Below are 72089 nucleotides of genomic sequence, written 5' to 3' on the forward strand. Positions count from 1 at the left end.
TAGCAAAGTTTTGACTATCTGTGTACACTTATTCTTACATTTCAACTTGTTCTGGCGAACAGTCTAAATAATATTTCCGACATAGATAAGTTCGTTGATAACTGTTTTTTTTTTTTTTGGGGGGGGGGGGGGGTTCTCGAATAGTTGTGTTTTTTTCTATTGAACAAAAAACGTTGACACAAGTGTTTGTCCTATTCAGAAAAAAATAAAAGATTTCAAAATTATACCGAATGGCAAGTGAAATTTCATGAAGAATAAGGAGCTCAAAAACACCCGTCCGCTGGATTTCCTCATTCTCTTTAAAACAAAATAAAAGAGAGAAAGTATGTCTTAGCATAAACATGCTAACATGCTGCGTGATTGATTGCATTTTTCCTAACACAAAGTATTGATGACTTTTTTCAGCAATTGTTCCAATCTAGCTACTGCAACGACAATTGTGTTATTTTGTGTGTTTCATGTTAAATTTTTTTTAACATAATCTTAGTTCATTCTAGCATACTTCGTACAATTACAGCATTGTCAACCTGGATAACAACGTATACAATAATTATGTTAACACATTGCTGTAAATATATTAGAAAATAAAAGTTGTACAACTTCAGAAAAACATAAAGTGTAATGGTAATCCTTATCGTGGGCTAATGACAGTTTCCGCAAATGTCTATTCAGACAATCGTCATTCTTTAGTAAATTAGTTTATATCCAATTGATAGCTTACCGTGTCCATTACATTAATATCAATACCATTGTCAATAAGCCAGTGGACGATGTCTGTCTTTCCTTTTAATGTAGCATCAAACAGTATAGTCGAACCATCCTTAAAGACATTGAAGTTATTAAATATTAATGTTAGATGTATTAATAAGGAATACCAAGAAGATTGAAGTAACTTAGTATTGAAGTTGCAGTCCTCTATTTTGTTTAAACAAAGGTATCATAAAAGTGTTTTTTTCATCAAGTGTATGTTCATATTCTTTATTGCATTATTCATTTGTCATATAAATAACACAAGTTAATGGTTTTTACGATTTTTCATTGTCAAAACTTACTAAATGGTTATGCTAGTATAATTTAACTATCATTATTTAATCATACATGTATACAGTTGTGATGTAGACATCGTTAATTTTAGTGCAATTTTCATCATCAAGTCTATCTAACTATGATGCTGTTTTTGTCTGTTACCTATCTTATATATCATTACCAAAATTTATCATACGTCACGTTAAAATGGCATATTCTGATTGGCGAATGCGAAGGTGTAAATTTACTCTATCAAACGGCTTAGCGCGTAACTTCTTTTTTCGAAATTCAGTCTATCATGTAGACCAATCAAAAATCGATCATTTAAAGGACAACAAATTGAATTTACACGAACTTATTAAAGACAATGCTTAAGTTCTACGTTTTGGCTAAGATTTTATTATTTGACTGTTAAAATAAAAAAAAAGAATAAACATCTGGCTTCACCTCTAATATCCGTAACGTTGTAATGTACGATACGTACAAAAGCAGTATACTTATGTTGCCTTCATTTACATAGGCGTACTAGAAAGTCTCAAATCCCATTAGAAGTGTAATGAGAGTGTACTATGGTGTTATTGTTTCTCGACTGATGATTATATTGTTCATTTAATATATTGTTTCTCTTACTTCAATGAGATCTTTCGAAACTATTAAACATTCACGACGCTGAGAGTAAGACAGCAATGCGTTTCATTTCCGACTAAAAAACGTTGGTAGTGGTATTCGTTGTTGTAAGACATATAAAATTGTGTGTTTTGTTGCCTCTTTTGTGTCTTTTTATCGTAATTAAGACTATAACACTATCTGGTATTGATATTTTGACATAAACATGTTTAACCCCGCCGTATTTTTGCGCCTGTCCCAAGTCAGGAGCCTCTGACCTTTGTTAGTCTTGAATTATTTATAATTTTAGTTTCTTGTGTACAATTTGGAGTTTAGTAAGACGTTCATTATCACTGAATTAGTATATATTTGTTAAAGGGCCAGCTGAATCACCCCCCGGGTGCGGGACTTTTTAGCTACATTGAAGACCTGTTGGTGACCTTCTGCTGTTGTCTTTTCTATGGTCGGGTTATTGTTTCTGTGACACATTCCCCATTTCCATTCTCAATTTTACCTATTATATATATATAAGAAGATGTGGTATAAGTGTCATTGAGACAACTCTCTATCCAAGTCACAATTTGTAAGAGTAAACACTCATAGGTTTAAGTAAGGTCTTCAACACGGTCTGCATTATGTCTGTGATTTTTTCATACATCTTTGTCCATATAATGGCATCTGATGCGACTGTCACACAAATGAGAGGTCTAGCTAGCTATAAAACCAGGTTTAATCCACCATTTTTTACATCAGAAAATGCCTGTACCAAGTCAGAAATATGACAGGTGTTTTTCGTTTGTTTAGTGTGTTTCTGCATTTAATTTTGTTATGATTTTAATTCTAAATCGTTTATTACGGTGAGAAGGTGAGAATTATTGCAAGATTCTACTATCTTTATTTTATCCAATATAGCTTTTTTCGTGACAGACCTAAAGAGATTTAACAAATCATATTGGAAGTGGAAATATTATACAATAAAACCTGTTCTCAGAGACCCCTTGAGGGAGAGCAAAAAAGTGGTCTCTTAAGACAGGAGGTCTTTTGATACAGGTTCAATTTATATGAAATGCACTACAAAGGGATCTGAAATTTGTGGTATTTTAACACAGGTTTTTTGCTTTTTTTTAAAACAGATGGTCTCTTAATCAGGTTTGACTGTATAGATGAATGTTTTATTTCAAGCTGTAAGTAATTGACAAGATGTTTATCATGTATTCCCTCTAAAATGGCCGACATGTTATTATAAATTATTGAGTGACAAATGCTTGAAAGGTGTAAATTAATTAAGGCAACAGTAGTATACCGCTGATCGAAATTCATAAATCAATTGAGAAAAAAAGAATCCGAATTACAAACTAAAACTAAGGGAACCACATCAAATATATGAAGAGAACTACGACACACATTATTATCATGGGTGAGTAGCAAATGCTTGAAAGGTGTGAAACAAACTCACACCGACAATAAAACATACAAATTATATTGCAACATGGATCTTAAAAGTACAAAAGGTTAAATTAACCCCTTTTCTCTCAATTGCATGTACTATTTTGAATGCATAACACATCATATGTGGGCTATTGAAACTTAGCAACCATATGCTTAACCCTTTACATATATTTTTTCGGAAAAAAAAACAACGTCTAGGGGTTCATTTAAAATAAACCAAATGAAAAAAAACATCAATATAAGAGTACAATATACAATAGTGCATGCTCCTTTTTTCATAACGTTATTGAATTAAGCAAAACGCTGATTTTATATTCACGTCCACTTTACATTTTGTACACTGTTTTTCACGGAAATTATTCACATAATCATTTTAGATAAGTGTTTCGCTTGTAATTTTTTTTATGTACAACTTACCTTGTTCTGAAAATTGATCTCGATTCCATTATCAATAAGCAATTGGACCATTTCTGTATTTCCTGTACTTGCAGCACTGTGTAGTGCAGTGGAACCGTCCTTGGTAGAAACAAAGTGATGATATAACAGTGTTACACATAAAAAAAAATCAGCATAAGGGAATTACACAATGATCCCGCAAAGTCACACATCCAATTTTATTGTCCACTACATATATTCTTTCTCTAACTTCTATGAGATCTTTTGGAAAGATTGAAGTTTCATGCAAATGAGACTAAAACTGCAATGTGTTTCAATTTCAGGTTAAAACCGTTTATAGTTACGTATCTCGTTGTTGTAAGACATATACACTTAAATTGTGGTTAATGAAGTAAACAAAATTGAGAGCTTTGTTGTCCCCTGCGTGTTTTTTCTCTCACTATTTTGTCCAACATAATTGTGTGTGACAGCTATGTAGGACATTCTAATTGGATGTTAAAATATTCTATAGAATACTATTTTTTTAAATGCAGATCGTTTGTTTACAATTTATTTTGTCTTGTACTACCTCTACATTGGCGACATATTTGACAAATTGTGTTGCTCAACGCACGATAAGTGCAAATCAAACTCACATTGACTAACACACATTTTAACTTATATTGAGGCATGGATCTTAAAATAATTGAACGACGTACAAAATGACAAATTAACCCCTATTTACTCACTACATACTTAATTTTACAGGCATGTGTTATCCCTATTTTTCTATATTGCTTGTTACACGTGTATAAAACGTATTTGTGCGTTTAACGCATGTTTTTTTCCAAACATGTGTATAACAGGCGTGAAAAAATATTAAACATTGTCTAGTTTTTATTGCTACTGTAGGTATAGAGTGTGTTAATTGAAAAAAAGCTTTCTAAAAATAAAGTTGATATGTAAGTTATATTTGCATTATCAAATCAATATGCAACACTATCTTGTATATTGTGCATATAGGTAAAAGGGGGACAAAAATACAAGAGGGACATTAAAACACATATGTTGAAACTCCTTGGCTAAAAAAAAAAAAAAAAAAAAAATTAAGATAAAGTATATATGGACTTGAACTTAAAATGACGCTAGGAATGAACTAATTTTTTTAATCACTTACTCTTTAAAATGTATCAGTTGTGGACTTTTCACGAGGTCAATACGTTATATATGGAACTGTTCAGATAATATGTACCGAGAACGAAGTTTGAGTGGCAAAATCATCTAACAGGTTCATATACAACGTATTGACTGAGTGAGAGTCCTTAACCTATATATTACAAATGTAAATATTGTATAAAATTGACGTATAATATCCTTCTATGTATTTTTTAATCGTATGTTTTAAATACCAATATTCTTTAAATAACTTCTGATCACAGCTTATTGCGCTAGATTCCTTGTATTTATAGCGTCTGCCTTTGAACATAACATACTTGATATCTCCTTTAGAATAACTGAAAAACATATTTTCGTCTGATGTGGGCCTTCCTCCATTGTTGGTTTGTATGATAGCATGACGTCATAATTCTTAATTTACTACTATATTTTGTTTTATTGACCGCCAAACACAAATACATAGAATCATAGCGGTATTATCGCTTACAAATAGAAAAAAAGCTTCGGAAACAAAAAATAAACTTTGAAACGCGTGATCGTCAAAGCCAATGAAAATAAACAGGAGAAAGCTACACTATATGTTATATTTGTAAATTCTTAAAATATCAATACAATTTCTAAGAAACTTAAAACATTTGACACGTGAAGTATAACACAGTTTGCTGAACACAACAATGAAACTGAAATATGTATGGTCAAACTCAGGCAAGTTAATGCAGTTTAAACAATTTAGCAATGATTTTCGGTGTTTGCATCGCAATCTAAATCTGACGTCATTTTCCTAACTATTCGACACGTGATTGGCTAGAACGTTTCGTCGACGTCAAATTTGAGCTTGTCACCAACAGCTGATCGGGCACCTTGTTATGATAGAAGTCAGTGTCTTCAGTTCGACAACAACACGTTAATATAGATGTTGGTTGCTTATATTTTGAGGTACGTTAGTTTTAAATTATTTTAGCCTTCTTTCGAGGATCTTGGATATTCATTTCATTCACGATTATGAATGAAGTCTGAAGAGAAAGCTGCATGTTTACTTAAAAAATGTGGTTATTTACAAGTTTCGCTGTCAACATGATGTGGGCAGTCTGTTAGAAACTTCCTTTGAATTAATTTTTCACGTTTACACAATTTTACTTGCTTATAAACAATCCAATCTTTATTGACTACTGACTTTATAAATATAATTTCACGTCGACAGTTTGCAGACTGACCAGGGATGCATTCATGCGGGTCAAATGTTTAAATTTGGGATCTCAGTGGTCAGAAACCATGATCAACCATGCAACGTGAGGAGTAGAATTTGTTAAAATGTCCGAAGAACATGCCGGCTGAGGCCCGCCACCTTTCACCTATGCATTTACCCCCCCCCCCCCCTCTTTAATTAGTCTCGTATGTGAATGGAACAGCCAGTATGTTCCGTCAGTTACTTTGTTCCGGCGGAACTTTTCAACTAGTTATTTCGTTCCGATGGAACTTTCCAACTAGTTGTTTTATTCCGAGTGTAGTCGAAAAGTTCCGGAAAAAAGTAGCTAGTTAAAAAGTCCCGGAACAATTTATCTAGTTGAATAGTTCTGCCGGAACAGAACAACTAGTTAATTCGGTCAGAATGTTGCCTTCATAACGGAATAAGTTGCAATTCATTGTTATACATTAATCTGAAATTGATATTTTTAAAAGTATACCCACATGAGGAGGAACTGTTGGGCTAGTTTGTTAGTTCCAGTTTTGACTAATTTGCCAAAGAGGAACTTTGTGACTAGTTGATAAGTTCCTTTTGACTTTTGTAATCAGTATCTTGGTTCCCCTTTGAAAGGTTCAAATATAATATGTTATGCTTTTACTTTGCATCAATTCTCCAAATGGAACTTTGTGACTGGTTGATAAGTTCCGTTGGAACTTTTGGGCTAGTTTGTTAGTTCCGGTTTTGACTAATTTGGCAAAAAGGAACTTTCTAACTAGCTTTCCAATTGTGAACTTTCCATTTGTAAGTAGCAACATTCCAGCAGCACCTACATACGGGGTATATACCTTCATATTGACACAATATTCCCATGCTTGCATTTCCTATCATGATTTTCTTGATAGAGGGTTGCTGCTCACAAGGAAGTTATTAAACCAAGAGTTCCAAATAGTGAAGTTGAAATCATCCCTTCGTAAATTTTACTGACGCCTTCTTTCATTTTTAGTAAGACGTTGTCAGGTTATTTTCGATTGATGATTTTGACTGTACCTCTGGTATGTTTCGTCCCCCTTTTGAATACATAAAACATCATTTGTGGGCTGTTGAATCTTATTAACCATTTGCATAATCCTTTTCATATTTTTTTTTTCGAAAAAGAAACGTTTTAGTGGTTAATTTAAAGCAAACCAAATGAAAAAAGTCACACTAATATAAGCCACCAATAGTTCATGCTACGTTTTTGATAACGCTGAGTTTATGTTCACGTGCACTCTACATTTTGTACACTGTTTGCCACGGAAAATATTGACATAATCATTTCAGATAAGTTTTTCGCTTGTTATTGTTTTATGTACAACTTACCTTGTTCTGAGCATTGATCTCGATTCCGTTATCAATAAGTAATTGAACAATTTCTGTATTTCCTTTACTTGCAGCAATGTGTAGTGCAGTGGAACCATCCTTGATAGAATAAAGTAACGATATAACAGTGTTACAAATAAAACAAATCATCGTAAGGGTATATAACGGTCACACATCCCTTTATAAGTGTTATTGCTGTTATTGTTTTTTCGGCTGATAATTAAATTCTCCATTACCTATTTCTTTCTCTTACTTCTATGAGATCTTTCTTAAAGATAGAATTTTCATACAAATGAGACTACTGTGGATTCATTATTATTCGTTGGATACCAATTTTCGTGGATTTCGAAGGTATAGGTGAACCACGAAATTAAATGTAGAACGAAAAATAAATTTTCTATAGGCTTGTCTGCAGACTTCGGCAAAACCACGAAATCAAATATCCACGAACATGCAAGTTTTTCTTAATCCACGAAAATTGATACCCACGAAAATAAATGAATCCACAGTAAAACTGCATTGTGTTTCAATTCCAGCTTAAAACTGTGTGAAGTGACGTATTCGTTATTGTAAGACATATACACTAAACATGTGGTTAAGGAAGTAAAAGAAATGTGAGCTTTGTTGTCCCCTGCGTATTTTTCTCTCTCTCTCTTTTGTCCACAATAATTGTTTGGGACAGCCGTGTAGGACAATCTAATTGAATGTTACAATATTCTATAAAATACTATTTTTTTTAAATGCAGATCGTTAGTCAACATTTGTTTTTTGCTTGTATTAACTCTACATTGCCGACATATTTATCAAATGTTGTTGCCAACGCACGATAAGCGTAAATCAAACTCATATTGACTAACTCACAGTTTGACTTATATCGAGGCATGGATCTTAAAATCAATTAACGACGTACACAATGAAAAAAAAAACTATTTACCTACTGAATACTTTATTTTTCAGGCATGTGCTATCCTTTTTTTTTATATGCATATTCGTGACCTATTTGTTACTTAATCCTTATTCCTTATTCGATCCTTATTCCTTACCTAATATGTTACTCCCGTTTAATGGTTACTTGTTACTTATATCAAAACAAATCATTAGAACTTATCACTATCATCGTTGAAGAGATGAATATCGTAAATAAATGAATTATTAAATAACTTGTACTTTTTAATGCTGACCTCGTTTTTAAGTAAGAAAACAGAAGAAACTTGAACATTATCGTGATATGTGAACCTTCATTTTGTTTTGATACAATGTCATAAACAATGTCGTATCATTAACTACGTGGTGTGACGTCAGATTGAGTTAACTTGTCGGTTTTTATATGACTGCATTAGAATTTACTCCTCTTGGTAGTACATGTAAATATTGATGAAAATCAGAAAAAAACAAATTGCATATCTCATAAAATTGGTTCTACTCATAGGTCCAAATTTTAAAGAACAAAGTACGCAACATTGTAATTAAAGATCATCACATGTTTGACATTTTCAAAACGTTAATACTTTTCAATTACAGGTAAAATTTTGTGTTACTCTACAATTTATATTTTGTTTTTCCCTTTAGATTTTTTTTTGTTTTATACAACAAAAGTTAATTCAATAATATCTTTGGTTTCGCAGATAAATGTTATCGAGAAGAACATTGGCACAGGAAATTCATTTCCTAATTATGAACAATTGTTTTAGGCGAACCTTAAGGGATATTGAAATACAGGATTATTACTCTTCTTTTATATGTTGCACAGAAACCCGTTGATTTGTTAAAACATATTGTTGTCACTTATTCACTGTTAAAGGATAATGATTAATAAAGAACTACAATGTAGAAAACATGTAAGATATAACAAGAATCACATCGCCGTTCATGCAATATCATTTGTAGAAAAATGTACGTGGTAACAAATGAGCAAATGTCCCAGATTTGGAACACAAGATAACGAAAAAAGAAAATAAAACCTAATGACGTAAACAAACTTATCAAAATTGTCAGATGTGAAATTCACCAACAAGTAATCTAAATAAGGAAGCGTATTTGAATGTTTGTAATATATTATATAGTATACAATATTTGCCATACAAAAGCTTCGTATTAGACATTTGCGGAAACTAAGTCTATACCTAGGATTACCCTTTAGACTTACGATTATACGTGAAATAAAGAAGGGGTCATCTCAAAATACAAAAACAAACCAACAATACAGGTAAAAAATCGCAAATTGGGTCTTCTGTATAAAATAAGATGTAAACAACACGTTAACATGTCATGTGTCCTTTTCTGGATTTACAATCAGGACCGCACGAAGCCGAATATTTGAAGACAAGGATGTATAAGGACCGAAGGTGTAGATAGATGTATGGTATATATATTATCAGCAGAAGCAATAACAGGGTATTATTAATGCTATGGTTGATATACGAAAACCAGCAAAAAATATTGTTCAGAGGATACTCTACGTCAAACTGTTTCATTTGAAAGAGTAATGTTGGTGTCGTTTTTTTTTTTATGCACCATAACAACTTTGTATCCGCAACTATTGCCTTACTGACCTAAATAGGTTGTGATTTTGTAACAATTTCTTCTCGCCTGCTAGATTTTGATTTTTTTTTATCCCTAACAATCAATTAAATAGATTTGCGTATAAACTCTGTGTTGAAATGGATAACGTCGCAGTGAGATATCTCGAGTTGTTCCAGTGTTCGGGATGTATAAGTACCGGGCCACGTTCACTTGTGTTTTTCTTCATCTGATGAGTTAAGCCTTTTTCAACTGATTTTTATAGTGCGTTCTTATGTTGTACTGTTATACCACTGTCCAAGGTTAGAGGGAGGGTTTGGATCCCGCTAACATGTTTAACCCCGCTACATTATTTATGTATGTGCCTGTCCCAAGTCAGGAGCTTGTAACTCAGTGGTTGTCGTTTGTTTATGTGTTACGTATTTGTTTTTCGTTCATTTTTTTTACATACATAAGAAGGCCGTTAGTTTTCTTGTTTGAATTGTTTTACATTGTCTTAACGGGGCCTTTTATAGCTGACTATGCGGTATGGGCTTTGTTCATTGTTGAAGGCCGGACGATGACCTATAGTTGTTAATGTCTGTGTCATTTTGGTCATTTGTGGATAGTTGTCTCATTGGCAATCATACCACATCTTCTTTTTTATATTTGGAACACACATTTTTTCTTGCCAATCAATGCTTTAATAGGGAAATATAGTCGGAAACCCAAGCCCCCTCCCAACAATACCCAACCCCAACCCCCTTACCATAGGTTGCAATCCCCTTTTAAAAATGGCTGGATCGACCTCTGCGTCGTCAGTGCAATCTATATTACAATTCCATGAAAATAGTACGAGTCTCGGAACAGAGGTTAAAGGTCGTGTTTCGAGCATATCAGTCCCATCCATGTCCATGGAGATAATTATCAACACCGCTAAAAAAACAACCCGTCCATAATTAATTAATCCCAAGATCTTTATTAAAATAATTGGATGAAAGAAAAACAACTTGGAACTCGTTTGTCATTTTGTTGTTGTTGCTGTTGAAACATAGATAGCAAAGTTTTGACTATCTGTGTACACTTATTCTTACATTTCAACTTGTTCTGGCGAACAGTCTAAATAATATTTCCGACATAGATAAGTTCGTTGATAACTGTTTTTTTTTTTTTTGGGGGGGGGGGTTCTCGAATAGTTGTGTTTTTTTCTATTGAACAAAAAACGTTGACACAAGTGTTTGTCCTATTCAGAAAAAAATAAAAGATTTCAAAATTATACCGAATGGCAAGTGAAATTTCCTGAAGAATAAGGAGCTCAAAAACACCCGTCCGCTGGATTTCCTCATTCTCTTTAAAACAAAATAAAAGAGAGAAAGTATGTCTTAGCATAAAAATGCTAACATGCTGCGTGATTGATTGCATTTTTCCTAACACAAAGTATTGATGACTTTTTTCAGCAATTGTTCCAATCTAGCTACGGCAACGACAATTGTGATATTTTGTGTGTTTCATGTTAAATTTATTTTAACATAATCTTAGTTCATTCTATCATACTTCGTACAATTACAGCATTGTCAACCTGGATAACAACCTATACAATAATTATGTTAACACATTGCTGTAAATATATTAGAAAATAAAAGTTGTACAACTTCAGAAAAACATGAAGTGTAATGGTAATCCTTATCGTGGGCTAATGACAGTTTCCGCAAATGTCTATTCAGACAATCGTCATTCTTTAGTAAATTAGTTTATATCCAATCGATAACTTACCGTGTCCATTACATTAATATCAATACCCTTGTCAATAAGCCAGTGGACGATGTCTGTCTTTCCTTTTAATGTAGCGTCAAACAGTATAGTCGAACCATCCTTAAAGACATTGCAGTTATTAAATATTAATGTTAGATGTATTAATAAGGAATACCAAGAAGATTGAAGTAACTTAGTATTGAAGTTGCAGTCCTCTATTTTGTTTAAACAAAGGTATCATAAAAGTGTTTTTTTCATCAAGTGTATGTTCATATTCTTTATTGCATTATTCATTTGTCATATAAATAACACAAGTTAATGGTTTTTACGATTTTTCATTGTCAAAACTTACTAAATGGTTATGCTAGTATAATTTAACTATCATTGTTTAATCATACATGTATACAGTTGTGATGTAGACATCGTTAATTTAAGTGTAATTTTCATCATCAAGTCTATCTCACTATGATGTTGTTTTTGTCTGTTACCTATCTTATATATCATTACCAAAATTTATCATACGTCACGTTAAAATGGCATATTCTGATTGGCTATTGCGAAGGTGTAAATTTACTCTATCAAACGGCTTAGCGCGTAACTTCTTTTTTCGAAATTCAGTCTATCATGTAGACCAATCAAAAATCGATCATTTAAAGGACAACAAATTGAATTTACACGAACTTATTAAAGACAATGCTTAAGTTCTACGTTTTGGCTAAGATTTTATTATTTGACTGTTAAAATAAAAAAAAAAGAATAAACATCTGGCTTCACCTCTAATATCCGTAACGTTGTAATGTACGATACGTACAAAAGCAGTATACTTATGTTGCCTTCATTTACATAGGCGTACTAGAAAGTCTCAAATCCCATTAGAAGTGTAATGACAGTGTACTATGGTGTTATTGTTTTTCGACTGATGATTATATTGTTCATTCAATATATTGTTTCTCTTACTTATATGAGATCTTTCGAAACTATTTCACGACGCTGAGAGTAAGACAGCAATGCATTTCATTTCCGACTAAAAAACGTTGGTAGTGGTATTCGTTGTTGTAAGACAAATAAAATTGTGTGTTTTGTTGCCTCTTTTGTGTCTTTTTATCGTAATTAAGACTATAACACTATCTGGTATTGATATTTTGACATAAACATGTTTAACCCCGCCGTATTTTTGCGCCTGTCCCAAGTCAGGAGCCTCTGACCTTTGTTAGTCTTGAATTATTTATAATTTTAGTTTCTTGTGTACAATTTGGAGTTTAGTAAGACGTTCATTATCACTGAATTAGTATATATTTGTTTAGGGGCCAGCTGAATGACCCCCCGGGTGCGGGACTTTTTAGCTACATTGAAGACTTGTTGGTGACCTTCTGCTGTTGTCTTTTCTATGGTCGGGTTATTGTTTCTGTGACACATTCCCCATTTCCATTCTCAATTTTACCTATTATATATAGTGTAGTATTCGTTGGTATTAAGCCAGACCCTGCCGGAAGTGCACGATCCCATGATGCCTCTCTCTCTCTCTTTCCGGAAAACCGTATAGAAAACCAATACAGAAAATCCAAAGAGACAATCTGCCTTGCAGATACTAATCAAGAGACAATCAAGCTTCTTGGGTAAGTTTCATATTTACTCGGGATCACAACATTGGCGCTGCGAGCACTTATTTGCGTGGTGCATTGCAAGTAATTGCTTATTTTGTGATTTGAGGCGACGTTCGCTTCAACAGTGTTTCCCGCGGAAAAGGATTCGGGGGAAACCTTTACCGATCGTTTTTTGTTGTGTAATACTCTGGTAGAGAATATTACATAACATTACAGGGGTTTTGCAGCGCGGTAGAATCCTTGTTTTTTGTGTAGCATTGAGTATTCGTTGTTTTTCGTATTTTCAAGACGACTTGGATCACGTGACCTGGGAGGAACGGGGAACCAGTCGTGTTGTTAATTGTTCTGTTTACCTCTGATAACTGCAGACCAGAAGGACGGGTTACCAGTAGTGTTATTGTTCTGTTCTGTTTGCTTCCGCTACTAACCGCAGACCAGAAGGACGGGTTACCCTAAGCGGAAGTTTTGTTATTCAATAAAAACAAAATAAAATAAAAACATCTGTATTATTAAAAGAGTTGGTTGTTGTTGTTTATTAAAAAATAAATAAACTTGGTACAAAAACAGTGTTGATTGTTTACAGTTACAATGTCCATCATAAACATAAACACTTGTAGCTTTCAAGAGTTACTTCAGCTCCCAGGTATAGGAATAAAAACTGGGGAGCAAATTATGGACATAAGGGAGGGTAAGGGTTTTGTGACTGAGTCAGATCTAGCCATCTTCGAGTGACAATGGCCCTCTTGTCTAGGCTAGACTTCAATCAAAATGGGGGTGGCCAAAATAATGGACCACCACCTGAAGCCCAAGGCAGGCATAATGAAATGTTAATCAGGGTTAACACATTAATAGATGGGGGACACGTGGCCTCACAAGGCACCCCAGCACGGGTACATGCCCAATCAGAATTTAAGCAAGAGGCATGGCATCAGGGGCAAAGTCCTGGACCCTGGAATGGTCCTAGTCAGATGGACTCTGCCTTTCTTGAGTGTAGCCCATATCCCGGGGATGCTGGAGCTAGACCTAAGACCCCAGGAAATTGGGATGGGGAATACAGGGAACAAATTACAAAAAATGAGTGAAGTCAACCCATGATGGGTGACCCAAACCAAAGTAACCCCCAAAATCAAGGGAGTAGTATCAATGCCAAACAGTACTGGCCAGGGGAAGCCAGTGCATGGGACAAAACCGTTCCAACTAAAAGGGGCGCACCTTCATACCCATGGGTCACACAAGCAACTATGCAGGTCAAGGGTCAGCACCCTGTACCCAACCAGCTCACACTGGTGGGGGACAGTATGAAACACCCCGAAGTAGGTATGGCAAGTGGCAAGACAATAGGGGCGAGGACTCTAGGCAAGGACCTGCCCCGACGTATGAAGAAAGACCAAACAACAGGGGTGAGGACCCAAGGCGGACCCCTGCCCGTGCCTTTGGGGATAGACAATCCCAAACTCAGTACAACCAAGGGTATACACCGGTGCCCCCACAAGGGGTCACCACTGGGGGGAGCTACGGGCAACATGCTTACCCAATGCCACACAATGCGGATAGGCCCAGGGAAAACATAAGGGGACCTGACAGCAGAGGTGGGGCACGAGCAACTTCAGGTGCAGTCTCTAAAGTTAGCAATGCCCCAAAAATATCAAGTATGACGGGAAGGGCAACTGGCAGGCCTTTTTCACAAAATTTGCTAGATACGCAGAGGTTTGTGAATGGGGTCCCCAGAAATGCAAAGACCAACTTTGCTGGTGCCTTGAGGGGAAGGCCAGCGAATATTATGCCCTCATAACGGAAAGGGACAGGGAGGTAAGTTATAGGGAGCTTGTGGAAAAGCTTCACAAGCGCTTTGGTTTCAAGGCACTCCCCGAGACCGCCCGGTTTCAGTTTAACAATGCTCGGCAAGCCCATGAGGAGTTTCTGGAGGACTGGGCTGACCGGGTGTTGTCCTTAGCCACTAGAGCCTTTAGAACCCTCCCTGATGACTATATGTATGAGCAGGCCGTGATGCGGCTGTGTCAGGGTATTGAAAATAAAGAGTTGGGGGTGCAAGTTTCTAATCTTCCGCCCCAAAGCATAGAGGAGGCCGTAGATAAAATACGGCTATTCCAGCACAATACCCAGGCAATATATGGGAGGTCAACCAGGCGTGAGGTTAGGCAGGTAATGGGTGGCCGGTATGACGACCACCAAGAGGTGTTCCAAGAGTACCAGGTACCGCAGGTAAGAGCCACTATGGCCCCACAGAGGGCCCCAGTGAGTACTTGGAAAAGTGAATTGGAAAAGACCAATACAAAATTTGATAATAAGTTGGGTCAAGTGCATGAGAAATTGGATGACATGATGGACCAATTTAGGAAACTCCTCGCTCGCCCTCCGGCAAGAAGCCCCTCACCGGGCGGACGGCCAGCTGCCGGAGAATGTTTCCACTGTGGGGAGAGAGGACATTTCAAACGGGACTGCCCAAAATTTAGAGGAAGGTCGCCATCAAGAAGCCCATCCCCATATCGAGGGTCTGGGCGGGAAAGTGTATGCTATAACTGCTATAAACCTGGGCATATGCGAAATGAGTGCCCAGATCTGCGGTCAAAAGAGAAAACGGTAACTTTTGCTGACCAATCTCGTATGGCACCAAGTTCGTTAAACTCCAACGGGGCAGCTCCACAGGTCAGAGCAAGCCCCCAAAAATAGAGTTTGGCCTGTCAACAGATGTGCAGTTTAGGGATCAAAATGTAGGGGAAGTAACCTTGGAATATCAGGGTCCAAAATCAGTTTGTCAGGGGAATGAGGTAATGCCCATACAAATACAAGAGGCAGAGGGGTTGTTATCAGTAGAGTCTGAAGGGGAGGGCACCCAGGACATAGAGTCTGTAAATAACCCAGCCCCTGAGTGCCCATTAGAGGATAAGGAGAATGCTTCCTCCGATTCAGAGGAGGAAGTAATCCAAGACCATGGAGTTGACCGTCACTTGTCAAAAACACTGATATATGTGTTGCGGCATGGTGCCAGTAAATGGGGATTTAAGGTTCTCCCTGGGGGATTTGTGTATGTTGATGAGCTCCTGTCGAGGCACCCAGGATTGTCAGGGTACACTCTCAAGGAGCTCACCCGTCTGGTTGAGGTAGACGTGGACAAACGTTTCACTTTAGAGAGGGACCAAGATCATGGTTGGTGGAAAATAAAGACAAACCAGGGGCATTCCATTGAAGTGGGATCTTTTGGTATGCCCTCAGTAGAGGAAAATACTGTTGCCCATGCCTACCACTACACACCCATGCTTGCCTGGGGGGATATAGAAGAGGAAGGATTGAGACGGATGAATAGGCAGCACATTCATCTATTGAGTGAGGTACCCCCTACCTTCAAGCCTCATTGGGAAGTACAGATAAAGATAGATGTACCAAGGGCTCAGGCCGAGGGTTACGAGTTCTATTGGGCACCCAGTAGGGCTATATTATGCTCGGGTAACCAGGCAGGAGTCTTGCCCGTCAAGTTCTTTAGGGAGGTTGTTCATCTAGACTCTGGAGAACAAATCAAATTTGGACCCCTTATTGTTCAGTCAGTGCTTACCCAATATCAGGGGAACCTTGGGGGTGAGGAGAGGGGAGAAATACCAGGGAGCTTATGGTTTGAACGCGAAGATACAAGCCTGGCAGCAGTAGCTATGGCCAGTTATGGAGAACCCCAGGGTAGCTGGGACTCCACTGAAGACCATAGCCCTCCCAGGGCGGTAAGAACCATTGATACTGACCGGGAAAATAATGAGGAATCCCATAACAGTGGGGCCTCCTCTTCAGAGGGGGAAGCAGACACCACATTGGTTGATGAGGAAAATGATTGTGAAATTGTCACTGTCTGTCAGCTCCGTTCCGGGACAGTATTTAGGGTACCCATAAAAGTTCAGGGGCATACAGGTATACAGGTCCCTAAAGTATGTGCCCCCCATCCTCAGGGAAGTCATCATGAATACAGCAGGAAAGGGGATGCAAATGAATTGGTATGTCGTCGGGCCCGTGAATTTGGAACTGGGTTCCAAACTCATACAAACAAATCTGTATGTGGCCCCTATAGAGGACGACATGCTGTTGGGTTTCGACTTATTAAGGGCACATTGCATCGACTTGCAAATGTCAGATGGACAGCTGCGGGTAGGAGACGAGGTCATACCCATGACTATGGGTAAGGTCGGGCAGGCACCAAGGGTAGCTAACGTGACAATCCGTGATAAAGTTACGGTGCCGCCCAATTCAGTGATGAAGCTCAGCTGCCAGGTTAACTGTGAAATGCCCAGTTATATTGTCGAGGCAGGCAGCCCCTCTGGTCTTTTGGTTCCCCGCACTTTACATGCGGCGGGGAGCCAACCAGTAGTATGTCTGATAAATACTTCAGATAAGCATGTACATGTGCGTCAGGGGGAATTAATTGCCCAGGCGGTAGAAGTTGAGAAAATAAAAGTCCCGGCAAAGGTACGTGTAGTAGGTACAAGGGGGGTACTGGCCCAAAAGAATCTGACCAGGGAGTCCCCGAGCACCTCAGAGATCTCTTTGGTCGCTCCAAGACACTACTGGGAAGTCTTGGGGTGGTTTTAGGGAAATATTCTGTTGAACAAATTTGTGACGCACAGAGCAAAGACCCGGAATTTAAGTGGCTCACTGAGTGGCTTGACGATAACAGTTGTCAACTTGCTCAGGGGGACCTGTTTCGAAGTAGCCAACCGGCAAAATTTTACTGGACAATCAAGGAGAGGTTCAGTAGGGATGAACGGGGAATGATAATGTATCATGCAAAAGACTTAGAGGGAAATAGGTTGCTGGTGCCCCGAGAATGGAGGAAGGACATTATGGAATTATGCCATGACATCCCCTCAGCTGGGCACCAGGGCATGACTAGAACCCAAGAAAGAGTAAAACAGTTTTACTACTGGCATGGGCTTAAAAAGGACTTGGAGGGCTATGTGGCAAGTTGTACGGCATGTAACCAGAGCAAGAAACCGAATAAGACCGCAAGGTGTCCAATGACAATGTTTCACGCTGGGGCTCCTATGGAGAGAGTGCACCTCGATTTTGTAGGGCCCCTACCAAAGTCAGACAGAGCAAATGAACACCTGCTCATGATTGTAGATCAATTCAGCAAGTGGGTGGAGTGTATCCCCCTCCCCTCTCAGACGGCTGAAGTCGCGGCAAGGGCGGCTGTTAACGATTTTTTCTGTAGGTTTGGGTATCCATATGAAATATTTACAGACCAGGGCCGTAATTTCGAGAGTTTACTCTTCCAATCAGTTTGTGAACTACTCCACATCCACAATGCTCGGACCACCCCATATCGCCCTTCTACTAATGGCCAGGTAGAGAGATTTAATCGAACCCTCCTGGCCTCCATCAGGTGTTTTGTGGGTACCAATCAGAAGACTTGGGACTTACACATTCCCCAATTAGCGGGGGCAATTAGGGCATCAGTGAATCGATCCACCGGGTTTACCCCCAATCGCCTCATGTTGGGCAGAGAGGTAAACCTCCCTGCTGAGTTAATGTTCAGGCCACCAAAAACGGGGCAACCTCCAGACCTGGCAGGGTATGTGGGTGACTTAGAAGAGGCTCTAAGGTCTGCCCATGAAATTGCGAGGGCAAACCTCAAGACCTCCCAGCTTAGAGCTAAGCAAGCATACGATCTTAGTGTAGTTGCCCGTCAGTACAAGGTAGGGGACGTTGTCTATAAGCTGGACACAGCTTCACTGCCAGGAAAGTGCAAAAAGCTAAACCATATGTGGAGGGGGCCAGGGGTCATCCTAGCAAGAATCTCGCCTTACCTGTATAAGGTAAAAATGAAGAAAGCCCTCACCACGGTGAACCATGACCGTTTGAAGCTGTGTAGGGATAGGGAGCTACCGGTATGGGTCAATCGGGCAATAGAAGAGCTTCAAAATGGGGGTGTGGCCCAAGCAATGCAACCTAACAACCCAGTAACCCCTTCACAAGATAATGTTCAAGATCCTGTCAGTGTGGACCAGGTGCCCCCCACCCTACAATCAACTGAGGGTAGAAAAACAAATGCCTCAGGAAGTACTGGGGCACTGTACTGCACTTGCCGAGGACCTTATACGGGAGAGTTTGTGATCTCCTGTGACAAGTGCAGTGAGTGGTACCATGGCAGGTGCGTGGGAATCTCTCGGCAGAAAGAGCGCCAAGCCGAAGAGACAGCCAGGCTGCAGAGGGTACTAAGGGAGGCCCAACAGAGGCGGACACCAAACTCGTTCCAGGGAGGGGGAAGAAGGGACACCCCAACATAACTACACGCCCACTGGGACAGGGGTGTCAGGACAGAGGACACCCCAGAAGTATAACACACCGAGAGAGACTGGGGTGTCGGGTTATATGACACCCCAGGGAGGCTGTCAGGCGAGGAGGAGTGGGATGTCGAGTCAAGGGACACCCCAACAAGACTACCAGCCGAGGGAGACGGGGTGTTGGGCCAAGGGACACCCCAAGGAAACCAACAAGCCAGGGGGGCTGGGGTGTCAAGTCAATGGACACCCCAACCAGACTATAGCCGAAGGAGACTGGGGTGTCAAGTCTAAGGACACCCCAACCTGACTACAAGCTGAGGGAGACTGGGGTGTCAGGCCAGAGGACACCCCAAGGACCTACACTGCCAAGGTTGATGGACATCCCCACCCTACAGCAGTGCCCCATCCAGGGTTGCCCCATAAGGGCATTGGATATTCAGCCACATGTGATGCTTGAACATGTGGCTGAAGTATTTGGAGAACAACGAGACCAACCAAGGGCTTCCCTCGCTCCAATCAGGGTAGCAGCACTACAGGCACAGGCCTGGATGCTAGTGGGTGGGGACCTAGAGGATTTGGTCACCCATGTGAATAGGCTGGAAATAACACGGCCCCACATCATTGGGCAGGCAGTCCAGGGCCAGATGGAGGAGGTATGCCGGGAAGGTGGACGACCAGTTCCCCCATACTTCTCAACAGCACCGGTCAACTCTCCTGGAGCCCTCATTGACTGGAGGGTCCAGGCAGCCATAATGGGGGAGTTGGAAGACAGGGCGGATGCGTTTAGGGGAATGTTTAGGCTGCAAGGTCCCCGGGCAGCCATAGGGTCCTCAGCAGGCCAGATAGAACAGGCAGAGGGGGGAATAGATCCGTTGAGGTCCCCCTCCGACTCCCCTCCAGGAAAAAAAACTATTTGTGGACAGTGCAGTCAGGAGTCCCACACCTCCCGCATTTGACTCCCACTTCCATTTAGACCGGAAGTGGAGGCAATGGAGGATGAACAGGAGGATGGACCGGCAACGGTTCATCGAGATGCGCCTTCCCACCCCCCAAGAAACCCAGTGGACCTAGTAGGAGCGGTTATGGTGTATTGTGACCCAGGGACATGGCCATCTGCATTGGCATTGCAGGAACCCCCTGGAGGATCACCCTGGGTCACAGCAATAGGAGTCCACCCCAAAAAGGCCCAGCAGCTGGACGATAGTTCGTTCGACAAGATGGAACGGCTGCTGGGGTTGCCTGGGGTAAGGGCCATTGGATAAGTTGGGTTGGACCAGAGCCAGCGGGACCCACCTCTTCAAAGGCAGGTTAGCACCCTAGGTGGGTCCTAAATTTGTGCAAGGGGAGGCCAGAGGTTCCCCTCATTCTCCATATTAGAGGGGCTCCCGAGGATCGCCATAGTGCGGAGGCGCACCTGAAAGTCCTAACCATAGTCCGGGATAGGGTGGACCATCAGCAGAGGATCCATCTCCATTGCTTTGATGGGGGCAGGCAGGAAGCGAGGCGTTGGAGGGATGCCTTCCCCAATGTCTATTTTGGGTATACAGGGGAGGTAATCCGGTTTAACCAGGAACAAGGGCAAGTGGTGTCGTCCCTCCCCCTGGACAGGATACTACTGGAGAGTGATGCCCCTTATTTCAGGCCGTCATGGGTGCCCAATCACAGCTATGGGCATCCCCAGTATATTGCCGAGGTGGCAATGGGACTTTTGGCCTTTAGGTCGGGGGACACCCTTTGGGCATTGCTGGAGGCCACCACCAGCAATGCACGAGTTCTGTATAGGGTGTAGGTAGTGGGAGCAGTTTTTGTGTACATAGGTGTAAATATCTGTAAACTTGTCCAGAGAGGGCAGTTATTTTTGGTGTAAATACCTGTAAACTTGTCTAGAGAGGACAGTTATTTTTAAGTTCATTTTGTTAAGTTTATTATAGTAACTTACTAGCCCCACCTACATTTGTAATCAAGGGGGCATCACCAAGGATATGAGGGGACTGGGATCGTTGCTGGAAGGGGTAAGGGACTGGCTGTACGTTCCAACAGGGTTAACTTAATTTAGCAATCTCGAAAAGAAAACAAATAATTAGTACCCTTGTCTAATCTAGGCCCCTCTCATCTGAGGGGGCCCACCTGGAAAATTCACTATTATTATTTTGGACAATTTGGCAATAAACAAAAAAAAAGGAAAATTCTATACTTACAACAAACATATAAAACTGGGGGGAGTGTAGTATTCGTTGGTATTAAGCCAGACCCTGCCGGAAGTGCACGATCCCATGATGCCTCTCTCTCTCTCCTTCCGGAAAACCATATAGAAAACCAATACAGAAAATCCAAAGAGACAATCTGCCTTGCAGAGACTAATCAAGAGACAATCAAGCTTCTTGGGTAAGTTTCATATTTACTCGGGATCACAACAATATATAAGAAGATGTGGTATCAGTGTCATTGAGACAACTCTCTATCCAAGTCAAAATTTGTAAGAGTAAACACTCATAGGTCTAAGTAAGGTCTTCAACACGGTCTGCATTATGTCTGTGATGTTTTCATACATCTTTGTCCATATAATGGCATCTGATGCGACTGTCACACAAATGAGAGGTCTAGCTAGCTATAAAACCAGGTTTAATCCACCATTTTTTACATCAGAAAATGCCTGTACCAAGTCAGAAATATGACAGGTGTTTTTTGTTTGTTTAGTGTGTTTCTGCATTTAATTTTGTTATGATTTTAATTCTAAATCGTTTATTACGGTGAGAAGGTGAGAATTATTGCAAGATTCTACTATCTTTATTTTATCCAATATAGCTTTTTTCGTGACAGACCTAAAGAGATTTAACAAATCATATTGGAAGTGGACATATTATACAATAAAACCTGTTCTCAGAGACCCCTTGAGGGAGAGCAAAAAAGTGATCTCTTAAGACATGAGGTCTTTTGATACAGGTTCAATTTATATGAAATGCACTACAAATGGGATCTGAAATTTGTGGTATTTTAACACAGGTTTTTTGCTTTTTTTAAAACAGATGGTCTCTTAATCAGGTTTGACTGTATAGATGAATGTTTTATTTCAAGCTGTAAGTAATTGACAAGATGTTTATCATGTATTCCCTCTAAAATGGCCGACATGTTATTATAAATTATTGAGTGACAAATGCTTGAAAGGTGTAAATTAATTAAGGCAACAGTAGTATACCGCTGATCGAAATTCATAAATCGATTGAGAAAAAAAGAATCCGAATTACAAACTAAAACTAAGGGAACCACATCAAATATATGAGGAGAACTACGACACACATTATTATCATGGGTGAGTAGCAAATGCTTGAAAGGTGTGAAACAAACTCACACCGACAATAAAACATACAAATTATATTGCAACATGGATCTTAAAAGTACAAAAGGTTAAATTAACCCCTTTTCTCTCAATTGCATGTACTATTTTGAATGCATAACACATCATATGTGGGCTATTGAAACTTAGCAACCATATGCTTAACCCTTTACATATATTTTTTCGGGAAAAAAAAACAACGTCTAGGGTTCATTTAAAATAAACCAAATGAAAAAAAAAAACATCAATATAAGAGTACAATATACAATAGTGCATGCTCCTATTTTCATAACGTTATTGAATTAAGCAAAACGCTGATTTTATATTCACGTCCACTCTACATTTTGTACACTGTTTTTCACGGAAATTATTCACATAATCATTTTAGATAAGTGTTTCGCTTGTAATTTTTTTTATGTACAACTTACCTTGTTCTGAAAATTGATCTCGATTCCATTATCAATAAGCAATTGGACCATTTCTGTATTTCCTGTACTTGCAGCACTGTGTAGTGCAGTGGAACCATCCTTGGTAGAAACAAAGTGATGATATAACAGTGTTACACATAAAAAATAAAAAAAAATCAGCATAAGGGAATTACACAATGATCCCGCAAAGTCACACATCCAATTTTATTGTCCACTACATATATTCTTTCTCTAACTTCTATGAGATCTTTTGGAAAGATTGAATTTTCATGCAAATGAGACTAAAACTGCAATGTGTTTCAATTTCAGGTTAAAACCGTTTGTAGTTACGTATCTCGTTGTTGTAAGACATATACACTTAAATTGTGGTTAATGAAGTAAACAAAATTGAGAGCTTTGTTGTCCCCTGCGTGTTTTTTCTCTCACTATTTTGTCCAACATAATTGTGTGTGACAGCTATGTAGGACATTCTAATTGGATGTTAAAATATTCTATAGAATACTATTTTTTTAAATGCAGATCGTTTGTTTACAATTTATTTTGTCTTGTACTACCTCTACATTGGCGACATATTTGACAAATTGTGTTGCTCAACGCACGATAAGTGCAAATCAAACTCACATTGACTAACACACATTTTAACTTATATTGAGGCATGGATCTTAAAATAATTGAACGACGTACAAAATGACAAATTAACCCCTATTTACTCACTACATACTTAATTTTACAGGCATGTGTTATCCCTATTTTTCTATATTGCTTGTTACACGTGTATAAAACGTATTTGTGCGTTTAACGCATGTTTTTTTCCAAACATGTGTATAACAGGCGTGAAAAAATATTAAACATTGTCTAGTTTTTATTGCTACTGTAGGTATAGAGTGTGTTAATTGAAAAAAAGCTTTCTAAAAATAAAGTTGATATGTAAGTTATATTTGCATTATCAAATCAATATGCAACACTATCTTGTATATTGTGCATATAGGTAAAAGGGGGACAAAAAATACAAGAGGGACATTAAAACACATATGTTGAAACTCCTTGGCTAAAAATAAAAAAAAAAAAAAAATTAAGATAAAGTATATATGGACTTGAACTTAAAATGACGCTAGGAATGAACTAATTTTTTTAATCACTAACTCTTTAAAATTTATCAGATGTGGACTTTTGTACGAGGTCAATACGTTATATATGGAACTGTTCAGATTATATGTACCGAGAACGAAGTTTGAGTGGCAAAATCATCTAACAGGTCCATATACAACGTATTGACTGAGTGAGAGTCCTTAACCTATATATTACAAATGTAAATAATGTATAAGATTGACGTATAATATCCTTCTATGTATTTTTTAATCGTATGTATTAAATACCAATATTCTTTAAATAACTTCTGATCACAGCTTATTGCGCTAGATTCCTTTTATTGATAGCGTCTGCCTTTGAACATAACATACTTGATATCTCCTTTAGAATAACTGAAAAACATATTTTCGTCTGATGTGGGCCTTCCTCCATTGTTGGTTTGTATGATAGCATGACGTCATAATTCTTAATTTACTACTATATTTTGTTTTATTGACCGCCAAACACAAATACATAGAATCATAGCGGTAATATAGCTTACAAATAGAAAAAAAGCCAATGAAAATAAACAGGAGAAAGCTACACTATATGTTATATTTGTAAATTCTTAAAATATCAATACACTTTCTAGGAAACTTAAAACATTTGACACGTGAAGTATAACACAGTTTGCTGAACACAACAATGAAACTGAAATATGTATGGTCAAACTCAGGCAAGTTAATGCAGTTTAAACAAATTTAGCAATGATTTTCGGTGTTTGCATCGCAATCTAAAATTGACGTCATTTTCCTAACTATTCGACACGTGATTGGCTAGAACGTTTCGTCGACGTCAAATTTGAGCTTGTCACCAACAGCTGATCGGGCACCTTGTTATGATAGAAGTCAGTGTCTTCAGTTCGACAACAACACGTTACTATAGATGTGGGTTGCTTATATTTTGAGGTACGTTAGTTTTAAATTATTTTAGCCTTCTTCCGAGGATCTTGGATATTCATTTCATTCACGATTATGAATGAAGTCTGAAGAGAAAGCTGCATGTTTACTTAAAAAATGTGGTTATTTACAAGTTTCGCTGTCAACATGATGTTGGCAGTCTGTTAGAAACTTCCTTTGAATTAATTCTTCACGTTTACACAATTTTACTTGCTTATAAACAATCCAATCTTTATTGACTACTGACTTTATAAATATAATTTCACGTCGACAGTTTGCAGACTGACCAGGGATGCATTCATGCGGGTCAAATGTTTAAATTTGGGATCTCAGTGGTCAGAAACCATGATCAACCATGCAACGTGAGGAGTAGAATTTGTTAAAATGTCCGAACAACATGCCGGCTGAGGCCCGCCACCTTTCACCTATGCATTTACCCCCCCCCCCCCTCTTTAATTAGTCTCGTATGTGAATGTAACAGCCAGTATGTTCCGTCAGTTACTTTGTTCCGGCGGAACTTTTGAACTAGTTATTTCGTTCCGATGGAACTTTTCAACTAGTTGTTTTATTCCGAGTGTAGTCGAAAAGTTCCGGAAAAAAGTAGCTAGTTAAAAAGTCCCGGAACAATTTATCTGGTTGAATAGTTCTGGCGGAACAGAACAACTAGTTAATTCGGTCAGAATGTTGCCTTCATAACGGAATAAGTTGCAATTCATTGTTATACATTAATCTGTTTGATATTTTTAAAAGTATACCCACATGAGGAGGAACTGTTGGGCTAGTTTATTAGTTCCAGTTTTGACTAATTTGCCAAAGAGGAACTTTGTGACTAGTTGATAAGTTCCTTTTGACTTTTGTAATCAGTATCTTGGTTCCCCTTTGAAAGGTTCAAATATAATATGTTATGCTTTTACTTTGCATCAATTCTCCAAATGGAACTTTGTGACTGGTTGATAAGTTCCGTTGGAACTTTTGGGCTAGTTTGTTAGTTCCGGTTTTGACTAATTTGGCAAAAAGGAACTTTCTAACTAGCTTTCCAATTGTGAACTTTCCATTTGTAAGTAGCAACATTCCAGCAGCACCTACATACGGGGTATATACCTTCATATTGATACAATATTCCCATGCTTGCATTTCCTATCATGATTTTCTTGATAGAAGGTTTCTGCTCACAGGGAAGTTATTAAACCAAGAGTTCCAAATAGTGAAGTTGAAATCATCCCTTCGTAAATTTTACTGACGCCTTCTTTCATTTTTAGTAAGACGTTGTCAGGTTATTTTCGATTGATGATTTTGACTGTACCTCTGGTATGTTTCGTCACCCTTTTTAATACATAAAACATCATTTGTGGGCTGTTGAATCTTATTAACCATTTGCATAATCCTTTTCATATTTTTTTTTCGAAAAAGAAACGTTTTAGTGGTTAATTTAAAGCAAACCAAATGAAAAAAGTCACACTAATATAAGCCACCAATAGTTCATGCTACGTTTTTGATAACGCTGAGTTTATGTTCACGTGCACTCTACATTTTGTACACTGTTTGCCACGGAAAATATTGACATAATCATTTCAGATACGTTTTTCGCTTGTTATTGTTTTATGTACAACTTACCTTGTTCTGAGCATTGATCTCGATTCCGTTATCAATAAGTAATTGAACAATTTCTGTATTTCCTTTACTTGCAGCAATGTGTAGTGCAGTGGAACCATCCTTGATAGAATAAAGTAACGATATAACAGTGTTACAAATAAAACAAATCATCGTAAGGGTATATAACGGTCACACATCCCTTTATAAGTGTTATTGCTGTTATTGTTTTTTCGGCTGATGATTAAATTCTCCATTACCTATTCTTTCTCTTACTTCTATGAGATCTTTCTTAAAGATGGAATTTTCATACAAATGAGACTACTGTGGATTCATTATTATTCGTTAGATACCAATTTTCGTGGATTTCTAAGGTATAGGTGAACCACGAAATTAAATGTAGAACGAAAAATAAATTTTCTATAGGCTTGTCTGCAGACTTCGGCAAAACCACGAAATCAAATATCCACGAACATGCAAGTTTTTCTTAATCCACGAAAATTGATACCCACGAAAATAAATGAATCCACAGTAAAACTGCAATGTGTTTCAATTCCAGCTTAAAAATGTGTGAAGTGACGTATTCGTTATTGTAAGACATATACACTAAACATGTGGTTAAGGAAGTAAAAGAAATGTGAGCTTTGTTGTCCCCTGCGTATTTTTCTCTCTCTCTCTTTTGTCCACAATAATTGTTTGGGACAGCCGTGTAGGACAATCTAATTGGATGTTACAATATTCTATAAAATACTATTTTTTTTAAATGCAGATCGTTAGTCAACATTTGTTTTTTGCTTGTATTAACTCTACATTGCCGACATATTTATCAAATGTTGTTGCCAACGCACGATAAGCGTAAATCAAACTCATATTGACTAACTCACAGTTTGACTTATATCGAGGCATGGATCTTAAAATCAATTAACGACGTACACAATGAAAAAAAACCTATTTACCTACTGAATACTTTATTTTTCAGGCATGTACTATCCTTTTTTTTTTATATGCATATTCGTGACCTATTTGTTACTTAATCCTTATTCCTTATTCGATCCTTATTCCTTACCTAATATGTTACTCCCGTTTAATGGTTACTTGTTACTTATATCAAAACAAATCATTAGAACTTATCACTATCATCGTTGAAGAGATGAATATCGTAAATAAATGAATTATTAAATAACTTGTACTTTTTAATGCTGACCTCGTTTTTAAGTAAGAAAACAGAAGAAACTTGAACATTATCGTGATATGTGAACCTTCATTTTGTTTTGATACAATGTCATAAACAATGTCGTATCATTAACTACGTGGTGTGACGTCAGATTGAGTTAACTTGTCGGTTTTTATATGACTGCATTAGAATTTACTCCTCTTGGTAGTACATGTAAATATTGATGAAAATCAGAAAATATTGACTAACTCACAGTTTGACTTATATCGAAGCAAAAGAGTCTGAAATTGACTTTATGTTTGAAAATGCAAATAAACAACATGACCTGCTAAAGTTCACTTACGAATGCAATAAACAGTCCATAAAATTTCTAGACCTAGAAATCTTCAAGGGCGAACGCTTCAAAAATACTGGTGTTTTAGACCTGAAATGTTTTACAAAGAAAACTGAAAAATTCCAATATCTTCATAAAAACTCAAACCATCCCATCTCAAACTTTAAATCTTTTATTAAAGGCGAAGGCATTCGCATACTTAGAAACACCAACAATGAAAGTGAATTTCAAACCAGAAAAAATATTTTTATTGAAAAACTGTTAAAAAGAGGATATAAACGGAAATTGGTAGAACAAATTCTATCAAAAATCAAATTCCAAGACAGGCAAATTAAATTAAAGAAAAAGAACAAAGTTGAAAATAAATACAATGTATCATTCATTACAAATTATCATCCTCAAGCAGAAAAACTTCAAAAAGTATTCTGGAAATACTGGCATCTTATTAAAACGGATTCTACAATAGGTGCTAAATTCCATAAAAACCTATCAATAGGTTTCAAAAGAAACAGAAACATTGGTGAATTAGTTAAACGAACTATAAAATAATTTATCTAAACCTCACAGTTCCTACTAAACATTTAACTGTGTGGAACTAATTAATGACCATCATGTAAACAGCACATGTAAAATGATATTCTTCTGAGGACAAATTCGTACTCTGAAACGCTTAATTAATTAATTCAACATTGGTTGAAAAAGTTAAGAAAAACAAAAAACAAATCAAAAAGTGGAATTATTAAAAACACAATTCAGAAACGGTTTAAAATATTTAGAATTAAAAAAAAATAAAAAAAATAAATAAATAAATTAAAGTAAAATAGTAATAAAAAAGAAATAAATAAAAAATCTAAAATAAACAAATCAAAACAAACCAAAACAAAAACAATAGGGGTGGTCTCTGATGAAGGTTTCCCTGGAATAAAAGCATTTCCGAAATAACCCGAAACATTGCGTACATAGCACAGTATCAATGTAAGGCCAGAGATATGATTCGCACCTAAATGGGTGGATATTGGATCAATTTCTATGAACTCACAGTTCCTACTTAACATTTAACTGTGTGAAACTAATTAATGACCATCATGTAAACAACACATGTAAAATGATATTCTTCTGAGGACAAATTCGTACTCTGAAACGCTTAATTAATTAATTCAACATTGGTTGAAAAAGTTAAGAAAAACAAAAAACAAATCAAAAAGTGGAATTATTAAAAACACAATTCAGAAACGGTTTAAAATATTTAGAATTAAAAAAAAAAAAAAAAAATAAATTAAAGTAAAATAGTAATAAAAAAGAAATAAATAAAAAATCTAAAATAAACAAATCAAAACAAAAACAATAGGGGTGGTCTCTGATGAAGGTTTCCCTGGAATAAAAACATTTCCGAAATAACCCGAAACATTGTGTACATAGCACAGTATCAATGTAAGGCCAGAGATATGATTCGCACCTAAATGGGTGGATATTGGATCAATTTCTATGAAATCAAAGTTCATCAACTACTTATTTCCTTTGTCTCAATCTAAGAAAAATGTCATCAAATATATTGAACTTCAGCTGTAGACCATCAGATATCCTTCCATATACACCACAGTTGAAGTACCATACGTCGCTGAACCATTCAGTCTCATTTAGTCTTTTCGTCAGTTCAATGTTGCTTTTGGAAATGTCATCATAGAATCTTACATGGTCTTGTAAATACTTCTTTTCTCGCATCACTCTTCGTTTGACATCACTACTAAATAGTCTCACAATAAGAGGTTTTGGTCCTAATTTGTCAGATGGAATTCTATGGATGGCGACAACATCTCTTTCCTCAAGTTCAACATTCATGTCCCTTTTTCACTTTACTAATAAAGTCCGCACGCAGATCTTGTCGCTCTCGCCATGGAAAGTTTATAACTCTTATGTTGTTTTTGCGAGAATATTGTTCATTGTAGTTGCTGCTGGTAATAGCTTCTCTTGTCAGTCGTTCATTTTCGGATGCGAAAGCAAATTTACAGATCTAACATTGTTGGGTTGATGTTTAGACGAGTTGTATATACATTATGTACACAGCCATGTATCACCATCATTGATGGCGATCCGATGGATACATCTGTTGTAGAGTTGTCACTGACTTAGACGTACTTATAAATATAATTATTTTCTGTGCGTGTATATTAAAATGATTTGTAGGATCCTTTACTATAGATCATTTAACTGATCTGTAACAATAATAATGCTATAGATAAATGCAAGAAATCTAGCAACTGAGTTAAGAAAAACACTGACATGTCTGTCCTTTACAGTCGCATTACGTCTAAGAATTATGCAGTGCCTATAATACTGGTAATCATGGCAATGTGAAGGGGAACGTCATAAGTATTCATGGGTATCTGGTTGAGGAATAGAGAATAGCTAGCGATAACCTAAAAAAAAAGTTTGTTTTTTTGTATATGAAAGAGGTTTGAAGTACTGCATAACATATCAATTACGAAAATTAAACAAACAAATGAAGCGTGTATTTATATACTATTACAGTAACTCACATAGTCTTGATAGTTGACATTTGCTCCTCCCTCTAAACATATCTTTATTACTTGCGTGTCACCCCAACTAGCAGCAGTAAGTAGATCCTGTATAACATAAAACAACTGTTCGAATGTAAAAATAATTAATATGATAAATAAACAAAATCAAGAAATTAAGACACAACACTTAACATCGGGGCTTCAAAAAATATCCTCATTCTCCTAACTTGAACATGAAGGATCCGATCAGTACACATCCTGTAAGAGGATGCTGACATTGTACAATGCGTGTACCTCCGATACAAAAATAACCATGGTATCTGCAACACTAATCAATTCAAAACTAAAACAAAAATAAAAAAATTTGGATTTTTTTTTGTCTATGAAGAAATAACATAAAAAAATAGTGCACACTGAAAAACGCTAGTAACGGGTTATTTAATAGTGTGCACTACATATTTCTTATGTTATTTCGAATAGACAGAAAAAATATCACAGTCATTTTTTACATTTGTTAATGCCTGTACCAAGTCAGGAATATAAGAGTTCTTGTCCATTCGTTTTTGATGCGTTTTGTTATTTTATTTTGCCATGTGATTATGGACTTTCCAAATTGATTTTACTCTTAGTTCAGTATTTTTGTGATGTTACTTTTTTTTTATAATTTAATTCTATATTCCATTTTAAACCGTAAAAAATCATGAAAAACGTAATTAGTAATTAGTTTATTACAGTGTCACAATCTAACATTATACATAATATATTATACATCAGATAAAAACAGCATAAACATATATTAGATTCCTGCCTTAAGAGACATAGGTGACACTTTTCCCTCATGCTCATTAAGGTGGTACCTAACACTACAGGGAGATAACTCCGAAAAATCACCTAAACGTTTTAATGACGTTGTGTTTTTAAGGGAATATTAAGCTTCTCAATGATCAAAATTAGTGTTTGTCAAACTGCTATATAACCAGTGTAATTTTTCTGATAAAATGCTTGGTTCAAATTTTTTGAAACTTTTATATTTTTGTCAAAGGGTCAAAGTAAATACTTTGTCAAAATTTTATGAAAATTAAACGAGCCAAATTAATTTAAGTGAAAGTGTTGGGTACCACCTTAAATGCATACACAGTTAAAAACATTTAAAAAGAAAAAAAAATACAAAATACAAAACATATATTTCGTTGATCAGCATTTTTTTCACGATAAGAACAAAAAAGGTAAAATTGATTCAAAAATCTTAAATAATATGCTAATAAACAATAATAAGAAATTTAAGTTCTTTAAAATTTATAAATTTATCTTTCTCCTCTTCAACGTCAAATGCAATGTTTTAGCTAATAAGAATTGGGTTTCATCACAATTCATAATATGATTAATATGATTAAAATTAATTCTACACTCCAGATAATAAAAAACAAAGTTTGATAAAAAGGGTTAATTTAAAAGTTCTTCTCTCAAGTCCGAATTAAAATTACAGTTCAGTAAAAAATATTGTTCAGTTTCAATCGTATTTCCATCACAAAACTGACAAATTCTTTCATTTAAAGATGTAACTAGCTTGGTGTTTCGTCCTGTTTCAATGGCGTTTTAGTTTGTAACCCACGGATAACTACTGTTTCATTCATTAATGACTCAGATTATATTTGCGTTATTGTTCTATTATTGCCTTGCTTATAACTTTTGTTAATTTATATAATATTTATTTAGTTTTTAAATGGCGAAAATAATTCGCTTATCAGCTTCCTCAGCAGATGGTTGGAAAACGGATTGTACATTTGTTTTGTGTTTATGTCAGGAAGTCACAACAGACCTAATGAAATCGTCAGATGAAGGATATACTGTGTTGAGCCAAAAATTTCCTAGCTGCTTATATGCATATGAAACGTGCAGGACTTAAAACATAACAAGGACCACTCATTCTGTCTGACGATGTAACTAATATACGTAATACGACTTTCTATCCAAGAGTTTGCAAAACGAGTTTGAGCACTTAAATTATGTGCGGTTAACGTGTGAACATATTACGTCCGAAAAAAAAATCATGGTCATCATTCCATTCTTAAGAAAGACTGTTGAAGTGAGTCTTACCTGCTTAATGTCATTTAGTCAAGAACAAGCAAATCAGTTACTACCATAAAACATTCGATGGATGAGGTAAGGGATATTGTGTCGTTTTTGAAACCTGGTCAAACTCCAATGATAACAGCAGACCAACCGCTATTTGTGTTGGCAAAGCAAATTCAAGGGGAATGGCCAAATGAATACGGCGAAAACAAATTCGTTGTTCGGTGGTATACATATTGATATGGCATGTTTTAAGGTTGTGGTTGATTTATTGCGGGATAGTGGTTGGACAGATGCTTTTTCAGAAGCTGATGTTTCATAATCTGGGACCGCAGAATCGTTCTTGTCAAGTTCTAATACTCCAAAACCGAGACTAGCCCATCAGGTAAACGCCCGTTTATTGTTTGATTTGCTAATGTCTGCTTATGAAAGTTTTAATAACGAAAATCCTGATGAATCAATAGAATTTGACGATTTTATACAATGGTGTGATGAAAGAAACTCATTTTGAAATTTGATATTATGTTCTTGAAATTCAGCTGTTGATTTTGTCGTATATTTTGTCAAAGATGATGGTTATGAGCAAAATGATGTAAATATTTATTTGAAGATGGCCGCCGTGAAACAAAATCAAAAACATGTTGGCTACCCCTCTAACATGATGAAGTACGACCAAAAGAACGTATGTGCCAAATCCTATTCTTGTATCGCTATTTGCATGATTTTGTCAAATTTCTGTACTAAGCCGCCCCACTATTTTGTTTATTTCGCATTTTTTTTTTTTTTTTTTTTTATTTTTGATTATGTTATCAAAAATGAAAAATAGGCTAAAAGAGGGATACATATTAATTGCAAAACGAATTCAAAGCGTAACGAAACAAAAACAAAACAAAAATAAACTTAATGTTGCTAATAAGTTGAAGTATAGAATAAAATCAGAGGTAGAAATTTGTTAGTGGTAAAAATTGGATCACAAACTAAATATTTCTCAAAAACGGAAGATGTATTTTAAGAGACACGGCTTTGATTATCCCCATTTTTGTTAGGAATAAAAAAAAAAGCACCAAATATATCAAATTATTTTTATATTGGACATCACATGATATAACAGAATCCTGATCTGTTGTTGTTTTCTTTTGCATCGATAGAAAAAAATAGTTCAACCGGCATTAAAATATTTGTTTAACAAAAATCTCAAATATAAGCTAAGCATATCAGAGAAATAATTCAGAATTATTTGGTTTCCTTAGCGTCCACCATTTAGGAGTAATAGTGAAAACTAAAAAACTTGCAGAAGGCGAAATAGTATGGTAGCTAAGGGTTAATTATGTATATATTTTGTACTCTACTTAAGGGAATAAAAAAGCTTAAAACGTGTTACATGCTTCCTGCTATACACGCTGAATTGAAGAGTAGGATAACATATTTAGTAGCTTGGAACCAGTATACTGTTCAAATATATTCAACGTTAATATCAAACTCATCCTGCTTATCTTGTGATAGCTGAATACTTTCATACCATATAAACTTAAAAATGCACAAATGATACATACGGGTCTATTCCTTAATACAAAACAAATATCGTTTCCTGCGTATCATAATGCTAGACGAGCTTTTATTGTGATGGGTCAAATGGTTTGACAGAGTAATAAGGCAACTGCATAATGTTTTTTGTTGTTTTTGGTAATTTTTTTTTTTTAATTTTTTTTTAATAACATCAAACCGAATTTAAATGTACTCATTTGTTTTGTTTCTATGTGTAACGTAATAGTATTAAAACATTTGACTTTTCAAACCTTTATAACACATTCCAAACTAAAAGACAAATCGAAAGAGTTGGTATTGCTTTGCTACATAAAAAAGAATGGCCAATGAAAATACATGTATCTTGTTTCAGGAAGGGATACATCCTGCTTTGTAAATGATTACTCTGATTTAAGCAAAAAATTATCTGAAACTGACATTATCAAGATGCTTGATTTCTTGATTGACAACACATGTGTTACGTTCGGAGGACGTGTTTTTCAACAGACTGTCGGCATTCCAATGGGAACAAATTGTGCCCCTTCTCTTGCCGACTTGTTTCTTTATTAGTATGAGGTTGACTTCATACAGAAACGTCTTAGGAAGAAAGACAAGAAGTTAGCAATATCCTCTTTCTTTCCGCTATATAGATGATGTTCTTTCACGAAATAATTCAAAATTTGTAGACTATGTCGAATTCATCTTTCCCATTGAACTAGAGATAAAGAATACCATATATACAGTTAAGTCGGCCTCATATCTTTGACTAGCATCTATAAATTGACAATGAGGGTCGATTGAAAACAAAACTTTTGCAACAAAAGAGATGATTTCAGCTTTCCAATTGTTGACTTTCGAAGTAGCAACATTCCATCAACACCAGCATACAGTGTAAATATCTCCCAATTGATACGATATTCCGGTGCTTGAATATTTCTATCATGATTTTTTTTGATAGATGGTTGTTGCTCACAAGGAAGCTATTAAATCAAGAGTTCCAAATGGTGAAGTTGAAATCATGTCTTCGTAAATTTAACGCACGCCATCACGAGTTGGTTGACCGTTATGGAATAACGGTTTTACAAATAATATCGGATATGTTCCTTACGTTGTAACTACAGTCCCCTTCCTTTTCATAAATGTTACAGTGTTGCCTTTATTTACCTACCGAATTAGACTATTTACCGGATTTGATATCTCATAAGCAACACGACAAGTGATGCCACATGTGGAACAGGATCTGCTTACCATTCCGGAGCACCTGAGATCACCCCTAGTTTTTGGTTGGGTTCGTGTTGTTAATTCTTTAGCTTTCTATGTTGTGTTATGCGTACTATTGTTTGTCTGTTTGTCCTTTTCATTTCTAGCCATGGCATTGTCAGTTTATTGTCGATTTATGAGTTTGACTGTCCCTCTGGTATCTTTCGTCCCTCTTTTATGCAAATTAACGAACGGACAACCTTCATCATTCACATGCTGATCAATGTATACACAACTAAGAGGCCACAGTATTCAATGCCTCATGCAGAATTGATAAGAAGTTGATAAGCAGAAATGTTAAAGTTTACATTGGTTAGATAGGCTAATGCATAACCCTATCTTTATACAGCACTATTTTGCCTCTGTTAGTTTTCAAAAAGTCATAGATAGTGCGATTCCTAGAAATATATCACAACCTTGTCTTCCGAGTTAATTCAAAAATTGTTTTTATATCTTACAACAAGAAGCATTATTTGAAACATTGTGTGTTCTTATTTTTAAAAAGATTTTTCCTGTTAACATAAATAATAAAGAAAATCGTTAAACAACTCATATATATATATAGATTGCCTAACAATGTAATTATAACACACTATTTAGTATGTAAAAATAAGAATGTTTAAAATATTTACAAAATGATGAAAATAAACGCAATATTTCGCTAGACCAACTAGCTTTATCAAGCGTGCATCTATCCAGGTGAAATGTAGATGATAAGAAACTTTTGCAGCTCAACGTCTATGTTGCACCTAACTGCATTTAAAATAAGAAAATTTTGCAGCTCGATGTCTATGAGCAATTGAATTTAGCTGCTTTGAAAATAAGAAAATTTTGCAGCTCAATGTACATGTTGTATTGGATTTAGCTACCTTAAAAATACATAATTGGTAGTTGAAGTTAGCAACGTCCATTGGCCAATATTACGGGATAAAAAGGACGATGCTATGTTTTAAATTATTCTTCATCTTTCCTGTATCGTTTTTCGTCTTTTTCGTTAAGACCATCAGGTTCTAAAGTGTTGAGTTGGTGGATTCAAAAGTTTTCTCTTCTCCTTCTCGCCGTGATGTCCCACTCGGTGTTGACTTCTATAATTTGGAAAGTAACATTATCAAAAGGATGTTTCGTTGAACGAAGATGTCTTGTGAGAGGACAGTTTTTGTTGGTTTTGTACGATGAACGATGGTTATTGAGCCGAATATTAAATTTGTCCATTGTTTCTCCCACATACTGAATGCCACAAGTGTCACATGTTAATATATAAATTGAGTTCTCCGTTTTACAGTTGGAATTAGAGTAGATGGTATAATTTTGTTTGGTAACGGAGCCGATGAAAGAACTGCTTGTATTGGCAGCTTTACAACACAAACAATTCCTTCGACCACATTGTTTCTAGCAACCGGGCGATGAATTAGGCTGCTTAACTAATACAAATGTCACTAATTTGTCACGGATGTTTTTAGGACTTCTGAAGGCCATGACTGGTGGTGAGGAAAATACTTTTTTTAGATTTAAATCATTTTCTATAATTTTCCAATGCTTCTGAACAATGGATGACACATTTTTAAAATCAGGATGGTAAGTGAGTACAAGGGGTGTTCTGTTAGCTGCTTTATTCTTATCTTTGTACTCAAGAAGTTCTTGGCGACTAGTTTTGTTTGCTCTTTCGAAAGCGCTATCAATGATGTTGTTATTGTATCCTCGAACAACTAGATGTTTACGAAGTTGTCCAAGTCTAGCATTTTTCGTATTTTCAGTAGAGCATATTCTTTTGATTCGCAATGCCTGGCTGAATGGGATACCACGGGAGCAGTGTTTAGGATGGCAACTTTTAGGAGAAAGGAATTGATGTTTGTCCGTTTGTTTGGTATGGAGGTCCGTTATAATGGTTCCGTTCTTGATGTAACTCGTAGTATCGAGGAAGTTTATTTTCTCCATAGATGATTCATATGTAAATTTTATTGCGTTTATTTTCATCATTTTGTAAATATTTTAAACATTCTTATATTTACATACTAAATAGTGTGTTATAATTACATTGTTAGGCAATCTATAATTTATTTGTGTAATTGAATTAATCTCTGTACTGATTAATCCACACTCCCTTAGATTTGTATGTCATGTGCTGCTATTTATAGGCACTTATATTTAACAATAACATCTTCATGCCTTATATATCATGTACTGTAGTACGCCGCTAGATTAAAACTGACGTGGAAAGGTAACATATGGCCACCGAAAGCTCTTTTTTTGAGAGCCCAGGTGGTCGTGTGGTCTAGCGGGACGGCTGCAGTGCAGGCGATTTGGTGTCACGATATCACAGTAGCATGGGTTCGAATCCCGGCGAGGGAAGAACCAAAAATTTGCGAAAGCAAATTTACAGATCTAACATTGTTGGGTTGATGTTTAGACGAGTTGTATATACATTATGTACACAGCTATGTATCACCATCATTGATGGCGATCCGATGGATACATCTGGTGTAGGGTTGTCACTGACTCAGACGTACTTATGAATATAATTATTTTCTGTGACTGTATCTTACATTAATTTGTAGGATCCTTTACTATAGATAATTTAGCTGATCTGTAACAATAACATCTTCATGCCTTATATATCATGTACTGTAGTACGCCGCTAGATTAAAACTGACGTGGAAAGGTAACATATGGCCACCGAAAGCTCTTTTTTTGAGAGCCCAGGTGGTCGTGTGGTCTAGCGGGACGGCTGCAGTGCAGGCGATTTGGTGTCACGATATCACAGTAGCATGGGTTCGAATCCCGGCGAGGGAAGAACCAAAAATTTGCGAAAGCAAATTTACAGATCTAACATTGTTGGGTTGATGTTTAGACGAGTTGTATATACATTATGTACACAGCTATGTATCACCATCATTGATGGCGATCCGATGGATACATCTGGTGTAGGGTTGTCACTGACTCAGACGTACTTATGAATATAATTATTTTCTGTGACTGTATCTTACATTAATTTGTAGGATCCTTTACTATAGATAATTTAGCTGATCTGTAACAATAACATCTTCATGCCTTATATATCATGTACTGTAGTATGCCGCTAGATTAAAACTGACGTGGAAAGGTAACATATGGCCACCGAAAGCTCTTTTTTGAGAGCCCAGGTGGTCGTGTGGTCTAGCGGGACGGCTGCAGTGCAGGCGATTTGGTGTCACGATATCACAGTAGCATGGGTTCGAATCCCGGCGAGGGAAGAACCAAAAATTTGCGAAAGCAAATTTACAGATCTAACATTGTTGGGTTGATGTTTAGACGAGTTGTATATACATTATGTACACAGCTATGTATCACCATCATTGATGGCGATCCGATGGATACATCTGGTGTAGGGTTGTCACTGACTCAGACGTACTTATGAATATAATTATTTTCTGTGACTGTATCTTACATTAATTTGTAGGATCCTTTACTATAGATAATTTAGCTGATCTGTAACAATAACATCTTCATGCCTTATATATCATGTACTGTAGTACGCCGCTAGATTAAAACTGACGTGGAAAGGTAACATATGGCCACCGAAAGCTCTTTTTTTGAGAGCCCAGGTGGTCGTGTGGTCTAGCGGGACGGCTGCAGTGCAGGCGATTTGGTGTCACGATATCACAGTAGCATGGGTTCGAATCCCGGCGAGGGAAGAACCAAAAATTTGCGAAAGCAAATTTACAGATCTAACATTGTTGGGTTGATGTTTAGACGAGTTGTATATACATTATGTACACAGCTATGTATCACCATCATTGATGGCGATCCGATGGATACATCTGGTGTAGGGTTGTCACTGACTCAGACGTACTTATGAATATAATTATTTTCTGTGACTGTATCTTACATTAATTTGTAGGATCCTTTACTATAGATAATTTAGCTGATCTGTAACAATAACATCTTCATGCCTTATATATCATGTACTGTAGTACGCCGCTAGATTAAAACTGACGTGGAAAGGTAACATATGGCCACCGAAAGCTCTTTTTTTGAGAGCCCAGGTGGTCGTGTGGTCTAGCGGGACGGCTGCAGTGCAGGCGATTTGGTGTCACGATATCACAGTAGCATGGGTTCGAATCCCGGCGAGGGAAGAACCAAAAATTTGCGAAAGCAAATTTACAGATCTAACATTGTTGGGTTGATGTTTAGACGAGTTGTATATACATTATGTACACAGCTATGTATCACCATCATTGATGGCGATCCGATGGATACATCTGGTGTAGGGTTGTCACTGACTCAGACGTACTTATGAATATAATTATTTTCTGTGACTGTATCTTACATTAATTTGTAGGATCCTTTACTATAGATAATTTAGCTGATCTGTAACAATAACATCTTCATGCCTTATATATCATGTACTGTAGTACGCCGCTAGATTAAAACTGACGTGGAAAGGTAACATATGGCCACCGAAAGCTCTTTTTTTGAGAGCCCAGGTGGTCGTGTGGTCTAGCGGGACGGCTGCAGTGCAGGCGATTTGGTGTCACGATATCACAGTAGCATGGGTTCGAATCCCGGCGAGGGAAGAACCAAAAATTTGCGAAAGCAAATTTACAGATCTAACATTGTTGGGTTGATGTTTAGACGAGTTGTATATACATTATGTACACAGCTATGTATCACCATCATTGATGGCGATCCGATGGATACATCTGGTGTAGGGTTGTCACTGACTCAGACGTACTTATGAATATAATTATTTTCTGTGACTGTATCTTACATTAATTTGTAGGATCCTTTACTATAGATAATTTAGCTGATCTGTAACAATAACATCTTCATGCCTTATATATCATGTACTGTAGTACGCCGCTAGATTAAAACTGACGTGGAAAGGTAACATATGGCCACCGAAAGCTCTTTTTTTGAGAGCCCAGGTGGTCGTGTGGTCTAGCGGGACGGCTGCAGTGCAGGCGATTTGGTGTCACGATATCACAGTAGCATGGGTTCGAATCCCGGCGAGGGAAGAACCAAAAATTTGCGAAAGCAAATTTACAGATCTAACATTGTTGGGTTGATGTTTAGACGAGTTGTATATACATTATGTACACAGCTATGTATCACCATCATTGATGGCGATCCGATGGATACATCTGGTGTAGGGTTGTCACTGACTCAGACGTACTTATGAATATAATTATTTTCTGTGACTGTATCTTACATTAATTTGTAGGATCCTTTACTATAGATAATTTAGCTGATCTGTAACAATAACATCTTCATGCCTTATATATCATGTACTGTAGTACGCCGCTAGATTAAAACTGACGTGGAAAGGTAACATATGGCCACCGAAAGCTCTTTTTTTGAGAGCCCAGGTGGTCGTGTGGTCTAGCGGGACGGCTGCAGTGCAGGCGATTTGGTGTCACGATATCACAGTAGCATGGGTTCGAATCCCGGCGAGGGAAGAACCAAAAATTTGCGAAAGCAAATTTACAGATCTAACATTGTTGGGTTGATGTTTAGACGAGTTGTATATACATTATGTACACAGCTATGTATCACCATCATTGATGGCGATCCGATGGATACATCTGGTGTAGGGTTGTCACTGACTCAGACGTACTTATGAATATAATTATTTTCTGTGACTGTATCTTACATTAATTTGTAGGATCCTTTACTATAGATAATTTAGCTGATCTGTAACAATAACATCTTCATGCCTTATATATCATGTACTGTAGTACGCCGCTAGATTAAAACTGACGTGGAAAGGTAACATATGGCCACCGAAAGCTCTTTTTTTGAGAGCCCAGGTGGTCGTGTGGTCTAGCGGGACGGCTGCAGTGCAGGCGATTTGGTGTCACGATATCACAGTAGCATGGGTTCGAATCCCGGCGAGGGAAGAACCAAAAATTTGCGAAAGCAAATTTACAGATCTAACATTGTTGGGTTGATGTTTAGACGAGTTGTATATATATATATATATATATATAAACGTAGTTTTCAATTTAGACTCGTATATATATATATATATATATATATATAAATGTCTAAGAATATAACTAAAACACACTAATTGATACATTAAAAAGTTCTATTAGATGTTAAATAGAAATACGCAATATTTCGCTAAACAAATTAGCTTCATCAGGCGTGTGCATCTCTCAAGGTGAAATCGGATGCATGACAGAAAAATATTTTTGTAGCTTAATCTATACAAGATTTGAGGGATGGGTGTAACATATTAATTCGGTCATAAAATATGTTTGTAGCTACAACTACATGAAGTTGGAATAAAAGTTTAACACATTTATAGATGTTCGATTAATTGTATGAATTTTTATAAATTAATTTGTATGATTTCAAGATAACTATGGTTTTGATTTGCTTTGAAATCTTTTTTCGTCTCTCTCATTGAGTCCATCAGGTTCAAGAGTTCGTAACTGGTGCATCCAAAATCTCTCTCTTTTTTGTCTTCCTTGTGTATCCCAATTTTGATTTTTCTCAATGATTTGAAATGTGATGTTTTCAAAATCATGTCCTGCTCTTAAAAGGTGTCTTGTAATTGGGCAGTTCTTGAACCTGATGGACTCAATGAGAGAGACGAAAAAAGATTTCAAAGCAAATCAAAACCATAGTTATCTTGAAATCATACAAATTAATTTATAAAAATTCATACAATTAATCGAACATCTATAAATGTGTTAAACTTTTATTCCAACTTCATGTAGTTGTAGCTACAAACATATTTTATGACCGAATTAATATGTTACACCCATCCCTCAAATCTTGTATAGATTAAGCTACAAAAATATTTTTCTGTCATGCATCCGATTTCACCTTGAGAGATGCACACGCCTGATGAAGCTAATTTGTTTAGCGAAATATTGCGTATTTCTATTTAACATCTAATAGAACTTTTTAATGTATCAATTAGTGTGTTTTAGTTATATTCTTAGACATTTATATAATTTTAATTCAGTAACTGTATCAGTTTATTTTCACAAACTGATCCACGCTTAATTAGATTGAATGTTGATTGTTGCTATTTTTAGACATTATATATATATATATATATATATATATATATATATATATATACGAGTCTAAATTGAAAACTACGTTCAAACCTATGATTGCGTTGGATAAAAACCGCATTTTTTATACGTGTGCATGTAAAACAAATTTCGTTGTAGAAGGGTCTAAAAACACCACAAACAACATTTCCAAAAGACCAAAAAAGTGAAAAAGTACATTTAAACAAACGCATTTGACTAACAGGTCGAACAACTGATGTTCTTAAACCCTGCTGACTGCCATTGGCGATTGCCAAATAAAATTGATCATGAGATGTAACAAAATGGATCTTAATATAAATTTAATACTAAACAGAAAACGATAAACTTGTGACCAAGATGTCATGCCACAAACACAATGTGTCAATATTTTTTTTGTACACCAGATCTAGATTTCGACAATATATGTCTCTTCAGTGATGTTAGGGATCGAAACGGTATTTGGAAGGCCATGTAATTTACCCTCAATTTCAGATCGACTCTTGAATTTTAAGAGTCAATATAGGATGAACGGATCATATAAACCGGAGGGAAAATATGATACAAGCCCAAACGAAAAAATATAAACAAGTCTAAATTGAAAACTACGTTCAAACCTATGATTGCGTTTGATAAAAACCGCAATTTCTATACGTGTGCATGTAAAACAAATTTCGTTGTAGAAGGGTCTAAAAACAGCACAAACAATATTTTCCAAAAGACCACAAAAAAGTTAGAAAAGTACATTTAAACAAAACGCATTTGACTAATAGGTCGAACAACTGATGTTCTTAAACCCTGCTGACTGCCATTGGTGATTGCCAAATAAAATTGATCACGAGATGTAACAAAATGGATCTTATATAAATTTAATACTAAACAGAATACGATAAACTTGTGACCAAGATGTCATGCCACAAACACAAATTGTCAATATTTTTTTTGTACACCAGATCTAGATTTCGACATTATATGTCTCTTCAGTGATGTTAGGGATCGAAACGGTATTTTGAAGGCCATGTAATTTACCCTCAATTTCAGATCGACTCTTGAATTTTAAGAGTCAATATAGGATGAACGGATCATATAAACCGGAGGGAAATTATGATACAAGCCCAAACGAAAACATATAAACGAGTCTAAATTGAAAACTACGTTCAAACCTATGATTGAGTTGGATAAAAACCGCAATTTTTACACGTGTGCATGTAAAACAAATTTCGTTGTAGAAGGGTCGGAAAACAGCACAAACAACATTTCCCAAAAGACCAAAAAAGTGAAAAAGTGGATTTAAACAAAATGCATTTGACTAACAGGTCGAACAACTGATGTTCTTAAACCCTGCTGACTGCCATTGGCGATTGCCAAATAAAATTGATCATGAGATGTAACAAAATGGATCGTAATATAAATTTAATACTAAACAGAAAACGATAAACTTGTGACCAAGATGTCATGCCACAAACACAATGTGTCAATATTTTTTTTGTACACCAGATCTAGATTTCGACAATATATGTCTCTTCAGTGATGTTAGGGATCGAAACGGTATTTGGAAGGCCATGTAATTTACCCTCAATTTCAGATCGACTCTTTAATTTTAAGAGTCAATATAGGATGAACGCATCAAATAAACCAAAGGGAAAATATGATACAAGCCCAAACCAAAATTTAAAAACGAGTCTAAATTGAGAACTACGTTCAAACCTATGATTGCTTTGGATAAAAACCGCAATTTTTATACGTGTGCATGTAAAACAAGTTTCGTTGTAGAAGGGTCTAAAAATAGCACAAACAACATTTTCCAAAAGACCAAAAAAGTGAAAAAGTGGATTTAAACAAAACGCATTTGACTAACAGGTCGAACAACTGATGTTCTTAAACCCTGCTGACTGCCATTGGCGATTGTCAAATAAAATTGATCATGAGATGTAACAAAATGGATCTTAATATAAATTTAATACTAAACAGAAAACGATAAACTTGTGACCAAAATGTCATGCCACAAACACAATGTGTCAATATTTTTTTTGTACACCAGATCTAGATTTCGACAATATATGTCTCTTCAGTGATGTTAGGGATCGAAACGGTATTTGGAAGGCCATGTAATTTACCCTCAATTTCAGATCGACTCTTTAATTTTAAGAGTCAATATAGGATGAACGGATCATATAAACCGGAGGGAAAATATGATACAAGCCCAAACGAAAAAATATAAACAAGTCTAAATTGAAAACTACGTTCAAACCTATGATTGCGTTTGATAAAAACCGCAATTTCTATACGTGTGCATGTAAAACAAATTTCGTTGTAGAAGGGTCTAAAAACAGCACAAACAATATTTTCCAAAAGACCACAAAAAAGTTAGAAAAGTACATTTAAACAAAACGCATTTGACTAATAGGTCGAACAACTGATGTTCTTAAACCCTGCTGACTGCCATTGGTGATTGCCAAATAAAATTGATCACGAGATGTAACAAATTGGATCTTATATAAATTTAATACTAAACAGAATACGATAAACTTGTGACCAAGATGTCATGCCACAAACACAAATTGTCAATATTTGTTTTGTACACCAGATATAGATTTCGAAAATATATGTCTCTTCAGTGATGTTAGGGATCGAAACGGTATTTGGAAGGCCATGTAATTTACCCTCAATTTCAGATCGACTTTTGAAATTTTAAGAGTCAATATAGTATGAACGGATCATGTAAACCGGAGGGAAAATATGATACAAGCCCAAACGAAAACATATAAACGAGTCTAAATTGAAAACTACGTTCAAACCTATGATTGCGTTGGATAAAAACCGCAATTTCTATACGTGTTCATGTAAAACAAATTTCGTTGTAGAAGGGTCTGAAAACACCACAAACAACATTTCCCAAAAGACCAAAAAAGTGAAAAAGTAGATTTAAACAAAACGCATTTGACTAACAGGTCGAACAACTGATGTTCTTAAACCCTGCTGACTGCCATTGGCGATTGCCAAATAAAATTGATCACGAGATGTAACAAAATGGATCTTAATGTCAATTTAATACTAAACAGAAAACGATAAACTTGTGACCAAGATGTCATGCCACAAACACAAGGTGTCAATATTTTTTGTGTACACCAGATATATTCGACAATATATGTCTCTTCAGTGATGTTAGGGATCGAAACGGTATTTGGAAGGCCATGTAATTTACCCTCAATTTCAGATCGACTCTTGAATTTTAAGAGTCAATATAGGATGAACGGATCATATAAACCGGATGGAAAATATGATACAAACCCAAACGAAAAAATATAAACGAGTCTAAATTGAAAAGTACGTTCAAACCTATGATTGCGTTGGATAAAAACCGCAATTTTTATACGTGTGCATGTAAAACAAAGTTCGTTGTAGAAGGGTCTAAAAACAGCACACACAACATTTTCCAAAAGACCAAAAAAGTGAAAAAGTAGATTTAAACAAAACGCATTTGACTAACAGGTCGAACAACTGATGTTCTTAAACCCTGCTGACTGCCATTGGCGATTGCCAAATAAAATTGATCACGAGATGTAACAAAATGGATCTTAATATACATTTAATACTAAACAGAAAACGATAAACTTGTGACCAAGATGTCATGACACAAACACAAGGTGTCAATATTTTTTTTGTACACCAGATCTAGATTTCGACAATATATGTCTCTTCAGTGATGTTAGGGATCGAAACGGTATTTGGAAGGCCATGTAATTTACCCTCAATTTCAGATCGACTCTTGAATTTTAAGAGTCAATATAGGATGAACGGATCATATAAACCGGAGGGAAAATATGATACAAGCCCAAACGAAAACATATAAACGAGTCTAAATTGAAAACTACGTTCAAACCTATGATTGCGTTGGATAAAAACCGCAATTTTTATACGTGTGTATGTAAAACAAATTTCGTTGTAGAAGGGTCTGAAAACAGCACAAACAGCATTTTCCAAAAGACCAAAAAAGTGAAAAAGTACATTTATATATATATATATATGTATATATATTATATATATATAAACAAATGTTACCTGGCCAAGCTGTCTTCTGTTTGTTTCCATGTTGATTGCAAGATTTCTGAAAGAAAGATAATATTGTGGTTTACTTACAATTAGTATTTTACTTTCTCTGATTTCACACATAACATTTTTTTTGAATGATGATAACTATGTATCAGATATATCAGGGCGGACAGTTAAATGGTTATGGTATCAGATAATGGCAAGTTGTTATTGTTAAATGGTATCCTCTTCTAGTACTCCCTTTGCTTTTTGCTTTTTATTTCTTATTAGGTGAAAACAAGTGAAGACAGGTTAACGTTCAACAATATCGAGTGCACTGTATGTAATCACATGTAGAAAATTATGATCGATCTAAATTAGTGTTAGTCAAACTGCTACATATATCCAACCAAATTATTCATGTTTTAAAAATTTTCATATTTTTTTCAACAGGTCAACACTTTATGAAAACTAAACTAGCCAAATAAAAGTGGTACATGTATCCCCTTGAGTAACATTTACCTAAGCAAATACAACAAAAAAAAAACGTGTTCATATGTGTAGTTATTCATGTTCGAATGATATGTTTAGATGTATATCATAATATTTAAACATCATTGCAATTTATTTAGATGTTATAATATCACAGTGTATTTGATTATATAAGGGAACTGTGTTATGAAATATAAAATTCCAACAACGAATAAGGACATACAGGGGTTAAGTCAAACAGCATATGTCTTGAGATGATCCAGTTTAAATTACGTCCGGTGTTAGACCAGCAAATCATGAGTTTATGTTTTAACAAACAGATGTCATATGTAAGTATTTTTTTATATAGATAAGACCTTTAAATTTCCCGGTTTGAATGGTTTTACACTACTAATTTTGGGGCCCTTTATAGCTTGTTGTTCAGTGTGAGCCAAGGCTCCGTGTTGAAGGACGTACATTGATCTATAATGGTTTACTTTTATAAATTGTTATTTGGATGAAGAGTTGTCTCATTGGCACTCACACCACATCTTCCTATATCTATCTTTCATCTGTAAGTGAAACCTCCTCTACTTTATATTTAAAAAAACTCGATACAGCCAATTAACATAAGCCACATTATTAATAACAACAGTTAGAGATATCAAATTAACAATTATGATTGGTTGGTTGGTTTGTAAGATTAAATGTCGTTCACAACATATATACTGGATAGAGAAAAACGAAAGGCGAAAAATACCAAAAGGATATTCATCGGTCGAAACTAATGTGACATTGTCATGCATTACTAAAACTATTTTTTGTACTTTCAAATATATAACAAATAGACTTAGTACAAAAAATCGCAACAAAGACAACTAATGACTGAACAAACCGAACTCCATTAAAAAAACAGTATGGTAAGCAATAACTCCGTATCATGTGCCAGCCGTCGTGTTATTCGTTTAAAAACAGACCCGGTTATCAGTTTAATTTGGAAGCGATGAAATGTTGAGAGGGAACTATCTATTTTGATTGTACTTCAATTAGATGAATAAACCCGCCAACACAACGGATACACCAATTGCATTGAAATTGCATTTAAATTGCATTGTATTGTGTAAAGGGCACAACTCTGCTTATACAGAAAAGTATGATCATTCACGATTGGTATGTATACATTGCAAAATGCAAATGTCATACGATGAAAAAGAAGGTATGTAAACAGTGAAATACATTCAGCATGTTGAATGCAGCTTTATTATAATGCATTTAAAATCTCTAGTACATAGGCTTATGTATTATCTAATGAAACATTTGACAGCATCCTTTTTTCTCAAGTTAGCAATAACTTCGCAGTTCTAATTAAATGTATTTGTTATCATTTAATGAAAGTGTAGGACACACCATTACATTTTTAGAGGGAAGGACAGAAACATCGTAAGGATGATATTCACATAGAGTCATCCAGCTTGTATCTTCTTCAAAAAGTTGTTACACTACACCATATGAAGAGTTATTGTTTTCTATCACCTAGTCCAAAAAGCCATTTGATCATCGTCGGCATTACATTTTATAGAATAAATGTCATTTTAATCATTTTGTCATACATGACCAAACTGTAGGATGTGAAATCTGAATGTTCCAAAGAGAATCCTTATAACAAAAAGTAAAATCACAAAAATCTTCGAGGAAAAGTCAACCTGAAAGTCCTAAATTACATGGCAAAAACAAATCGATAAACGACGACGGGAACCGTTGATCATATGAATAAATCAATAAATATAGCTAAATGAAAGCAATGCTAGGAGAAAGATTGTTATAATAATAGACTTGATTTTTTTCAAGTTAACTATTAAATAATAATACCCCCTTTTTAATTCCCCCCTTCGTTTAGTGTATGCAATAAACTAAATATAAAACTATCCAGTAATGTATAGCTCCATAACTTGGGTAGTAAGGGGTGAACCCCTATATATCCACCCCAGTCTGCCTCTCCTTATGTTTGGTAATTTTTCATACACCACCCACACAAAGGAAGAGTGTTGGTGTTTTTTAAACAGAGAAAGACATTGTTTCAACTAACATTTTTTTAACATTTTGATTTGAGAGTGAATTTTATGAATATAAAACTTAGATTGTTTGCACAAGTTGTATTATTGTCATGAGTTTATGAGAACATACCAGTCACACAAAGACAACGATTTTATAAATGCATGTACAAACAAATCAAACTTAATGTTATACTGAGTGATAAAGTCATATTCTAGTTAATAGGCTACTGAGATTTTATATAAATGAGAGAATTTGTTTATCTTAGTTTTATATATTATCCATTTTAAACATGAACATTTTAAATTGATCACCATTTTCATTCAACTGACATAAAGACTATTGATTATTTATAGGATTTGCTTGATAACTATTAAAATGTTAAATGTCATAGGTCTAATCCAAATAGGTATTTATTAAATTTACATTAAAAGTTGTCAATCTACATTGATGTAAATATTTCAATATCATACAGATTAAATACCAAATAGTATCTTTTTTAAACAATGTCTCCTTCATTGTCTATTTCTTACATGTTTTAAAAACTATTGATTTGTTTATTGCTTTAACAGTTTTGATTGTGCATTTTTATTTGTCTTTTGCAGAATTTTTATTCACTGGATTTTTCTACTGCTTCCAAGTAAATTGACATGTAGGAGGTCTGCATAAATGTAAGCATTCAAGTATTATAATATTGTTAAACACTTACTTTATAGTCACATGTAGTGTTATTATAGCTAATTAAAGGTGAATTGCTAATTATTTTAGATCAAACTATTTGTTTAGAAAGTAAACAAACATGGCAATTATGTTATTACTATTGGTATTACTAATCACTACTAAAATGCTATTAAGCTTACTCAAATTTGATTATAATGAAGTTCTCTTTTTATCAGAATAAGAATATTTTATGTTCCAAATCTTAATAACAGGGCCCATAAAGAGCATATAAATCAAGTACAATGATTGAGGTAATAGATAGTATGCACATATATAGCAATGGGGCTTATAATTATAATGTTTATAATAATTTCTTTTTTGGCAGGATTATAAGATGAATGAGAAACACTGGCTATTTCAAATGCAATGGCACATTAAATAGAATGAGTAAAACACAAAGACTGCACTTTTCTTTCTAAGAAAGATCAATAATTGAAACCCAAACAAGGATATTGTCATATCAGATTCCTGTACATGATATAAGAGCAGATTCCTGTACATGATATAAGAGATAATTATTTTTCCTGAAAAGACAGCTGTTTACTTATACATATATTTATCAAAGGTACCAGGATTATAATCTAGTACGCCAGACGCGCGTTTCGTCTACATAAGACTCATCAGTGACGCTCATATCAAAATATTTATAAAGCCAAACAAGTAAAAAGTTGAAGAGATTATGTGTGACAAAATGAATTGAATCAAAACTGTTTTAACTGAAGCTAATTGTATCAACAAAAAGTCAAAAACAAAATTTACTGCATGAAAAAGGAGGTTCAACAAAAGGAAATCTATTGAAATGAATGAATAACTAGCTGCAATGATTCTTGAACATTTAGAAATAGTTCATGATCAAACAAAGGAAATTTTTATAAGAAAGTGGAATATATATGTAACACTCAGAAACGTGTCCTTCCCCCCAAACGTGTCCGATACTCCCAAACGTGTCCACATCGACGTCACTGAACTGCAAAACATGTCTAGTTGTAAAAAGGGCGTCAAAGCGTGTCATTTGTATTATTCAAACGTCTAAACGTGTCCATTTTTTAATAAACACCCAAACATGCCCAATTCCCCAAACTTGTCCTAGGATATAAATGAAATAAAAGATTGTTATACTGATATTCCGTAAAAATAAAACTGTCCTTTTCCGCTCCAAAAAATATATAATGTAATTCCGAGTTATTATTAGTGTAAATTCCTAATAACCGTAAAGTGTAAATTCTTATAACTGTACACATTTAGGCCTGATCCCAAATTCCCGGAATAATTAAGGTACAATCCAAGAGTTCCGGAAAATATTCTTCCGCATCTCTAAATATTCTTCCGCATCTCATTATATAACTTATCCAAAGTATGTTGTCGTCCTGTCCATGCATGACATAGTTGCCACTGGAAGTTATGTCTCATGTTTGCGTGTATTTAAGTGATGCTCGAAACCAAAAGTTCACAATATAAAACCTTACTACAAGTTTATAATTTTTTCCTATTTTTTGAGAGAATCAAACAGTTTCTTCGTTAAGTTATAAAAAAATCGGTCTTTACTGGCTCACTCGATTTTTAAGTTTAACTAATCATACTAGTGTTAATCCCGAATAATCGTAAACAAATTTAGGCCAAAATCCTAAATCCCCGGTATGATTATAAAACTTATGTATAGTATTTATTGTTAATATGATATCGTTCAAATAATGCATGAAATATTTGGCACTGGACTTGTGACTCTTGTTTGCATGTCTTCACTTAAGTAGTGATGCTGGAAACCTAAAATTTATTAAAATACCTGATAACCAGTTTATGATTTGAATATCTTTTAAAATATCAGAACTGTTGAAAAAAAAGAAGTCAATTCTTTTAAAAGCCCGCCGTGCAGTATTCGCGGATTACAGCTGATTTCCTAATGCTTGCAAAGAAAAACTTTGTTTGGGTTGCTTGCTTTGTTTGTATAATTGTTAATACAAGCTTTGTAAATAAGATTGACATCTTTAAACAATATATATAGGCATAGTTTAACCTGAATATATTATATTTGAATTTAATTGGGTGTTATCCTATGTATTGTATAAAGTTTTGTTCTACATGCATTAGGAAATTAGCTGTAATATAAAAGGCATCATCGGAGTTTATTAGTACAGAATAATTACATAGTAAACGATTAATTCAACTGAACTAGAATTATTTGTACATGTATGTGCGCTGTAAACGCGCATAATACTTGCAACTGGAATATAAGCAATTTCAGTCAAAAGTTGATTTATATGTTACAGGGTAAAATTGCAATAACAACCGGCATTGAACCAACTAATGCTAATAAATTACCACTTCATTAACTGTGTACCCCATTATAGAACTGCCGTGAACGTTATTCATTTTTAGCCATGGCGTTGTCAGTTTGTTTTAGATTTATGAGTTTGACTGTCCCTTTGGTATCTTTCGTCCCTCTTTTATTGATTTTATTCATGTATTAGCGTATTACGTTTGGGGAATATTGGATATTACGGACACGTTTAGGGAGAAGAGACACATTTGGGGGAATCGGACACATTTGGGGGACAGGACACGTTTGGGGGTGTTGCATATATATGATATGTATTGTGTCCTAATTGTGATCACTGAAAAGAGGATGTTTCACAGAACTTTCCTTTGAATATAAAATATTGATAGTGTTTATTATATAAATGTGAAACAAGAGCAAAAGTGTCAGGAATGATGATATGTTTTCACATAGAAATTAGCAAATTCATTCATCAATAGGATCACCCACTCCCTATTTCAATGATTTTGAAACATGCTTTTGTAACAAAAACAAAAAAATCTATGTTATTTGGTTCTGATGGTCAGTTGTTACTCATTAGAAATCATACCACATGACATACCAAGTCAGTTTTGCTGCATTTTATACACAATTTCAAATCAATCAATCAGTGAATGTGTACTTTTAATTACTTTGGTTAAATGAAACAATTTTGAGATTGCTAGGGAGTTTTCTGTCAGACACTGATCATATATTCCCTTAAAAACATTCACCTCCCAACCCTTTCAGAAGGTACCAAATAATGCTTATTGGAGAGCAATTATTGATAATGTAATTATCTACTTATATGAAGCTTAAAAGATGAGAAATATTATCACTTTTCTTATTTAATTCAACATGTACATATGTAATTAAACTGATGTTTGCTAATTATATGCTGTTCATCCTTAATTAAAAGATAAACACCTCATTGATGGTTAGCATTGCAATTATAAAAGGTAATATTTTATTGATATAAATGAAATATAGATAATCAGAACAATTGTTCATGATTTTGACCACAGACACCTGAATGGGAGTCTGAACTGGGGAGGGGTCAATTAATTGTTTAGAGATTTTTTCTCTATATTTTTTATTCAAAAATTATCTTTTCTTTACTCTTTAATCTGCAAAATCATTATTATATTTATGTAAAAAAAAACAACACTCCAAACCCTATATATACACGTCTCCTGTACCTTAAAAAAAGGCACAGATTTGTGAAGCCGGTTGCATAATTCGAAATATTATTTACATAAAAACATTTCATTTGCTCTTGGACTAACATATCTGGTATAAATTGACTTAATACCTAATTGACTTCCTGACCATCATAAGTTGTATTTATGAGATCAGTATCAAGTTTTCTTTTGAAAGAAGAATAAGCAGGGAATTGAATATTCCAAGCTGACTCATTATATATTGTGTGATTGTCACTGTGACCAAATGATGTACAATGTATGGCTCTGTATGCTTTTTAAACAATGAGCAAAACCCATACATGAGAGGCAACCCACCCCTTTTTGACAAAATAGAAAACACTAGTCAAAGAATTGATTGATTGAATAGTGTTTAACAACGCTGTAGGTAATGGTCTGCGATTACATGGTGGTCATGTTTTATTGGTCGATAAAGGTAAAGTGTTCGTAGAAAAAAAATAAAAGTTTATTGTTAAAAAATGAACACCAAGCAGAAAAAAAGGGGGATTCATAACCCAAGCCGATGTGTATGATAATCATTCTGATCAATTCTCCGAGTAAAATATTTAAATATTTTGTTTCTTTTAATTGAATCAATTGATTATTGAGTGATGCAACAAAAAGAACATTGTAAGAAAAGAATGGCAACAATTTCCCGATGCGTGATTTTTTTATTTCTGTTTAAAAAATAACTTCCCTTTGAAAGTCGCTTGTGCGTTTGTAGACAATGTCGGACCCGAAAACTAGCGAAACACGTTAACTTTGACCCACAAGTGCTAGCGTGTAGAAATAATGAATTTTTGAGTCAAAGTAACGTACAGAAAGCTATATACTACTATGTTACGAAAACTGCTACTCGGTTCATGTTATTTTTTATACCGTTTAAGTATCGAAAGTTATAATATCTGAAGGTCATAGTATTTTTGGGGCAGTTCAGTCGAAAATCTCAGTTTATTTACTTAATCTTTTTATTCAAATAGGCGAGTGGCACTTTTCTACTACTTTGGTACATAAGCTATCAATGGATAACAACATGAACAATACTAAGAAAATCAACACTGTCTACACGCTGCCATTTCCGAGTTTTCTGTTTCACGGTTATAAATAGATGTACGTTATTATATAAAAACTAATACGATGGATGGTTTCAAATTCTGTTTTTTTCTGAACATTTTACACAGCAAAATGGCAGTCGAACTTTAGCAAGACTTCAAATTCAACAGTCAGTCACACACATCAAAACGGAAGTCCCACTTAAGCACGAGTTTAACTGCATCAATAAGTCCTGCCCCGCCAAATAAAAGTCCTACTCAAGCAAGGGTTTTACTACAGCAGATATTACCACGCCGCAAAATAGAAGACCTACTCAAGTAAGGGTTTAACTTCATCATTAAGTTCAACGACGCCAACTAGAAGGCCTACTCAAGCAAGGGTTTAACTACAGCAGTGGTTTTCACGACGCCAAATAGAAGACTTACTCAAGCCCGGGTTTGAATACATCAGTGAGTCACAGGCCGCCAAATAGACTACCTACACAAGCAGGGATTTATCTACAGCAGCGGTTCCCATGATGCCAAATAGAAGTCATACTCAAGCAAGATTTTAACAACAGCAGTGGGTCCCATGAAGCCAAATAGAAGTCATACACAAGCACGGGTTTAACTAGAGCAGTGAGTCCAACGACGCCAAATATAAGTCCTATACAAACAAGGGTTTAACTACATCAGTGAGCTTAACGACGCCATACATACAGAAGTCCCACTCAAGCAAGGGTTTAACTACAGCAGAGGTTCTAACGATGACAAATAGAAATCCTACTCAAGGAAGGGTTAAACTACAACACTGAGTCCCACGCTGCCAAATGGAAGTCCTACTCAAGCAACGGTTTTACTACAGCAATGATTCCCACGACGCCAAATAGAAGTCCCACTCAAACACGGGCTTAAATACAGCAGTGGTTCACACGACGCCAAAAAGAAGTCATACTCAAGCTAGGATTGAACTACAGTAGTGAGTCCCACGCCGCCGAATAAAAGTCCTACACAAGCAAGTGTATTATTACAGCAGTGATTCCCACGACTTCAAATAGAAGTCCTATTCGAGCAAGAGATACACTACAGCAGTGAGTTACACGCTCCAAAATAGAAGTTGTACTCAAGCAAGGTTTAACTACAACAGTGGTTTCCACTACGCTAAATATAAGTCCCACTTTAGCAAGGGTTTAACTGCAGCAGTGGTTCCCACGACGCCAAAAAGAAGTCCTACTCAAATAAGGTTTAATTACAGCAGTGATTCCCAGTACGCAAAAAAAGAAGTCTTACTCAAGCAAGGGTATAACTACAGCAGTGGTACCATGCCGCCAAATAGACGTCCTACTGAAGCACGGGTTTAACTACAGCTTTGAGTCACACGCCATAGAAGTCCTACTCAAACAAGGTTTAATTATAGCAGTGATTCAAACGACGCAAAAAAAAGAAGTCTTACTCAAACAAGGGTTTAACTACAGCAGTGGTGCCATGCCGCCAAATAGACGTCCTACTGAAGCACGGGTTTAACTAAGCTTCGCGTCCCACGACGGCAAATAGAAGTCATACACAAGCAAGGGTTCAACTACAGCAGTGGTTCTTATGTAGCCAAATAGCAGTCCTACTCAAGCAAGGGTTTAACTACAGCACCGAGTCCAACGACGACAAATAGAAGTTCAACTCAAACAAGCGTTGAACCACAGCCGTGAATCCCACGACGCCAAATAAAAGTCCTACCCAAATACGGGTTTAACTTCAGCAGTGGTTGCCACGCCGCCAAATATACGTCGTACACACGCAAAGGTTTATTTACATTAGTTGTTACCAAGCCGCCAAATAGAAGTCCTAATCAAGCAAGGTTTTAACTACAGCAATGTGTCTCACCGCCAAATAGAAGTCCTATGCAAGCACGGGTTTAATTACAGCATTGAGTCGCACGACGCCAAATAGAAGTCATACTCAAGCAAGGGTTAAACTACAGCAGGGAATTCCACAGCGCTAAATAGAAGTCTTATTTCAAACAAGGATTTAACTACAGCCGTTAGTCACATGTCGCCAAATAGTAGTCCTACTGAAGCAAAGATTTACCTGCATCATTGATCCCGACGACGCCAAATAGAAGTCATACACAAGCATCGGTTTAACTGCAGCAGTGGTTCCCACGCAAACACGGCTTTAATTGCAGTATTGAATCCCACGACGCCTAATAGAAGTCATACATAAGCACGAGTTTAACTACAACAATTGTTCCAACGACGGCAAATATATGTCCTACTCAAGCAAGGGTTTAACTACAGCCGTGAGTCCCATGTCGCCAAATATAATTCCTACTCAAGCAAGGGTTCAACTAAAATAGGGGTTCATACGACGCCAAATAGAAGTTCCACTCTAGCACGCGTTTAACAATAGCAGTGAGTTCCACAACGCCAAATAGAAGTCTTACTCAAGCAAGTGTTTAAATACAGCAGTGGTTCACAAGACGCGAATTAAAAGTCCTGCTCAAGCAAGGGTTTAACTTCAGCAGTGGTAGCCAAACCGCCAAATATACGTCCTACACACTCAAAAGTTTAACTACATCAGTGGTTTTAAAGCCGCCAAATAGAAGTCCTAATCAAGCAAGGTTTTAATTACAGCAGTGCGTCCCACAACGTCAAATATAAGTCCTACCTAAACACAGGTTTAATTACAGCATAGAGTCCCACGATGCCAAATAGAAGTCATAGTCAATCAAGGGTTTAACTAGAGCATTGAGTCCCACGATGCTAAATATAAGTCCTATACAAACATGGGTTTAACAACATCAATGAGCTCAACGACGTCATATAGAAATCCCACACTCAACAAGGGTTTAACTACAGCAGTGGTTCTCACGACACCAAATATAAATCCTACTCAAGGAAGGGTTTTACTAAACACTGAGTCCCAAGCCGCCAAATAGAAGTCTAACTTAAGCTAGGGTTGAACTACAGCAGTAAATCCCAGGCCGCCAAATAAAGGTCCTACACAAGCAAGTGTTTAACTACAGCAGTGGTTGCCACGACGCCAAATAGAAGTCCTACTCAAGCAAGATTTAAATATAGCCGTGAATCCCACGATGCCAAATAAAAGTCCTACCCAAATAAGGATTCAACTTCAGCAGTGGATGCCACGCCGCCAAATATACGTCGTACACACGCAAAGGTTTATTTACTTTAGCTGTTCCGAAGCCGCAAAAAGAAGTCCTAATCAAGCACGGGTTTAATTACAGCATTGAGTCGCACGACGCCAAATAGGAGTCATACACAAGCAAGGGTTAAACTACAGCAATGTGTCCCACACCGCCAAACAGAAGTCCTACGCAAGCACGGGTTTAATTACAGCACTGAGTCGCACGACGCCAAATAGGAGTCACACACAAGCAAGGGTTTAACTACAGCAGTTGTTCCAACTACGCCAAATAGAAGTCACACTTAAGCAAGGGTTAAACTACAGCAGTGAGTTCCACAGCGCCAAATAGAAGTGCTATTAAAACAAAGATTTAACTACAGCAGTTAGTCACATGTCGCCAAATAGAAGTCCTACTGAAGGAACGATTTAACTGCATCATTAATCCCAACGACGCCAAATAGAAGTCATATACAAGCATTGGTTTAACTGCAGCAGTGGTTCCAACGCTTACACGACTTTAATTGCAGTATTGAGTCCCACGACGTCTAATAGAAGTCATACACAAGCAAGAGTTTAACTACAACAATTGTTCCAACGACGGCTAATAGAAGTCCTACTCAAGCAAGGGTTTAACAATTGCCGTGAGTCCCATGTCGCCAAATATAATTCCTACTCAAGCAAGGGTTCAACTAAAATAGGGGTTCCTACGACGCCAAATAGAAGTTCCACTCTAGCACGCGTTTAACAATAGCAGTGAGTCCCACGACGCCAAATAGAAGTCCTACTTAAACAAGGGTTAACTAAAGCAGTTGTTCCTACGACGCCAAATAGAAGTCACACTCAAACAAGGGTTCAACTACAGCAGTGAGTTTAACAGCGCCAAATAGAAGTGCTTTTAAAACAAGGATTTAACTACAGCAGTTAGTCAATTGTCGCCAAATAGAAGTGCTACTGAAGCAACGATTTAACTGCATCATTAATCCCAACGACGCCAAATAGAAGTCATATACAAGCATTGGTTTAACTGCAGCAGTGGTTCCAACGCTAACACGACTTTAATTGCAGTATTGAGTCCCACGACGTCTAATAGAAGTCATACACAAGCAAGGGTTTAACTACAGCCGTGAGTCCCATGTCGCCAAATATAATTCCGACTCAAGCAAGGGTTCACCTGAAATAAGGGTTCCTACGACGCCAAATAGAAGTTCCACTCTAGCACGCATTTAACAATAACAGTGAGTCCCACGACGCCAAATAGAAGTCCTACTCAAACAAGGGTTTAACTAAAGCAGTGAGTCCCACGACGCCAAATAGAAGTCTTACTCAAGCAAGTGTTTAATTACAGCAGTGGTTCACAAGACGCAAATTAAAAGTCCTGCTCAAGCAAGGGTCTAACTTCAGCAGTGGTAGCCAAACCGCCAAATATACGTCCTACACACTCAAAAGTTAAACCTCACCAGTGGTTTCAAAGCCGCCAAATAGAAGTCCTAATCAAGCAATGTTTTAGTTACAGCAGTGTGTCCTACAACGTCAAATATAAGTCCTACTGAAGCAACGATTTAACTGCATCATTAATCCCAACGACGCCAAATAGAAGTCATATACAAGCATTGGTTTAACTGCAGCAGTGGTTCCCACGCAAACACGACTTTAATTGCAGTATTGAGTCCAACGACGTCTAATAGAAGTCATACACAAGCAAGGGTTTAACTACAGCCGTGAGTCCCATGTCGCCAAATATAATTCCGACTCAAGCAAGGGTTCAACTGAAATAAGGGTTCCTACGACGCCAAATAGAAGTTCCACTCTAGCACGCGTTTAACAATAACAGTGAGTCCCACGACGCCAAATAGAAGTCCTACTCAAACAAGGGTTTAACTAAAGCAGTGAGTCCCACGACGCCAAATAGAAGTCTTACTCAAGCAAGTGTTTAATTACAGCAGTGGTTCACAAGACGCAAATTAAAAGTCCTGCTCAAGCAAGGGTTTAACTTCAGCAGTGGTAGCCAAACCGCCAAATATACGTCCTACACACTCAAAAGTTTAACCTCATCAGTGGTTTCAAAGCCGCCAAATAGAAGTCCTAATCAAGCAATGTTTTAGTTACAGCAGTGTGTCCTACAACGTCAAATATAAGTCCTACCTAAGCACGGGTTTAATTACAGCATAGAGTCCCACGATGCCAAATAGAATTCATACACAATCAAGGGTTTAACTAGAGCATTGAGTCCCACGCTCAACAAGGGTTTAACTACAGCAGTGGTTCTCACGACACCAAATAGAAATCCTACTCATGGAAAGGTTTTACTACAACACTTAGTCCCAAGCCGCCAAATAGAAGTCTAACTCAAGCTAGGGTTGAACTACAGTAGTAAATCCCAGGCCGCCAAATAAAAGTCCTACACAAGCAAGTGTTTAACTACAGCAGTGGTTGCCACGCCGCCAAATATACGTCGTACACACGCAAAGGTTTATTTACATTAGTTGTTCTCAAGCCGCAAAAAAGAGGTCCTAATCAAGCAAGGTTTTAACTACAGCAATGTGTCCAACGCCGCCAAACAGAAGTCCTACGCAAGCACGGGTTTAATTACAGCATTGAGTCGCACGACGCCAAATAGGAGTCATACACAAGCAAGGGTTTAACTACAGCAGTTGTTCCAACGACGCCAAATAGAAGTCACACTCAAGCAAGGGTTAAACTACAGCAGTTAGTTCCACAGCGCCAAATAAAAGTGCTATTAAAACAAGGATTTAACTACAGCAGTTAGTCACATGTCGCCAAATAGAAGTCCTACTGAAGCAAGGATTTAACTGCATCATTAATCCCAACGACGCCAAATAGAAGTCATATACAAGCATTGGTTTAACTGCAGCAGTGGTCCCCACGCTAACACGACTTTAATTGCAGTATTGAGTCCCACGACGTCTAATAGAAGTCATACACAAGCAAGAGTTTAACTACAACAATTGTTCCAACGACGGCAAATAGAAGTCCTACTCAAGCAAGGGTTTAACTTCAGCAGTGGTAGCCAAACCGCCAAATATACGTCCTACACACTCAAAAGTTTAACCTCATCAGTGGTTTCAAAGCCGCCAAATAGAAGTCCTAATCAAGCAATGTTTTAGTTACAGCAGTGTGTCCTACAACGTCAAATATAAGTCCTACCTAAGCACGGGTTTAATTACAGCATAGAGTCCCACGATGCCAAATAGAAGTCATACTCAATCAAGGGTTTAACTAGAGCATTGAGTCCCACGCTCAACAAGGGTTTAACTACAGCAGTGGTTCTCACGACACCAAATAGAAATTCTACTCATGGAAAGGTTTTACTACAACACTTAGTCCCAAGCCGCCTAATAGAAGTCTAACTCAAGCTAGGGTTGAACTACAGAAGAAAATCCCAGGCCGCCAAATAAAAGTCCTACACAAGCAAGTGTTTAACTACAGCAGTGATTGCCACGCCGCCAAATATACGTCGTACACACGCAAAGGTTTATTTACATTAGTTGTTCTCAAGCCGCAAAAAAGAAGTCCTAATCAAGCAAGGTTTTAACTACAGCAATGTGTCCAACGCCGCCAAACAGAAGTCCTACGCAAGCAATGTTTTAGTTACAGCAGTGTGTCCTACAACGTCAAATATAAGTCCTACCTAAGCACGGGTTTAATTACAGCATAGAGTCCCACGATGCCAAATAGAAGTCATACACAATCAAGGGTTTAACTAGAGCATTGAGTCCCACGCTCAACAAGGGTTTAACTACAGCAGTGGTTCTCACGACACCAAATAGAAATCCTACTCATGGAAAGGTTTTACTACAACACTTAGTCCCAAGCCGCCAAATAGAAGTCTAACTCAAGCTAGGGTTGAACTACAGTAGTAAATCCCAGGCCGCCAAATAAAAGTCCTACACAAGCAAGTGTTTAACTACAGCAGTGGTTGCCACGCCGCCAAATATACGTCGTACACACGCAAAGGTTTATTTACATTAGTTGTTCTCAAGCCGCAAAAAAGAGGTCCTAATCAAGCAAGGTTTTAACTACAGCAATGTGTCCAACGCCGCCAAACAGAAGTCCTACGCAAGCACGGGTTTAATTACAGCATTGTGTCGCACGACGCCAAATAGGAGTCATACACAAGCAAGGGTTTAACTACAGCAGTTGTTGCAACGACGCCAAATAGAAGTCACACTCAAGCAAGGGTTAAACTACAGCAGTGAGTTCCACAGCGCCAAATAAAAGTGCTATTAAAACAAGGATTTAACTACAGCAGTTAGTCACATGTCGCCAAATAGAAGTCCTACTGAAGCAAGGATTTAACTGCATCATTAATCCCAACGACGCCAAATAGAAGTCATATACAAGCATTGGTTTAACTGCAGCAGTGGTCCCCACGCTAACACGACTTTAATTGCAGTATTGAGTCCCACGACGTCTAATAGAAGTCATACACAAGCAAGAGTTTAACTACAACAATTGTTCCAACGACGGCAAATAGAAGTCCTACTCAAGCAAGGGTTTAACTTCAGCAGTGGTAGCCAAACCGCCAAATATACGTCCTACACACTCAAAAGTTTAACCTCATCAGTGGTTTCAAAGCCGCCAAATAGAAGTCCTAATCAAGCAATGTTTTAGTTACAGCAGTGTGTCCTACAACGTCAAATATAAGTCCTACCTAAGCACGGGTTTAATTACAGCATAGAGTCCCACGATGCCAAATAGAAGTCATACTCAAGCAAGGGTTTAACTAGAGCATTGAGTCCCATGACACCAAATAGAAATCCTACTCATGGAAAGGTTTTACTACAACACTTAGTCCCAAGCCGCCTAATAGAAGTCTAACTCAATCTAGGGTTGAACTACAGTAGTAAATCCCAGGCCGCCAAATAAAAGTCCTACACAAGCAAGTGTTTAACTACAGCAGTGGTTGCCACGCCGCCAAATATACGTCGTACACACGCAAAGGTTTATTTACATTAGTTGTTCTCAAGCCGCAAAAAAGAAGTCCTAATCAAGCAAGGTTTTAACTACAGCAATGTGTCCAACGCCGCCAAACAGAAGTCCTACGCAAGCACGGGTTTAATTACAGCATTGAGTCGCACGACGCCAAATAGGAGTCATACACAAGCAAGGGTTTAACTACAGCAGTTGTTCCAACGACGCCAAATAGAAGTCACACTCAAGCAAGGGTTAAACTACAGCAGTGAGTTCCACAGCGCCAAATAAAAGTGCTATTAAAACAAGGATTTAACTACAGCAGTTAGTCACATGTCGCCAAAAAGAAGTCCTACTGAAGCAAGGATTTAACTGCATCATTGATCCCAACGACGCCAAATAGAAGTCATATACAAGCATTGGTTTAACTGCAGCAGTGGTCCCCACGCTAACACGACTTTAATTGCAGTATTGAGTCCCACGACGTCTAATAGAAGTCATACACAAGCAAGAGTTTAACTACAACAATTGTTCCAACGTCGGCAAATAGAAGTCCTACTCAAGCAAGGGTTTAACTACTGCCGTGAGGCCTATGTCGCCAAATATAATTCCTACTCAACAAGGGTTTAACTACAGCAGTGGTTCTCACGACACCAAATAGAAATTCTACTCATGGAAAGGTTTTACTACAACACTTAGTCCCAAGCCGCCTAATAGAAGTCTAACTCAAGCTAGGGTTGAACTACAGAAGAAAATCCCAGGCCGCCAAATAAAAGTCCTACACAAGCAAGTGTTTAACTACAGCAGTGATTGCCACGCCGCCAAATATACGTCGTACACACGCAAAGGTTTATTTACATTAGTTGTTCTCAAGCCGCAAAAAAGAAGTCCTAATCAAGCAAGGTTTTAACTACAGCAATGTGTCCAACGCCGCCAAACAGAAGTCCTACGCAAGCACGGGTTTAATTACAGCATTGAGTCCCAAGCCGCCAAATAGAAGTCTAACTTAAGCTAGGGTTGAACTACAGCAGTAAATCCCAGGCCGCCAAATAAAGGTCATACACAAGCAAGTGTTTAACTACAGCAGTGGTTGCCACGACGCCAAATAGAAGTCCTACTCAAGCAAGATTTAAATATAGCCGTGAATCCCACGATGCCAAATAAAAGTCCTACCCAAATAAGGATTCAACTTCAGCAGTGGATGCCACGCCGCCAAATATACGTCGTACACACGCAAAGGTTTATTTACTTTAGCTGTTCCGAAGCCGCAAAAAGAAGTCCTAATCAAGCACGGGTTTAATTACAGCATTGAGTCGCACGACGCCAAATAGGAGTCATACACAAGCAAGGGTTTAACTACAGCAATGTGTCCCACACCGCCAAACAGAAGTCCTACGCAAGCACGGGTTTAATTACAGCATTGAGTCGCACGACGCCAAATAGGAGTCACACACAAGCAAGGGTTTAACTACAGCAGTTGTTCCAACGACGCCAAATAGAAGTCACACTTAAGCAAGGGTGAAACTACAGCAGTGAGTTCCACAGCGCCAAATAGAAGTGCTATTAAAACAAAGATTTAACTACAGCAGTTAGTCACATGTCGCCAAATAGAAGTCCTACTGAAGCAAGGATTTAATCGCATCATTGATCCCAACGACGCCAAATAGAAGTCATATACAAGCATTGGTTTAACTGCAGCAGTGGTTCCAACGCTAACACGACTTTAATTGCAGTATTGAGTCCGACGACGTCTAATAGAAGTCATACACAAGCAAGAGTTTAACTACAAAAATTGTTCCAACGACGGCAAATAGAAGTCCTACTCAAGCAAGGATTTAACTACTGCCGTGAGTCCCATGTTGCCAAATATAATTCCTACTCAAGCAAGGGTTCAACTAAAATAGGGGTTCCTACGACGCCAAAAAGAAGTTCCACTCTAGCACGCGTTTAACAATAGCAGTGAGTCCCACGACGCCAAATAGAAGTCCTACTTAAACAAGGGTTAACTAAAGCAGTTGTTCCTACGACGCCAAATAGAAGTCACACTCAAACAAGGGTTCAACTACAGCAGTGAGTTTAACAGCGCCAAATAGAAGTGCTTTTAAAACAAGGATTTAACTACAGCAGTTAGTGAATTGTCGCCCAATAGAAGTCCTACTGAAGCAACGATTTAACTGCATCATTAATCCCAACGACGCCAAATAGAAGTCATATACAAGCATTGGTTTAACTGCAGCAGTGGTTCCCACGCAAACACGACTTTAATTGCAGTATTGAGTCCAACGACGTCTAATAGAAGTCATACACAAGCAAGGGTTTAACTACAGCCGTGAGTCCCATGTCGCCAAATATAATTCCGACTCAAGCAAGGGTTCAACTGAAATAAGGGTTCCTACGACGCCAAATAGAAGTTCCACTCTAGCACGCGTTTAACAATAACAGTGAGTCCCACGACGCCAAATAGAAGTCCTACTCAAACAAGGGTTTAACTAAAGCAGTGAGTCCCACGACGCCAAATAGAAGTCTTACTCAAGCAAGTGTTTAATTACAGCAGTGGTTCACAAGACGCAAATTAAAAGTCCTGCTCAAGCAAGGGTTTAACTTCAGCAGTGGTAGCCAAAACGCCAAATATACGTCCTACACACTCAAAAGTTTAACCTCATCAGTGGTTTCAAAGCCGCCAAATAGAAGTCCTAATCAAGCAATGTTTTAGTTACAGCAGTGTGTCCTACAACGTCAAATATAAGTCCTACCTAAGCACGGGTTTAATTACAGCATAGAGTCCCACGATGCCAAATAGAAGTCATACACAATCAAGGGTTTAACTAGAGCATTGAGTCCCACGCTCAACAAGGGTTTAACTACAGCAGTGGTTCTCACGACACCAAATAGAAATCCTACTCATGGAAAGGTTTTACTACAACACTTAGTCCCAAGCCGCCAAATAGAAGTCTAACTCAAGCTAGGGTTGAACTACAGTAGTAAATCCCAGGCCGCCAAATAAAAGTCCTACACAAGCAAGTGTTTAACTACAGCAGTGGTTGCCACGCCGCCAAATATACGTCGTACACACGCAAAGGTTTATTTACATTAGTTGTTCTCAAGCCGCAAAAAAGAGGTCCTAATCAAGCAAGGTTTTAACTACAGCAATGTGTCCAACGCCGCCAAACAGAAGTCCTACGCAAGCACGGGTTTAATTACAGCATTGTGTCGCACGACGCCAAATAGGAGTCATACACAAGCAAGGGTTTAACTACAGCAGTTGTTGCAACGACGCCAAATAGAAGTCACACTCAAGCAAGGGTTAAACTACAGCAGTGAGTTCCACAGCGCCAAATAAAAGTGCTATTAAAACAAGGATTTAACTACAGCAGTTAGTCACATGTCGCCAAATAGAAGTCCTACTGAAGCAAGGATTTAACTGCATCATTAATCCCAACGACGCCAAATAGAAGTCATATACAAGCATTGGTTTAACTGCAGCAGTGGTCCCCACGCTAACACGACTTTAATTGCAGTATTGAGTCCCACGACGTCTAATAGAAGTCATACACAAGCAAGAGTTTAACTACAACAATTGTTCCAACGACGGCAAATAGAAGTCCTACTCAAGCAAGGGTTTAACTTCAGCAGTGGTAGCCAAACCGCCAAATATACGTCCTACACACTCAAAAGTTTAACCTCATCAGTGGTTTCAAAGCCGCCAAATAGAAGTCCTAATCAAGCAATGTTTTAGTTACAGCAGTGTGTCCTACAACGTCAAATATAAGTCCTACCTAAGCACGGGTTTAATTACAGCATAGAGTCCCACGATGCCAAATAGAAGTCATACTCAAGCAAGGGTTTAACTAGAGCATTGAGTCCCATGACACCAAATAGAAATCCTACTCATGGAAAGGTTTTACTACAACACTTAGTCCCAAGCCGCCTAATAGAAGTCTAACTCAATCTAGGGTTGAACTACAGTAGTAAATCCCAGGCCGCCAAATAAAAGTCCTACACAAGCAAGTGTTTAACTACAGCAGTGGTTGCCACGCCGCCAAATATACGTCGTACACACGCAAAGGTTTATTTACATTAGTTGTTCTCAAGCCGCAAAAAAGAAGTCCTAATCAAGCAAGGTTTTAACTACAGCAATGTGTCCAACGCCGCCAAACAGAAGTCCTACGCAAGCACGGGTTTAATTACAGCATTGAGTCGCACGACGCCAAATAGGAGTCATACACAAGCAAGGGTTTAACTACAGCAGTTGTTCCAACGACGCCAAATAGAAGTCACTCTCAAGCAAGGGTTAAACTACAGCAGTGAGTTCCACAGCGCCAAATAAAAGTGCTATTAAAACAAGGATTTAACTACAGCAGTTAGTCACATGTCGCCAAAAAGAAGTCCTACTGAAGCAAGGATTTAACTGCATCATTGATCCCAACGACGCCAAATAGAAGTCATATACAAGCATTGGTTTAACTGCAGCAGTGGTCCCCACGCTAACACGACTTTAATTGCAGTATTGAGTCCCACGACGTCTAATAGAAGTCATACACAAGCAAGAGTTTAACTACAACAATTGTTCCAACGTCGGCAAATAGAAGTCCTACTCAAGCAAGGGTTTAACTACTGCCGTGAGGCCTATGTCGCCAAATATAATTCCTACTCAAGCAAGGGTTCAACTAAAATAGGGGTTCCTACGACGCCAAATAGAAGTTCCAATCTAGCACGCGTTTAACAATAGCAGTGAGTTCCACGACGCCAAATAGAAGTCCTACTCAAACAAGGGTTTTAACTAAAGCAGTGAGTCCCACGACGCCAAATAGAAGTCTTACTCAAGCAAGGGTTTAACTACAGCAGTTAGTCTCACGACGCTAAATAGAAATCCTACTCAAGCAACGGTTTTACTACAGCAATGATTCCCACGACGCCAAATAGAAGTCCCACTCTAACACGAGTTTTTTTTTGGCAGTGGTTCACACAAGCATTGGTTTAACTGCAGCAGTGGTTCCCACTCAAACACGGCTTTAATTGCAACATTGAGTCCCACGACGCCTAATAGAAGTCATACACAAGCAAGAGTTTAACTACAACAATTGTTCCAACGACGGCAAATAGAAGTCCTACTCAATCAAGGGTTTAACTACAGCCGTGAGTCCCATGTCGCCAAATATAATTCCTACTCAAGCAATAGTTCAACTAAAATAGGGGTTCCTACGACGCCAAATAGAATTTTCACTCTAGTACGCGTTTAACAATAGCAGTGAGTCCCACGACGCCAAATAGAAGTCCTACTCAAACAAGGGTTTAACTAAAGCAGTGAGTCCTACGACGCCAAATAGAAATCTTACTCAAGCAAGTGTTTAAATACAGCAGTGGTTCACAAGACGCAAATTAAAAGTCCTGCTCAAGCAAGGGTTTAACTTCAGCAGTGGTAGCCAAACCGCCAAATATACGTCCTACACACGCAAGGATTTAACTAAATCAGTAGTTTCAAAGCCGCTAAATAGAAGTCCTAATCAAGCAATGTTTTAGTTACAGCAGTGTGTCCCACAACGTCAAATATAAGTCCTACCTAAGCACGGGTTTAATTACAGCATAGAGTCCCACGATGCCAAATAGAAGTCATACTCAATCAAGGGTTTAACTAAAGCATTGAGTCCCACGCTCAACAAAGGTTTAACTACAGCAGTGGTTCTCACGACACCAAATAGAAATCCTACCCAAGGAAGGGTTTTACTACAACACTGAGTCCCATACCGCCAAAACGAAGTCTAACTCAAGGTAGGGTTGAACTACAGCAGTAAATCCCAGGCCGCCAAATAAAAGTCCTATACAAGCAAGTGTTTAAATACAGCAGTGGTTCCCACACGCCAAATAGAAGTCCTTCTCAAGCAAGAGTTAAACTACAGCAGTGAGTCCCACGCCTCAAAAAAGAAGTCCTACTCAGGCAAGGTTTAACTACAGCAGTGGTTTCCACGACGCCAAATAAAAGTTATACCCAGTAAGGACTTAACTACAGCAGTGAGTCCCACGTTGCTAAATATAAGTCCCACTCTAGCAAGGGTTTTACTGCAGCAGTGGTTCCCACGACGCCAAATAGAAGTCCTACTCAAGCAACGGTTTTACTACAGCAATATTAATGATTCCCACGACGCAAAATAGAAGTCCCACTCTAACACGAGTTTGTATACAGCAGTGGTTCACACAAAGCCAAGTATTAGTCCTAATCAAGCTAGGGTTGAACTACAGTAGATAGTCCCTCGCCGTCATATAAAAGTCCTACACAAGCAAGTGTTTAACTACAGCACTAGTTACCACGACGCCAAATAGAAGTCCTACTCGAGCAAGAGTTAAACTACAACAGTGAGTCCCAAGCCCAAAAATAGAAGTCCTACTAAAGCAAGGTTTAACTACAGCAGTGGTTTCCACGACGCCAAATAAAAGTTATACTCAACAAGGACTTAACTACAGCAGTGAGTCCCATGTCGCCAAGTATAATTCCTACTCAATCAAGGTTTAACTAAAATAGTGGTTCCTCCGACGCCAAATAGAAGTTCCACTCAAGCAAGGGTTTAACTACAGCCGTGAGTCCCATGTCGCCAAATATAATTCCTTCTCAAGCAGGGGTTTAACTAAAATAGTGGTTCCTACGACGCCAAATATCAGTTCCACTCAGGCACGCGTTTAACTACAGTAGTGAGTCCCCCGACGCCAAATATACGTCCTACACACGCAAGGGTTTAACTACATCAGTGAGTCCCACGACGACAAATAGAAGTCCTACTCAAACAAGGGTTGTAACTACAGCTGTGGTTCCAAAGACACAAAATAGAAGTCTTACTCAAGCAAGAGTTCAACTATAGCAGTGAGTCCCACGCAGCCAAATAGAAGTCCTACCCTAGCAAGGGTTTAACTACAAAAGTGGTTTCCACGACTCCAAATAAAAGTCCTATTCAAACAACGTTTAGTTACAGCATTGAGTCCCATGACGCTAAATAGAAGTCCTACTCAAGCAAGGGTTCAACTATAGCAGTGAGTCCCACGCTGCTAAATAGAAGTCCTACCCTAGCAAGGGTTTAACTGCAGCAGTGGTTCCCACGTCGCAAAATAGGAGTCCTACTCAAAGAAGGGTTTAAGGTGGCTCGTGGGTACAAAAATTTCAGCGAAAAATTGAACCTTTATTTTTTCATTACAAATTTTATTTATTACACTATTAGTTATTACTTTATGATATGGTAAAAAATCAACCCAACAAATCGATTCGGTTTGGCCCCAGATGACTTTTAAAATGTTTATATCATTGAAAAAGCTCCAAATTATCTCCCTTTGGTGGAAAAATGCCATTTTTTGGCATTAAATTTGAAATATCTTTTTTAACTCATCGGTGACCTATATTTTTTATTTTCGTTTTCATATAAGCTGTACATAAACTAAATAATTGTAAAATTTAAGCAATTTCTGTAATTAGGTTATTTTTTTATTTCGATATAACCTCTATTTCTCCTATTAGTTCAACAGAAAAAAAGGACATTAACAAAAACGTATGCTTCTTCCGGAGGCAGATTGTGAGCTAAAATGAACGGTGACCCCATATTTTTATTTCATTTTTCTTTTAAGTATATGATAAAATTCATTTATAAAAAATTATAGCGAAATCCTATATTAGAAAAAAAAATTGATTTATACCCAGGAGCCCCCTTAACTACAGCATTGAGTCCCACGACGCCAAAAAAAATGTCTTACTAAAGCAAGGGTTTAACTACAGCAGTGGTTCCAACATGATGTTGTTTATGACAACTGACTCCTAATCTGTTGGTACAATAACCCCCAGAATAAATTCTTACTTTACTTTTAAGTATTGAACCTTCTGATACAATTTCATACATTTGTCATAGGGGTCCATTCACTTAAACAAAAGTTATTGACCGCAATCCTAATGTGTCCTTAGACAACAACAGCGACATGATAGCATTACTCGAAAGCAAATTTAAACATTATTTACCATTTCCATTCTCAATTTTATTTTGCCGTCAAAATAAAAACTTGGAAAGAAAGCTCAAAATGGTTGAAATGATTTAAAGCTGACTCTAATTTAGTACATGTACATTACATTGATGTAGAAACCAACAAACATGAGCAGGTTATCCCTTCAAATTTTAAATAGCTTCCATGAAAATTGACAAAAAACGTTAATAAATTTATGAATTGTATAACAGTATTTATATTTTGTTCAAATTTAACAAATGTCATAATATTTTTGTCATGTTGTTATTAATGTTATGGTCTTAATGGGCTCTTTAATTTGGAAAAGAAAAATATTGTATTGTATTGTATTGTATGATGTTTAAGATTTGGTTGAATTTGCAAAGAAAGAAAAATGAATATAATAAGATAATGAATTTTAGCATGGTCATTTATATAAATCACCAATAAATTAATGTTCGGCAGAAAACAATAAGCTTAAGGGAGCCACCATTTAGCTTCAACGTGGTGAGGTTGTTTTTTTTGTTTTGAGTCAAATGTTTTACATGCGAAGCGCTTCCAATGTTAGGCAACACTGAAAAGTATTTTAGTTTGCCCAAACCCTACCCAAAAGTAGAAACAGTGGGTAGGTAGGTTGGCATTTTGTTTTTACTTTGAAAAAGAGAAATGGAAGTGTGAGATGTTTTTTGTCATGCAAATCCGATTAAAAAATACTTTTTCTAATCAAGGAATTCTATATTAAATTTTTCCATTGTCATACGCCTTCTGCGATGTTGCAAAGAAAAAAATGATAATGACGTCTAGGTAGGTTATTTAAAATGTTAGTGTTGATGCCTTCCTGCGACCCATCAAATAAAAAAGACGTCATAATTATTTAGACAAGAAAATAAACATAACCCCTCCTTCCTTTTGAAGTTAAATGATCGTGCCACAGATATTTTTCATCTGAACTTATTATTTTATTTTAGACAAAAACTGTTGGCATGAAATATTTGCCACTGGACGTTAAGCAACCAACAATCAATCAGTATATAGGAAAAAAGTCTTGGTATAAAGCTGGCCTTTAAGTTTGCGCCTTACTCATATTAGTACTTATGCAGGAAATGCTGAATCAAGTCAGGAATATAACAGTTGTGTGCTATTCAAAAGATGTGTTTCAGTTTTTGATTTTGCAGTTTTAGAAAGGAGTTTCCGTTTTGAATTTCCCTTTGAATTCTGTGTTTTTCTCTTATTTTACCTTTACTGCAAATTGTATATCAAGGCCCGATAGTTGCAGCAGCTTCACACTGCATGTTGTTTTTTTAATAATGTTCATCGTATACTATCGAGTTAGGAATGTCGACAATATAATATGTCTATCATTTTTTTGAATAACAAACCATATAATTTTCAGAACTAAAGAAACTGAGTGAGGTTAATTTGCAACGATATACTAAAACAAAGTGAGGAGGCTGTTGGTTTTTACAAGTGTCATTATCCTTAAGGTTTTAGATGTAGACAAGTAGAAAATCGAGTAGGAATCTTGATTATAAAAAAACTCATTCGTATCCCCGTTGTATCAATTCAACAAATAACGGTTTTGTAAAGTTTTGCAAGGTAAATAGTTATCAAAAGTACCAGGATTATAATTTTATACGCCA

The 72089-nt window shown here is 36.9% G+C and overlaps 1 protein-coding gene across 1 annotated transcript; it reads right to left on the minus strand.

Annotated features, from left to right (window-relative positions):
* Positions 1 to 488: 488 nt before the first annotated feature.
* Positions 489 to 30042, minus strand: LOC134700087 (putative ankyrin repeat protein RF_0381). Its single transcript, XM_063561457.1, has 8 exons — positions 29896 to 30042; positions 26720 to 26818; positions 23079 to 23177; positions 11450 to 11548; positions 7178 to 7276; positions 3499 to 3597; positions 722 to 820; positions 489 to 527 (listed from the first exon to the last, which is right to left on the minus strand). The coding sequence occupies exons 1-8, from the start codon at positions 30040 to 30042 to the stop codon at positions 489 to 491; spliced, it is 780 nt and encodes a 259-aa protein (XP_063417527.1).
* Between the last annotated feature and the right edge of the window lie 42047 nt (positions 30043 to 72089).

The sequence above is a fragment of the Mytilus trossulus genome, unplaced genomic scaffold (assembly GCF_036588685.1).
Source record: "Mytilus trossulus isolate FHL-02 unplaced genomic scaffold, PNRI_Mtr1.1.1.hap1 h1tg000122l__unscaffolded, whole genome shotgun sequence".
NCBI classification, from domain to species: Eukaryota; Metazoa; Mollusca; class Bivalvia; order Mytilida; family Mytilidae; genus Mytilus; species Mytilus trossulus.

What these genes read in the sequence shown, in the direction of transcription:
- LOC134700087 (XM_063561457.1), bottom strand. Translation starts at nt 30,042, where the DNA reads ATGAATGTTGAACTTGAGGAAAGAGATGTTGTCGCCATCCATAGAATT. An exon ending in AGATCAATTTTCAGAACAAG is followed by an intron (nt 11,549 to 23,078) that starts GTAAGTTGTACA and finishes AATGTCTTTAAG; the next exon opens with GATGGTTCGACTATACTGTT. An exon ending in ATATTAATGTAATGGACACG is followed by an intron (nt 528 to 721) that starts GTAAGCTATCAA and finishes GTTGTTATCCAG; the next exon opens with GTTGACAATGCTGTAATTGT.